At 40.2% G+C, this 72,089-nt stretch overlaps 1 protein-coding gene across 1 annotated transcript; it reads right to left on the reverse strand.

Annotated features, from left to right (window-relative positions):
• Positions 1-15,260: 15,260 nt before the first annotated feature.
• On the reverse strand, positions 15,261-53,397 carry SMC3 (structural maintenance of chromosomes 3). Its single transcript, XM_027528497.1, has 29 exons — positions 53,249-53,397; positions 52,210-52,285; positions 46,087-46,125; positions 44,455-44,522; positions 40,372-40,443; positions 39,427-39,506; positions 39,084-39,162; positions 37,831-37,948; positions 36,656-36,831; positions 36,062-36,142; positions 35,678-35,842; positions 35,254-35,375; positions 33,905-34,118; positions 28,449-28,552; positions 28,186-28,285; positions 27,405-27,565; positions 26,851-26,992; positions 24,831-24,981; positions 22,945-23,097; positions 21,549-21,700; positions 20,611-20,769; positions 19,697-19,804; positions 19,082-19,190; positions 18,233-18,480; positions 17,937-18,149; positions 17,472-17,663; positions 17,141-17,318; positions 16,435-16,541; positions 15,261-15,668 (listed from the first exon to the last, which is right to left on the reverse strand). The coding sequence occupies exons 1-29, from the start codon at positions 53,261-53,263 to the stop codon at positions 15,597-15,599; spliced, it is 3,654 nt and encodes a 1,217-aa protein (XP_027384298.1). The 5' UTR covers positions 53,264-53,397; the 3' UTR covers positions 15,261-15,596.
• Positions 53,398-72,089: the final 18,692 nt, after the last annotated feature.

Raw genomic sequence — 72,089 nt, forward strand, 5'->3', positions numbered from 1 at the left:
ATAGCATCCCACTCCAGGATTCTTGCCTGGAGAATCCCAAGGACGGAGGAGCCTGGCAGGCTACAGTCCATGGGGTCACAAAGAGTCGGACATGACTGAGGCGATTTAGGACACACACAGGGTAGAGACAGAATGTTTGATTTCTACAATTTTCTCTGTAAGTTCATACTTTAAGTTACCACTCCTGCTCCAAGCACACAGGAATAATGGATAAAATATGAAAAACATTAATCCTGCTCGAAAGCACAATGAACATCTCTGTGGACTACTCAAAATGAACCTGAAAACCAAAAATTTTAAGAACATCAAGAAATCGAACACTCGGGAAGAAAGCTAACAAATCAAATAATAGACATGAAATTTTCATACAGATTAAATGAAAATAATAGGATTTTCTGGCATAAACTTTGAAATGACACGTTGAGGTTGCATTTTTCTCATTGCATCTGAACAAGTGGTGCATGGTTTCATTTTGCCTTATTAACAGTGATGTTCACTTTGGCCACTTGACTTTCCAGACTTCTCTACTGTACAGTGGATGTGAAGAAGAGGGAACTATTGTGCAGGGTTGGTGGGAGTGTAAATTGGTGCAGCCACTAAAGAAGAGAATATGAGGATTCCTCAAAGAATTGAAACAAGCTACCATACGATCCAGCACTCCCACTCTTGGGTACTTATCCAAAGAAAACAAAAACACTAATTAGAAAAGACATATACACCCCTGTGTTCACTGCGGCATTATCTACAATAGCCAAGATATGGAAGATATTGAAGTTCCTGTCAATAGATGAACGAATAAAGCAGCCTTGAACTGAGCCTGGGAAGAGCTTGAGCTGGTGGGGAGCAGACAGGGACTCAAATCCTTTCTCTACTGCTTAGCTGTGGATTCTCAGGCAAGCTACCTTCCCTGGCCTTGGCTCAGCCAGTTCACTTCTCTGCAAAATGGGAATGCATGCTGCTGCTGCTGCTGCTGCTAAGTCGCTTCAGTCGTGTCCGACTCTGTGCGACCCCATAGACGGCAGCCCACTAGGCTCCCCCATCCCTGGGATTCTCCAGGCAAGAACACTGGAGTAGGTTGCCATTTCCTTCTCCAATGCATGAAAGTGAAAAGTGAAAGTGAAGTCGTGTCCAACTCCTAGCGACACCATGGACTGCAGCCTACCAGGCTCCTCCTTCCATGGGATTTTCCAGGCAAGAGTACTGGAGTGGGGTGCCATTGCCTTCTCCCGGGAATGCATGAGGTCCAGCTTAAAGAGTTGTCAGAATTAAGTAAGAGCGCATATGCAAAGCGCCTGGCACCTGCCTAGCACAGAGGACAACCCCTCCATTCAAGATACCTCTGCTCTCTCTCCAAATGATGTGTGTGCAGGTGTGTGTGTAACAGGTGTTAAATACATGTGTGTGAGTGGGAGGAGGCAGGGCCGGCTAGGGGATACAGCACACAGTTGGCTCAATTACTCATGGCCTCAAAATAAAAAAGCTGCTCCAAGCATTTACAGGCCCCAGGATGATTGTAAATCCCACAGCCCTGGCCCCAGGCCAAAAGAGTGCTAGCCCACCCTCCCCCACCTCCTCCGCTGGTGGCCAGAGCCCTGCTGTCTTCCTCTTTCCCCAGATGGCCTGGTCCGTGCGTGCCCAAGGCCCCAGGAAGCCACGGAGCATCAGAGGCATCATCAGGATGGTCCTGAAGGGTCCTGGGTGCAGGTCTGCTGGGCTTTTTGGAGACCCTGGCCTCTCCGGGGACCTCTCCAGGTGAGGAGATCTATCTAGAAGCAGGGAGGGGAGCGATACACAGCCTGGACCTCTCCCCCTTACAATATGGCCCGGCCAGGGGTGCAAGTCCTCAGACCCTCCCACCTGGGAGCTGGCCAAGCAGGTGGGGCACTCTCGCCTCCATGTCTCTGAGGAGGAACCAGGAATCTCTTTCCTGTTCTGGAGCTTTGGGAGAGCTGGCCATCGAAGGACTCCCACTGGGACTCTTTCTAACCCGAAAGCTGCTTCCTCCCTATTGAGCTCCATAAAGCTGTTTTTCTGTGACTTTGCAGAAGGTTGAGAGGCACACAGATGGCTCTGGAAGGTCAGTGTGAAGCCAGCAGGCCTGTCCCCCCCTAGTCATTCCAGTTAGCTCTGGGAGTGTTGCTGGGAGTGGGGGTCCTGGGGAAGGGTTCAGTGGGCAGCAAGACCAGCCTCCTTCACATTCCCCTGGACAAGAAGGTCAGGGACAGGACTGGCCTGAGGTCACCCACAGTACAAGCAGGTGCTGGCTGAGCGCTAGAACCCAAGAGTACTCTCCCATCCACCTCTGTGCTCCCAGAGCCAGATCAGAGGCCCCAGGGGTAACAGGGGTTCAAAGTGATGGTGGGCTGGACTCCAGCCCAGGGTTCTTGGTGGCAAGACTCTGCCTGCTCTAGAGGCTACTGCTAGAGTTCCAAATAAAGAGACATTCTGTAAGCCCCTACTTACAAAAGGGTAACTGCAGCAGATTAGAGATGGTCACAAAATCTTGGCGATCCCCCCATGGAGAGGTGGGGCCCTATTCCCCTCACCTTGGAACTGGGCCGGGCTTCATGGATTCATGACTTGCTTGACAAATGAATGATGTGAGAATGACACTCTGGGACATCCATGGCTAGTTTCCCTTAACTTCCTACCAGACACAGGAATGAAGCCGCCTTGAAGTCACCCAGGTGAGCCCATCTTCCAGCTGAATCCCACTCAGGTGCCCACCACTGATGCCACGTGGAGCATCACCTCACCGAGTCCTGCCGGGATTCTTAACCCACAAAACCATGAGAGAAAATAAAATGGTGGTTGTTTTAATCTACTGAGTTTTGGTGTCATCTCTTAACACAGCAATAGATAACTATAGGGTAACTTTCCATCTTGAACATACCAGAGAACAGAGCAGCTGGATGCAGACTCCTTTCTAAAGCAAGTACACACACTCCTGAATTGTATACACCGTTTAAGCTCAGATGCTTTTCGAGATTTCATAAAGCTGATTTGGGCTCCAAATATTATAAATGTAACCTGGATACCAACTGGCATAAAAAAAATTAAACCTAATTCTCCTGGTGCAATGACTGTATAGCACAGGCCTCTGTTCTTATTTAATTCAAGAACCACCTTTTAGGGTAGTTTGATGCGGTATCGCCATTTTACCAGAGAGGACATGGAAACAGAGGTTAAGGAGCTTGCCTGAGACCATACAACTCGCAAACGCCAGGGCTGGGGTTCAAAGAGCCTCTCTCCACGGAGGGTGCTTCCCCGGGGCCCTCCCCACGTCTGAGAGGACACCCCCGCACACCGTGTTGGTGACACGAGGGGCCGCGGGTGGACGCTGGAGCGGGGGTCCCGGGGCCCCAGGAAAGCTCCTCCAGGCTGACGAAGGAGCACAAACCCCAGGCCCAGCCTTGCGCCACCTGCCCACGTCCCCTCCTCAGGCCCCTGGCGCAGCTGTCACCATCACGGGCCTCCGATCCGGTTACAGACCCCAGAGCCCCATCCTCCTCCTGCCCGTGCGCAGGATGGAAGGCAGAGCCCCGTCCGGCCTGGGAACAGCACTGAAGGCGGAGGACCAAACCGCCCAAGGCACTGCCAGCTGCCGTCACCGCCGCGCCCCCGCCCGCTGAGCTCATTCTCTGGGGTCTTCGGCGGCTGGTGGTGAAGACGGACAGGAGTGCGCGCCCTGCGGTGGGCTGTGAGGAATCCTGCAGTTGGCTTTGTTGAGACGAGTTGATGCCGCACCAGGCCCGGGCTCTGCACCTGCTGCCGGAGGAAGTCCCCTCCTACCTTGCCCCAGAGTGCGTGCAAGCGCACACGCCCGCACACAGAGGAAGCCACCTCCCACCCAGTAGCTCCCACAGAAGGCCCAGGCCTGGATTAACTCTGGGCTTCACCAGTTGCTAATCTAAGGTTCAGTTTCCTCACCTGTAAAATGGGTTCATATAACACCTAACTCATAGGTTTTATATCTCAGGTCCTCACCAAAAGCTTGTTGAGTAAAACCAACAAGCAATAACAAAACCAACAACCCCACATCCATCCATCCATCCATCCATTCCCTGTGGTGCAGGTCCCAGACTCTACTCTCCTCCTCACTGCTGCCTTCCTTCCTGTCAGCCCCACCCTTGCTCCACTGGGCTTGACCCAAGGCTCTTAACTAGGCCTCCCCCTGCCAACCCTGCAAGATGGTGAGCTCCTCTCCTCTGGGTCACACCTCTGAGGGCTGGAGTATGTGTCTGAGAAGCTTCAGGTGTTTAGCAAATGTATCCAGTTCTTGGGGATTAGGCAACAAGCCTACTGAATGCCCTTTCAAAGTCACACTAGAGCAGTGACCAGCAGACCCCCCTTGGGCCATCCAACTTTCTAAGGGAAGTCATTTGTTTGACACACTGTCTTCCACGGATCAGGGCATAGATCCCGCTGAGTTAGATGTTAACTTACAAAGAAATGAAACTTTCCCCAATTGGAACGTTGGAAGTGACTCTTGTAAGCTAGAAAAATAACCCCGAAAGATTATGGTTTTATTGACCTATCCAGATCTGTTATCCTGCAGGTTCCGTCATTAATGAGATAATGGTGCTCATGGTAAAGAACTCACCTGCCAGTGCAGGAGATGCAGGAGACCTGAGTTCGATCCCAGGTCGGGAAGATCCCCTGGAGGAGGGCATAGCAACCCACTCCAGTGTTGTTGCCTGGAGAATCCCATGGACAGCGGAGCCTGGCAGGCTACAGTCCATGGGGTCATAAAGAGTCAGACATGACTGAAGCAACTTAGCATGCATACTGTGTATGAGAATCATATTTTCAAAATTCCAAAACCATGCTTCAACACAGATCTCACATGTTTAGGAAGAGGCCAGGGTTGGGGTGGGAGGACACCTGTAAGTGGAAATTGGAAAGAATGAAGCCCCAGTGGATGCTGAGGGGCTGTGGATGGAGAGGAAGATGGAGCTTAAGGCCAAGTACACTAGTGTCCTGAGAGCTGGTGATGCTTCCGATGCTGGTGGTGATGTTGAGGGTGGGAGCCAGGGTAGATGGAGCTACAGAAGAGTGATTGCTGAACAGAGTGGTGACGCAAAGTGGCATCCCAGAGCCAGGAGCTCACTGTCCCTCTTCCGAAGCCTGAGAGAAGAGGTAGATGAGAAAATCCCTCTCCATGAAAAGGACTTGAACAATGAGAGATGTCAAAGGGAATCATCAGGAGGTAACGGAAGCTTTCAGGTGTTGAGACTGAGGCTGAAGTTTTCAGAAGCCTTAGTGATATAAGAGGGTGGTCAGAAGGTAACGGAAGGTTTCCGGTGTTGAGTCTGAGGCTGAAGGTTTCAGAAGCCTTAGTGATATAAGAGGGTGGTCAGGAGGTAACAGAAGGTTTCAGGTGTTGAGTCTGAGGCTGAAGGTTTCAGAAGCCTTAGTGATATAAGAGGGTGGGGAGAAGGTGGGGCAGGTATGGAAGGAAGCTGGCTCCTGGCCCAGGAATGAGAGTAGCATGAGGGTGGGAAGCCATCTGGAAGGAAGCAGAGTCACAGTGATGCCCGTGACGGACTGGGCAGGCCAGGGGCTTCTACCAGAGCAGGGCCTGGTACAGCTCTGGGGTCAGAAATGCTCCAAGTGGGGACTGTGGGCAAGAGGCTTTGGGGGTTTTCCCGGTGGCCAGACTCACTGGCTGGGCACGAGGAAACCCTGAGCTGGGCACACTGAGCTCTTAGCTTCCAACAGAAGCTTCCCAGAAACTTCAGGTGTGCAAGGGAGGTATTGGGGTGACAGGGAACCGCTGTCAGGCTCTTCAGCTGCCCACACCGTCACTGTGATTATGCTCCGAATCTCCCCTCAGAACTGCTGGCGGCCGGCAGAGACCCTCAGCTGGGAGCGGCCAGGTCCTGTCTACTGAGGAGGCCCAGGAGTCAAGCTGGTGAGTTTGAACTACTCTCCCCTCAAGACAGGAATTAGCTTAAAGCCCCCAAGTCAAACAGGGGAGTGGCACAGTCCTCTGGCTGGTGGGACGGCGGCAGCTCTGGTTGGCTCACCTCTGCCATCCCAGCCTTCCATCTGGAGGCCTTTTGAAGTCTGCCAGTCGCAGGGACCCCCCTCCCTCCCACCCCACTGCATCCAGCTGCCGCCCACTGTTTACCTCGGTTCAGATGAAAGTTTTAACTTTCCCCTTACATAAAGCAAACCCCAAAAGCCTGCTTCTTTTCTTTGCGTAAAGAATCAGAAAGGATTCCTCCCAAGTTCATGGGCCACTCTTTGTTCCAAAGGCGAAGGGTTTCAACAGCCTGAGCCTTCTCTTTAAGGCCCATAGATTTTCCCAGTTAACAGGCAGGGCCTGTGACCTTCCTGGGCCCTGCCCCAGACCTGCTGATTTAGAACCTCCAGGGGAAATGCTGGCAAAACAGCAGCTTCAATCAAAAACAACTTCAAGGGCTTCTTGGGTGGTCTAGTAGTTAAGAATCCGCCTTGCAGCGCAGAGGACATGGGTTCAGTCCCTGGTCTGGGAAGATCCCACATACCACGGAGCAACTAAGCCCGTGTGCCACCACTATCGAACCCTTGCTCTGGATCCCTTGAGCCACAACTACTGAAGCCCACACGCCCTAAAGCCTGTGCTCTGCAACAAGAGAGGCTGCCGCAGGGCGAAGCCCGCACACTGCTGCGAGAGAATAGCCCCCACTTGCCTTAACTAGAGAAAGCCTGTGGGCAGCAACAAAGACCCAGCAAGGCCAAAAATAAAGAAAGAAAGAAATATAAAAACCACTCCAGGGCACCTCCCTGGTTAAGAATCTGCCCTGCGATGCAAGGGACATGGGTTCGATCCCTGGTCAGGGAACTAAGATCCCACATGCCTCAGGGCAACTAAGCCCATGTGCCACAACCACTGAGCCTGTGCAACTAAGCCCGGACATGGCTAAATAAGTAAGTAAACACTTAAAAACCACTCCAAGTGGGGAGTTCCCTGGTGGTCTAGCGGTTAGGATGGCGAGCGTTCACTGCCGTGGCCCAGGGTCAATTCTTGACCAGGGAACTGAGATCCTGCAAGCTGAGCAGCATGGCCCCCGAAAAAGGATGAAAAACAAAATAAACAACACTCCAAGCGAATATAATGGTGAGGCAAGGCTGGGTGACACAGGTTCAGATTAGAACTCCTCTGGGATATAGGGTATTTGTACATTTCTCATCAAACTTCTAGCTGAATTATTCCCGACTCTTCCCTAGCTACCAAGTTCGGCCCTAGAGTGGGCCAGGGTGGCCGTTCAGAACGTAGCTATCCCAAGCATCCACGCCCCCTTCTGTATGGGGAACCCAGTCAAAGGGAATCATGGCAACGATAGAAATAGACCATGGGAGAATTCAGAGGGGATCAGCAGCCTGGGGTGTCCCAGGTCACGGCCTGCGGGCAGGTGGAAGGTTCACGGACAGGGAGGCACCACATGGGATGTGGACCTCAGAGGAGGACCGACCTGGGCTGGGTCTGCCGCCCCCGCTTAGAGCTGTGTGGCCAGGGGTTGGGGTGGGGAAATAGCCCCTTCGAGGCTCAGTCCCATTTTTTGAACAACAGCTCCTCTCTCAGGGTGGTGGTGAGGCTTGTCTGCCCTTGCCATAGAGAATATAAGTCGCTGAGCACAGAGCCTGGCACACAGTAAATGCTCAGTAAGTGCCAGCTGCTATTATTGATCATTCATGCATTCCACAAACAACTTGTGGATAAAAATGGCAAAAATAAACAGCAAAACAGAAAATTAGACAGATGCGGTGTCAATGCTCATAGTGCACACGGGATGGAGGGTTTTAATGGGATTTTACTCTAAATTCATACAAACAAAAGGTTTCTGTTTTTAAAGTGACAGAAGAAAAGAACTTGGGGAAAAGCACAGGTTCAACTCAGATGAGAGTTCTGCCCTGGTTCCTTCTTCAGATTCAATCTGTTGGTGCAAGAATAGATTGTGGAGATCTCAGAAAAGGGGCCCGACTTCCTGAGACTGGAGAATCTTTTCAGTCTTGAAGAGCAAATAAAACTGTTACCCCCATACCCTGCCTTTGCAGTAGTAAAATCTTGGTGATCTAGAACTATTCTTAGTTCCCTCAACTTCCAAGTCCTCCTCTACCTCAAATGTCTCATGTTACTGCTTTAAAAACCCTCTTATACCTACAAACTACAAAGTAAAGAATAATTAGGTGCATTCGAGAACCAAGAGAGAAAAGGGACAGTGTGGGGAGGGGCATGAAATCACAGTCCTACCCTTCGGGATGCACGAGGTTGAACCCAGGCTCTCCTCCAGGAAAGCGGAGCTCTCAGATGCATGGGCAGGGAAGAGGGCTAGTGGTGGTGGCCAGAGCTCAATGTGCAATCTTTGCCTTTTTAATACTGGGAGCTGAGAATAGGATTGGGGGACTTGAGAGAAACTGACAGTTATGTGCTAGAGAATTCCAGAATCAAAAGCACTTAGCCAGTATGCTCCTCTGCAAAAGATGTGTGTGTGATACAGACTGGGGTCGGGGGGAGTTTTGGATCTGCAATTGCTTCCCAGAGACCATCTGAAGCTAGGGACTGCAGAACCCAGGACTGCGTTTCAACAAAGCTTTTTGCTTTTGTGGCCTGGCATCCCTGGGGGATGGGGTGGGGGTGGGGAACGTAGCTGCAGGAAAAAAAAAAAGCTCCGGGAATACACCTCAGATTTGTAGGCAGCTCGGAAACCAACTGGTCCAGAGGTGCGTTCACCCTGCTTTGTGGCAGGTCATTCCGCCAGTGTCGGTACCAACTTTGAGTTTTTAAAAGGGAGTCAGAGAGAAGAGATCTAGTGAAATAAGGGAGAGCAGGGCTCTCTACTCTCAGCCCCACCACTTTCTCTTTTTTAAAATATTTAATTGGCTGCGTCAGGTCTTGGTTGCAGCATGCAAACTCTTAATTGCAGCATGCAGAATCTAGTTCCCTGACCAGACTGAGCCCAGGCCCCCTGCTTTGGAAGCAGAGTCTTGGCCACTGGACCACCAGGGAACTCCCCCCACCTCTTTCTTGCAGGAATTTTTCAGCAAGTTCCTTCACCCTCATGGAAGCTTCCTTTTGTGCAGACTAGTTACCACCACCCACCTCAAATTTATTGCCCTCAAGTGAGATGATAAAGGGGCTGTCTGGTATTTGTTGTTGTCGTGTCTGCCTGTTTTTTGTGACCTCATGAACTGTAGCCCACTAGGCTCCTCTGTCCATGCGACTTCCCAGGCAAGAATACTGGGGTGTTCTTGTATTTCTTCCTCCCAGGGATCTTCCAGACCCAGGAATCGAACCCATGTCTCCTGCATTGGCAGGTGAATTCTTTACCACTGAGCCACCAGGGAAACCCCTGTCTAGTATTTAGTAGGTAATTAGTTACTATTAACTCACCCAAAGTTAAACTGTATAAATTCAATACATGGCAAAGATGCTTCTGTCCCAAGGGATCAAGATGACCACCTGAAATCAAACTTTTTTTTTCCCGTACTGCATTGCTTGCAGGATCTTAGTTCCCTGACCAGAGATCGAACCCAGGGCTCCGGCAGTGAAAATACCAAGTCCTAACTACTGGATCTTCTGGTAAGTCCCCAAACATTTCTTTTTAATATCCAGCCAAGGACAGAGGTTAGACAACAGACACTCCAGGATTGTGTCCACAAAAAAAAAAAGGAAGCAAAAGGTCACTGGAAAGACCTCGTTGGCATGCAGCTTCGGTAGTTTCTCTTTCTTGAAGGTTCCGGAGCTTTTATCTCACACTTGAGATGAAAGACCAGACATTCTTACCTCAGAATTGAAAGACCATGCTGCTTATTTCTCTACTTGTACCTTAAAAACTCCAGGCCACTGTAAGGCCAGGCTCAGTGCCAGTTATTTGCATCAGGGTCACAGATGTAGCTTTAGGGGGGCGAAGATTAAGGTCAAGGCAGGGCCCTGCGTGTGCACAAGGAGGCACACACGCTGCTTCACACCTGCTTCCCAGGAGGATGAACACTTTATTCTTCAGCAGTATGGAAACCGGGCTTCTGGGAGAATCCTTAAGAGGGATAACAGTACTTTCTCCAAGGCTACGGGGGTGCTAAGAAGGTTTCTTAGAAAACCAACCAGCAAGTACTGTCATCATTCTGTGACAGAATGTAAGAGACCCTGATTCTGCCTCAGAGTTGTGTAGGAGAGATGATGATGAAATGGTGAACTGAAATGCAATGTCATATGTGAAGCTGTTTACATTAAGGGATGCAAGGTGAAAGTCAGCAACAGAAAACAGGGGAAACGAAGACAGTCTCTTCTGGGTCTACAGGATTCAGAAGTCACAAGCAGAAAAAAAAAGCTGCTCTGAGTAGGGCTTTGCAAGAAGGGGTTGTGGCTTTGTTAACAAGATTCTATTAAACATCTGCAGCATAGCTTTGTAAATAGCAACAATACAACCTGTTGCAAGCACTAGCCACCTTGGCTGAAGGCATCCAATTTATGGCTGAACTGCAAGCAGTTAACACTTAGCTCGAACTTCTGCAACAGGGAAATCTCAAAAATATCACATCTCAACCTGCTCATTGCTCTTGAAACTCTAAGGAACTAAAGAGGAAACTAGTTTGAAAACTATAGACTGAAAAAAAGGAGGGGTTGGCATGTGGGAAGGGCCCCCTCTAGTGGTTCTGGAAATAAATGAACTAATTTGGGATTTAGAGTATCAGGAGCAAAGCACAGCTGCAGCAAACCTCAATCTTACCAAAAATCTTAATCATTGTTTCTAATTCTGAGGTGGCATGACAGATTCCTATTTAAAAAAAAACCTCTCCTAGCAGGCTTCTGCCTTAGAAGCAACATGATCCTTTCCCTATGTTACACAATAACCACTTCTGTGGCCTTCAGTTCAGTTGCAGTTCAGTTCAGTCGCTCAGTCATGTCTGACTCTGCGCCCTCCATGAACCGCAGCACGCCAGGCCTCTTTGTCCATCACCAATTCCTAGAGCCTACCCAAACTCATGTCCATTGAGTCGGTGATGCCATCCAACCATCCCTTCCTCTGTCGTCCCTTCTCCTCCTGCCCTGTCTTTCCCAGCATCAGGGTGTTTTCAAATGAGTCAGCTCTTCGCATCAGGTGGCCTTAGTTCCAAATGATTTGGTCTCACATCCATGTTCTTCACTTTCAACTTTCTAGTGTTTTTTTTTTTCTCTCTCTCACCTATATGTACTTCTGTCTTACCAGTTTATAGAACCATCATTTTTAATGAACAAAAGTTTCATACTTAGGAGACTAAGGCTGGATTTGGTATCACCACACACTTGACTGTGTATTACATAAGCAACATGCCAGGCACTGGTCTGAACCATACAGAATCCATTAAACATTCAAATGCTAACAGACTTATGCCAGCCAATGTGATGACTTGAGGGAGTAAATATATACATGTTCTCCTTGAAATCCTGATCTCTATGCAGCCTCATATCCCTGTGCAGTTACTGGCTGCTACAAGGGCTCTTACACCCAGGAGACTCTCTGTCTGTAGGAAGGGGAGACCAAGTGCCACAAGGTGGCAGATTTATGGAGCAACACTGGCATCTTTCATGCAGACAAGACTGGCAGCCAGGAGTAACCCAGCCCCCTAGGACATTCAGGCAGATAGAGATCAGAGTGTACCTAAATAGGTGAGAGCTAAAGAAAAGGGGAGAAGGGTAGGGAGGGAAAAGGTTTTGATTAAACAAAAGATGGTGGTGACTCACCCTTTGAAATCCGTTACTGGGTGTAACGTGGAGGACTGATCAACACTGTACAAAACAGCTCCCCTATTTGCAGTTAACCGGGGAGGACAAAGAGCTATCATCCCATATTTCATGTGTTTAAAAAAAGGTGCAGAAATTAAACAAAAAGCTTTCTATCTTGAGAAAATTAATTTCCAGGGTTCTGGGTAAAAATGCTCATTTTGGCACTGTTGCTGAAACAACCTAAGCATCCAATAGGAGATATTTAAGTAAATTAGGCTACTTCTGACAGAATTTTGTGGCTATTAAAATTTTGTTTCTGAAGAGATTAAAGAGGGATATTTCATATTGTATTACTAACTGAAAAGTTCAGGATATAAAATTATATACCCAGTATAAACCCGACCATAAAATTTTGTATGGAAATTTGAAGGAAATGCCCAAAAATGTTAATTGTGGAAGTCTGGCTGGTAAGGTGACCTAAAAATGCCATATTCTTCAAAACTACATGTAATATATACACTCTTCAAATCTATTAGTACTTTGTAAATAATATTAGTAAAATCTCAGAGTGGAAAAATCAGAACAGAGAGAAACCCTTTTTAGATTTATGAATCACTGGCTAATTCCTTTGGTGAATTTCTGTCCTTCCTCTGAGTTTCTGGGTTAGCCAAATATTCCAGGATTTTCACATTTTTCTGTTCAGTAAGAATAATTTATGAGGAACTCCCTAGCGGTCCACTAGGTTAGGACTCCATCCTTCTACTGCCAGGGGCCCAGGTTCAATCCTTGGTCAGGGAACTAAGAACCTATAAGGGTAGAGAGCCCAAAAAATTACATAATATAAAAATTTATGACGAGATATAGAAAGGAAAATGGGTTTTACATTTATATTGTTTCACTATTGAGGTGCTTACTGTTATAAACTCACTTAAGTCTCATTTACACTCTTGGGGAGATGCTTAAGAAGATTATTAGCAAGTTCTAGAATAATGCCATGCATGTAACATCCCTGCCAAATTCTTTACTATGGAGGCTTGATTGTATTAGGGGAAAGTTATAGATCATAAACTATATACCAACCACTTCAGTCTGCATTTGTTGTCGTTCAGTCTCTCAGTCATGTCCGACTCTTTGCAACCCCATGAACTACAGCCCGCCAGGCTTCCCTGTCCTTCACTATCTCCCAACTTTGCTCAAACTCATATCCATTGAATCGGTGATGCCATCCAACCATTTCAACTTTTGCTGCCCTCTCCTCCTCCTGCCCTCAACCTTTCCCTGATGCTGGGGACTTTTCCAATCAGTCGGCTCTTCAATATCCATGGGTGACTCATAATGAATATTCCTGGGGACATGCTTAAGAAACATTTTAGGAATGTTAGAAGGGTACTGTGCTTATATAACCCTTTGAATGGGGTCTTAGAATTCTATTTCTTGAACCAAATTCTCTCTTAGGAAGATAAACAATCTACTGTATGTGTGTGTGCTCAATCTCTCAGTTGTGTCCAATTCTTTGTGGGCTCATTGACTGTAGCCTACCAGGCGCCTCTGTCCATGGAAATTTTCCAGGCAAGAATACTGGAGGGGTTGCCATTTTCTACTCCAGGGGATTTTCCTGACCCAGGGATCAAACCTGTGTCTCTTGCGCACACTGTATTGTATCCTCCCAACCCACATGAGCAAATGCACACATTTAAGTTCCAACCCCACTACCTCCAAATATCACTACTGTTTTGGAGACAGGGCTTTTAAAGAGGTGATCAAGTTACAATAAGGCTGGAAAGAGTGGGCCCTAGTCCAATCTGACTGGAGGCCTTAGGAGGAAATTTCCTTAAGTGGAAATCTGGACAAATGAGTTAAATGTTATGCTTCAAAAGATATTATTAAGAAAGTAAAAAGACAAGGGCTGGGAGAAAATATCTACAAGTCACACACCTGACAACGGACTTTTGTATCCAGAATATATAAAAAACTCCCACTTCTGTTATTAGTATCCTATAATAATATAAACTATGATTCTATAATAAGAATACAAGTTAACAGAATTTAAACATGGGCAAAAGATGTGAACAGACATTTCACCAAAGATGACACATAAATGACCAGTAAGTACATAAAAAGGTACTTAACATCATTAGTCATCAGGAAAATGCAAATTAAAACCACAATGAGATACCACTTCACGTAAGAACGGCTATAACAAAAAGGGAGATTAAGTGTTGGTAAGGATATGGAAAAATCAGAACCCTCACAAACTACTGGTAGAAATATAAAATGATACAGTTCCTTTGGAAAAGTCTGGCAATTCCTCAAAATGTTAAACATACCACATCACCCAACAATTCCAATCCTAGGTAAACACCCAAGAATACACAAAAACTTGTTCATAGATATTCACAGAAGCATTATTTATACTAGCCAAAAGGTAGAAACAACCCAAATGTCCAACTAATGATAAAAACAACACAGTATACAGGTGACCTTTGAACAACATAAAGGTTAAGGGTGCTGACTTCCCCTTAGAGCTGAAAATTCAAGTAATGCTATGTCTGCCTCAAAAACAAAGGAAATGATCCATAAAATGAAAATACAGGTAACTATATTGAAAAATATCCAAGTTTAAGCAGACCTGACCAGTTCAAACAAACGTTGTTCGTGAGTCAAACTGTATAATCATACAATGGGATATTATTCAGCAATAAAATGGAATCAAATACTGGTATGTGCTACACCATAAATGAACCTTGAAAACATGCTAAATAAATGAAGCTAGTCATAAAAGGTCCTATACTGTATAATTCTGTTTACATGAAATGTCCAGAATAGGCAAATCCATAGTATGAAACATACATTTGTGGTTGCCAGGGGAATAAGAGGAACGGGAGACGTAGAGTGACTGCTGATTGGTACAGTGTTACTTGTGGGGTAACTGAAATGCTCTAAAATTTGATTGTACAGATGGTTGCACAATTCTGTGAATAAACTAAAAAGCACTGAATTGTGCTATACTATTTTGAAGGGTGAATGTTATGGTGTGTGAATTACCTCAATAAGCAATTTAAAAACACAATAAACAACAAAGCTCTCCTTTGGGAAAAGCCCAATGTTCCAACAACAAGGTTTTCCAAACTATTTACTTATCTGGAGGAACAACAATTTCTTGGATACACTTCCTAACTTCTATTAAACACACTGCCATTTTAAATTAAAAATACTTTTTAAAGGACAGTTACATTGAGTTATAGCAGGGTTTCTAATCCTCACTGAGGGTCAGGATCACCTTATGGAACTTTAGAATTAACACTGACTAAGACTCTATTCCTTAGAGATTTGGATTCAAGTGGTCTAGGGAAAGACTCAAGCAGTGTTACATTTTTAAAAGCTCCCTCCCATGGATTTAAACAAGCAGCCAGGATTGGAAATCATATTGCAATTCAACAGAATATTAAACCATATTTTAAAAATCTTCTTTTAGGTGAAGGCAGACCTTTTCTCAAGCAAAACAAAAAGCAAATATTTAAGAAAAATTTGTTTCCAATCATACAACTATAAATAAAAAGCCACATAAAACAGTCATAAAACCAATTATTTAATTGAAGCTATAAAAAGAGGCAATACACTTGATAAAATAATTAGGAAACAATATTTAGCAAATTTTAAAAGATTTAAAACAGAACACTTTACAAAAAGTTGTGTGGGAAATAAAATCCTTAAACTATGAATAGAAATGTAACATTACAGAGTACGTTATAAAATACAATGACAGAAATATAAAAGGACTATGTATACTCTAAGCTGAAAACTATTAATAATGACCAGATATTTAAGTTTAAATTTACAGTTCCTGGGTAAAAGGATCATATTACTTTACACATCTTCCAGACCAATGGGCAGTATTTTCCAATTAACCATGAGTGGTATCATCTTCTACAAAGTCTTTGGCCATCTCTGCTGTGATCACATCAATATGACTAACCTGAAGAATAAACATTAAAAACAGAATCTGTTAAATTGTAAAGAAACTTACCAGTGTTCCCACTGGATACTGTAATATTTTAAAAATACAGCCAATTACCTATAAATTTCATATTTCAAGTCAACTGACTCTAAAACACTGACTGATAAAACCCTTATTTTAATGCTGTTTGTTAACTGCTAAGTTGCTTCAGTCATGTCCGACTCTGTGCGACCCCACAGACGGCAGCCCACCAGGCTCCCCCGTCCCTGGGATTCTCCAGGCAAGAACACTGGAGTGGGTTGCCATTTCCTTCTCCAGTTTGTTCAACACATGAGTTTAAAAAATATTTTGCATTTTAATGCTCTGAAGATACAGATAAGTACTAATGTCTAAATATCTGAACCACATTTTTGTTCAGTTTTTTATTACTTTGCTATTTCAAAGAATTTTAAGGCTGAAAACACCTGAAGAGCCATGTGGTCTAACCAAATATAAATCAATGTATGTAAATGTTAAAGACTGCATTAAATAAGCACTAAATAGACTAGGGAGGAGGATAATGTCTCTTAATGCCAATGAAAATAAAACTATGCAATGAATGCCAAAAAAAACCCCCTGATAAGCTTCATAAACATTTTAAGGTTTTTTTCACAAAGACTTCATCCAATAAGCAACAAGTTTCTGAATTTTTTCTCATGACTTAAGTAACAACAACAAAAAGAACTGAATGGATACAATGGATTAAATACTATATGAACTTAAACTTCATGTAAAAAAATTTTACCTTATTTCTGAACTTCACACCATAGAATTTGTCAGCTGACTCAAGCAGTTCAGGCCTAAAAGTAGTTGTAATGAATTGAGCATGTACAGCAAGCTCCATAATCATATCTGTAAAAAGAAAGAGTAATAAAACCGTTTTCTCAGTAGAACTAAAAATTTAAAAAGCAATGATCTTTAATCTTACCTAAAATTTAAAACTGCCTGTTTGCATACATCTATAGAAAGCATCCATTTATTTCTTAAGCTAGGGATAAACCTTTAACACCGATATCTTAGTTACAGAATATAAAAGCAGCATTTTCTAACTGGATTAGAAAATGTAGGATTAGAAATAATATCAAAGTAAATTTTTCTCATCCAGAAAAACCAAAAACAACCTTTTCCTGCTACCCACTCCCCCAAGATCTTTTGAACTTACTAAAGATCAGGTATAGATTATTTAAACACTGAATAAAATCTGTTTATGAAAAACAAGTTTTAAAAAGAGAGACATTTGTATAAAAAGCTGAACTGGAGTTGGATTTCCAATTGTTTCATGTTTCTCATAGAACTAAACTTTGTAGTCTAATAAAGAGAAATTATTTTGTTTATTGAATAATACCCTGTCTAGTCTCCCCAGATACCTCAGGCAGCAAGAAATATATGATAGAAGAGGCAAGCTATCATTTCTAGTAAGTTACTATGAAACTATGAAATCAAAACTGTACCCGACACAGCCTTTCTGTGCTGAGCATCCAGAGCCTGGTCAATCTCATCAAACAAGTAAAAAGGAGCTGGGTCACATTTCTGAATGGCAAAAATCAGAGCAAGAGCTACCAAGGATTTCTGTCCACCCGAAAGCTGTTGCATTTCTCTCATTTCACCTTGTTTTCCTGTAAATGACACCTAAGAAAATATTTAATTAGAGTTACTATTTCAAAGGGGTAAAATCACCATCATCACTTAAAATTAAATTGCATACAGTGTACCAATTTAAGATTTGCAAAATATTCCACTATGATAATGCTCTCAGGAAAATTGAATATAAAGTTATTTTACCCTAATTCCAACTCCAGTGAACTGGTCAACTGATGGAACACTGCTTTGTGATCCAGAGCCCCTCTCACTTTCACCACTCCCTTCTCCTTCATCCTGAGACTGACTGCCTTCCACATCTCCTTTCTTCATCACCAAAGTAGCTTTGCCACCAGGCACCAACTTCTGGAATACTTCACTAAAGTTTTTGGATACCTTAAAATGAATAATATATAAATAGGTGTCAAATGGATATGTACTTTTTAAAACAAAGACAAAAATTATTTAAAAGGAATAAAAAATATTTTCATTTTTTAATCTTAAGAACAAGAATAACTTGAAAATAGAACAAGAAGAACAAGAATAGCTGTATATATACTGGATGTCTGTAAATATTAGAACAATTATCAGTGGAAAAAAAGCTTTTAAATCTTTACAAACTGAATGATAAACTTTTAGCTTGTGTATTAACTACAAACAGAAACATACCTGTTTGAAAGTTAACTGAATAGCTTCATATTTTCGAAGTTCAAGTACATTCATCAGTTCCATGATTGATTTGTACCCCCTGTCCAACTCTTCTTGTCGCTTTATTAACTTTTCTTTCTGCTCCGAGAAATTTACAAACTGATCTAAAGCTTTTTTGTTAACATGGCTATACTTCTTCAATTCTGTGTTGCACTGTTCAAGTTTTCGAAACAACTATAAAGAGAAAAAAACATAAATAAACTCACATGTAGGAAAATTTGTAATGAGATTTCATATTTAAAACAAATTAGATTTACCTGTTTGAGGCTCAGTGTTTGGTATTTTTCAAATGCTTCCTGTGGAAGTGATCCAAGTTCTCGAATTTTCTTCATACACTCTTCTTTCTTCTTCAGCAGCATGCCTTGTCGATTTGTCATCTTTTCTAGTTCTTTAGTATCATGATTTATAGCATCCATGTGTTCTTTTTCCATATTTTTCCAGCGCTCCATACTCTTCTGCAGCTCCTTAATTCCAGCTTCTGTTTTATCGATGGAATTGTCCAAATCTAAAATGGGGGGAAAACCAAATTAGGCCATAACACTTTTGTATTTTGGCTGAGCCATGCGGCTTGCAGGATCTTAGTTCCCTGACCAGAGAGTGAACCTAGATCCTTGGCATGAAAGCAAGGAGTCCTAATCACTGGATCGCCAGGGAATTCCCCATAACACCTAGGTTTAAGGTGTTATCTGACCAAAGATTTTAATGGTCAAATCTATCAAAATAAATAGGTTTAAATTTTCCTGTGAAAATTTATGAAAGAATTCAGAATAAAATTGGGAGTATATACAAGCCATTCAGTTTATAAAAACCTAAAATAATTTTCTTCTCAGCAATTAAGTGTCAACAAACTTGATTCAGCTATTCCATGCTTTTGTCAATGAAACTAATAATGTATGGTCTCTTAAAAACTGCCACAAACATTTCAATAAAATGAAGGTGACTATAATCAACACCCTAAACTCTGTTCACTAGAAACTGTTTACGACAAAAACTTCTGGTACATGCTTTTGCCTATTTGGGTATTTCATTTTGTAATACAGTCTTATAAAATGAATAAGCTAAATTTAACTAGATATCAAAAACATTTTTACAAAATAAACATTCACCTTCTGATCTTGCCATGGTATCTTTCACCCTTTTATTGATGGCTTCAAGTTCTGAGGTTGTAGCAGTGAGAACAGTACCCCCTTCTGTCTCTCTCAGTTCATTGAGTTCCTATAACACAAAAGGAACACAGGAGCATTAAGCCATAAAAATATAAACTTAGTTTCAAAATGCTATGACTGCCAATGTTTATATAGCTGTTGATATGTTTGAATAAACACTTAAGGAAACCAAAAAACATACTTCAAATAGTTGTAAATACTTAAGGTATCCATTAAGCAAGAAAAAAATGATTAATGACTAAAAAATTTCTTAGCATCTGACCACTACTGAGAAAATATTTGTAACTAATATTTACTGAGTACCTAGAATATGCCAGATAATCACACAAAACATACTGCTGTGCTTATTTTACACAAGAGGAAACTGGAGCTTAGAAATATCAAATGACTTGACCAACACAGCACACTAGGTGGCAGTGTGAGATCTCCAAGCCAGGGCAGGTCGTCAGACTGCTAGTCTTTCTGTCCCCAGAGTCCATACTCTAAATCAGAGCCTCTCACGTAAGCATATTCAAAAGGTTGTGCTCATCAAGAAACCATCAAAAGAGAACGTACCTGTTCTACTTGGTCCAAGCGTTTTCTCAAATTCTCATTGAGGTAAGTCTCTACTCGAGTAATAATACCTTCTAATTTAATTCTTTCATTCAGTAGTTGTCTGTTTTCCTAGAAGAAAAAAGAAAAACAAAATTGTTTGTCTACATAGGCATGCACATTTCACATACAGGAATGCTGTTAATCTGTTGTTGTCTCCATTCAGATCAGATCAGTCGCTCAGTCGTGTCTGACTCTTTGCGACCCCATGAATCGCAGCACCCCAGGCCTCCCTGTCCATCACCAACTCCTGGAGTTCACTCAGACTCATGTCCATCGAGTCGGTGATGCCATCCAGCCATCTCATCCTCTGTCGTCCCCTTCTCCTCTTGCCCCCAATCCCTCCCAACATCAGAGTCTTTTCCAATGAGTCAACTCTTCGCATGAGGTGGCCAAAGTACTGGAGTTAAAAGACCTTTATTTTCTTCATCTACTCTCATCTATCCAGAAAGGCTATTTTTGTGCCTGGTTCTTTTTATAAGGCATACTACCAAAAATATCTTTCTTTTCCTGCTTTTCACTTTTTGAATTTAGTGTTAATTATTTACATCTATATTTAAGAATCAAATGTTATTAAAATGTTTAATCAAAAGTATTTTTAAATATGTAAAAGTGGTCACATCAATAAATAGCAAAGCTAATAAGCTCGATTTTACTAATGACAAACAGGCATTAAATAAGATGAAAGAAAATAAAGATTTCCTATACAACCTTATCATAAGGTTTAGAAAAACTTACTAAAATCTCATTTACTTTAATGGATACTGGAAGTCTTAATCTTATATTTTCTCAGTATCTCACACTCTTTTACTAGCAAGAAAGACACTTTTCACAACAGTTGATTACCAACAAAATTTTTTTCTGTCAACTGTACTTGCCTGCTGAAGTTGACGAATTTCATCATTCAGTGCATCTACCCTCTTCTGATCTTCAAGACTAAGTTGAGAAAGCAAATCAGTTCCCAGTTCTGCTTTCAGTGATTCTCTGGTGGACTCCATAGCATGCAAACTTGCCTCCAAACTTTGTAAGCTACGTTGCTATATGACAGATTTTCCATTTATTAGTAACGGTATTAGTCAGTGTACACTTACAGTAGTGAAAAACTGGAGACCATCAATATTTGATATTAAAGTGAGCTTAAATAATATTATCTCAAATATTAGATGCCCATTACATTTGATAATTAGAACTATGCAACAACAAGAAAAATGTTTACAATGCAATGTTATGCAGGATCTGTGGAATAAATATATCATATTCCATGGTCAACCTATATAAAAATCATTATGCATATTCATAAGAACAGAAAGAAGTTGCTAGAATGTTAGGGTGGTCTAATTGTGGGTATATACACTACACTTTTAACTTTGTTGTTTTAGTGTAATTAATGTACAAAATTAGTAGTTTGTGTCAAAACTGCTCATGTTTATGAGACCAATGGATATTATCATTTGTAATAGCAATAACAATTCACTTTCTAACTCATTTTAATATAATTTGGGCAAAATGCAGTCAAATAAATCCATAAATAGCATTTACAGACACAAATGGTACCTGGCTGACTATCAAACAATACTTTTATGTCATGGCTCAAAATGCCTACTGGCTTAATGAAGTTGGAAAATATGAATTTGGCATACAAAAGTAGACTCTTGAGTACTGATGAGTAAAAGTGTGATAAAGATACATGCAGATACCCAAAGTATGGGCCTAAATGAAAATGGAACATAATGTATATGCTATATAACCTACACAATATATAGTCTACCCCAGATCTATATAATTAAATATATTTTTAAAAAGCATATTTACGAACCTTGGGCATAAAGGTTTTCTCTGACTGCTGCCTCTTCTCTTTTAACATCTTCATTTCTGATAATATGCTATCTCGAGATGCTTTAAATTTCCTTTGCTGAGTCTCTATTTGCTGCATTTGGTTCATAAGCTGATCAATTTCATTATTAATCCCTATACAAGGCTAAGGAAAATTCTCTTCAGTGTCTACTAACTTGTATCCCCTTCCTTTTCTTTATCCCTAGATTAAGCTATTTCCCCAAATTTAAGTACCATAACAACACAGAATTAAATCCTATGTCAAGTCTGTTCAGTCATAAAAGCAGCTTTAAACATTTTAACCCACTTCTCTCTCAAAATAACATACAATTTTACCAACTGCTATATAAAATAAATAAAACCATGGGAAAGTCCTAAAGGAAGCTAAATGATACACATTTTAAAATATATATCTTTTTCATTCAGCAAGTATTTACTATATAAACTTATGCTTAAAGCACTATATAAGACAGTCAGATGTAAAGAGGAGGCTTCACGTATTTTCCCAGGCAAGATCTGTGCTCAAATCTTGCCAAATTTGGGCAGATTTCAAAGTATGCAAAGTCAAAGCTAAAACGTTTATTTACCTTCTTCTCTGTGCTCTTGCTTCCAACTGATGACAAAGAAGCTATACACTCACAATTTTTAAAATGCCAGTTTCAATAAAAATATCCTAATGAAGCAGTAAAAATAATTATTTTCATTGCTTGACTACCTGTATTTAATATTGTGTGACATAATGCAAGGTATAGACACAAAGCACTTTTGCCTTATACCATGGTTATTTTAAGAAAATGGACATGCACAACTGTTTTAGTTTTGAGCCGAACTAGTCACTTTTCACAGAAAACCATTTTTATCTGAAAAAACGGAAAGAACCATGGTTACTAAGACTTGCATTTTGATGGACATTTCCTCCACTAATACTAAATCTTAAACTCAAGATAATAACCCCTAATAGACATTTTTCAATCCTTATATATTTAACTTCTATGTAATATGTGGCATTCCTGATACTGCCCACTCTTCTTCCAGTGAAACCCTATCCTGGTTTTCTTCCTATAATTGTCTGACAAATCCTCCTCAGCTCCCTTTACAATCTTAAATTTCTGTGTTCCTCAGGTTCTTTTCTCTCAGAAATACACTCATTGCCATTAACTATGTAACAGTTAAGCAAAGGATATTACAATGGTTTTTAGTTTTCTCCCTGTTTTCGGAAGTTAAACGGACATACTACACAAGCCTTAAGTAAAAGTCAAAATAAAACACATGGGATACTTCCCCCCACTGTGTATGTGAAAATACATCTAACACTCAAGATTGTATATTCCAACCAAAACACAGGTCTTTCTCTATAGCAACATAAGACAAAAAGATATTTTCAATATTTCTGCGCAGATTTTCATTGAGCTTTGCTTCAAGCTCACCAAGTTCTTCTTCCGCTTTTCTAACGTCTTTTTGTAATTCAAGTCTAGACTTCCTTGTATCATAATAGCCTCCAGTCAAAGCACCTCGATGACTAACTTGGTCACCTATTAATAAAACACAATAAAATTAGTAATTCTGTATAACAACATCTTTATTCAACAATAAATTGATTCATAATCAAACGCCTAGATTAATCTAAAGGTTTTACCTATTTAATAAGAACTTAAAAGTTAAGAGTTTAAGCCACCCCGGAAAAAATGTTGTTTTACAATATGAACACTTGCACTTAAAAAATATACCTTCCAGGTAAACCTGAACATTTGCCAGAAAGGAAAGAAGTGTTAAAGACTAACAGGAACATGTCAACAAGACACAGAACCTAGCTTGCAATTCCCAATGGCCATAACTGGAAATATGAAAATCAAAAATAATAATGGCAATCTGGAACACATTGAATAATAAAAAAAAATCCATGAATCACAGCAATACATAAAAAGGAAAAAAGGAGGGGGCTTTTCTTTACAGAAAAGTGACAGCTAATAAATATAGAAGCAATCACGGAATTTTAGAATGATCATTTTGAAATCCTCAATGTATTAATCAAGTCAGGCAAGGGTCACCAAAGGATGCTCAGCCCTTGGCAAAAAACTTTTGGGAGAACCTGATATTCATGTGTCCATATCATTTATTACTTACAAAGGGGAAAAGGTACCTTTACAACCAAGATCTGCTAGAGGTCAAAGCTGACCACTAACAGTGGGACACGCAGTAAGAAGTACACATCACCCATGCCAAGAATGCTTAACCTAACCTAATAAAGAGGAAGCAGTAAGACAAATCCACAACACAAAAGATTTTTGAGAGGGCAGACAGAAGAAGCAAGAACCACAGTCCCACAGTGGCTAAAACGAAAACTACATCAGAGAAAGTTAACCAGGATGAAAAAACCAGAGGGTTTTGTCCCAGATGAAGGGGCAAGACAAATCCCAGAAAAACCACCAAATGAAGTGGAGAGAGGCAATCTTCCAGAAGAACTCAGAATGATAGTCAAGATGATCCAGAATCTCAGAAACAGAACAAAGATTGAAAAGATGCAGACATGTTTATCAGAGACCTAGAAGAACTAAAGAACAAACGAGATGAACAATACACTAGAAGGAATCAATAGCAGAACAACTGATGCAGAAGAATGGATAAGTGACCTGGAGGACAGGATGCTGGAAATCACTGCTGCAAACAGAATAGAAAAAAGAATGAAAAAAAATGAAGACAGAACACAAGAATTTCTTTGAAAAAGTAAATTTCTGGGGGTGGGAGGAAAACTGGAGAACTGTGCTATACTGAAACTGTTTATGCTCCCCTGTAAACATATAGGGGAAAAAAAAAAAGAAAATGAGGACAAGTGAACCTATATACCAGAGGTTCTTAACCTTCACTCAAAATAAAATTCAGGAGGTCCACTGCTAAATCTCGTTTTTAATATCTTAAAGAATAAATTACTATGTCATATTTCTAGAAATACTGTGATAACCATGCCAACTGGTTTCTTTGGTGATCCAAAGTATTTTGTTTAATACATTTAAAAAATTTTTGAGAAAGGTGCCAGAGGCTTCACCAAACCAAGTCCATGGTGCCAAAAGGTTAAGTAAGAAATTAATTCTACTATGCATTAAATGATTATACTTATGAGACATCAATTAAACATAAAGTGTTGACCTTGTTTAAATTCTGACTTGAATAAACCAACAGGATTTAAAAATGAGAAGTAACTGGACATGAATTTTCAAATACTTTTAAAGGAATTTATTTGTTCAAAGCTAATAATACTATTACGAACCTTCCAAGGTTATGCAGTCCATAGTGAAAGCACGGGCCAACTGGGTTGAAACTTCCATACTACGACAAATAAGTGTTTTTCCAAATACATGTTTGAAAGCTTTGTCAAATCTGGGATTGTACCTCAATTTACTTATCATAGGAATAGCATCCTAAAAACGAGTATGTTGTTAGCAAGCAAAGAAATCACAACACAATTAAAATGTGTTAGCAGAATTGTAAATTACATTTTTCTGAAATACAAATAAACAAAATGCCTTTACATTTCAAAACTGTTGATTTTTATACTGAACAAGTGAGAAAAATCATTCTACTGAAATATCCTGGAAATTGTACTCATGTAAGTCATCCAGGTTTTCAATAGTATAGAGGTTTTCAGAGTACGGTGATAAAGAGCTCAGTGGCTTTGGAGCCAGACTGCTCAAGTTCAAATCTCAGTTCTGCTTCTCAGATGTGTGCTCTGGACAAGTTGCTTAACTTCTATACTCATCTATAGAGCTACAGTAACAACAGTACCTTCCTCACAAAGTTGTTAAGATTAGGCGAGTTATAAATGTGAAACATTTAGGGTAGCATCTGTCACACAGAAGGGACAAATATAAACTAGTAGTATATTCTCAAAATATTTTCATTTTATTTTCATCTAATAATACACATATAACCTTAGTTAGATACTCAGAAAAATATTTTTTCAGATAAAATTTATTTTCCCTTTTTTCTCTCTCAACTGGCAGAATCAAATTTTTACATTAGGAAATACATCCTACATACAGAAAAAAGCAATAAATATGTTGTTGCTGCTGCTAAGTTACTTCAGTCGTGTCTGACTTTGTGTGACCCCAGAGACGGCAGCCCACCAGGCTCCCCCGTCCCTGGGATTCTCCAGGCAAGAACACTGGAGTGGGTTGCCATTTCCTTCTCCAATGTGTGAAAGTGAAAAGTGAAAGTGAAGTTGCTCAGTCGTGTCCAACTCTTAGCGACCCCATGGACTGCAGCCTATCAGGCTCCTCCGTCCATGGGATTTTCCAGGCAAGAGTACTGGAGTGGGGTGCCATTGCTTTCTCTGAATAAATATGTTAAGCTTGAATTAATAATTACAAAGCAAACACCAATATAACCACCATGTAGGACAAGAAACAAAACACTGCTATAAAACCCAGAAGTCATGCGTGTAGCCCTCTTCTAATCATAGCGGTTATCTCCAATGGTTACCTGCTGGTGATGACCACTCTTATAATTTTGTGGCAATCACTTCCTTGCACTTGTAGTTCTGTCATCTAAGATTACTTTTGTTCAGGTATTGTAAAGGGAACAACACTATATGCGTTCTCTCGTGACTTGCTTCACTCACGTATCACATTTAGGATTCAATTTCTCCTCCTCAAACTTCAGAGAGTTTGTAGATTTAAAAGAAAAGGCTAGACTACTTAAATAGCTCATAAGATTCTCACTGTTCCTCTTCAACTGTAGCTCATTCTCCTGGGTTTTAGCTTTAACCTTAAAAAACAGTGAAATAACTGCTACTACCATCAACATTCTGAAGCCAAATGCCTCAAAGCAATTACATTTTTATCAAGGATGATGTCTAGGTAATATTTTTAATCTGTTAAAAAGCATACCAGCTAATAACAAGAGCAACATTATGCTTTCAGAGCCTATCATCTTGCTAGATATTTTTAATCTAATTTATAAGCTGTTTTAAAAAAAGAATATTCAGAAATCTTATTTACTTTAAATGATACTTCCGCAGGGAATTCTTCTCCAATTATTAAATCTTAATTTTGTCTCCTTGAGTTACACTCTCAGAATACCCTGTACTGATGTATTTTAACACTTTGCACATTTTGCAATGGTTTATGTCATGGCTGTGACCTCTGTCTTCCTTCCTTTCCTCATCCAGCATTAACTATCCTCTACGGTAAGAAAGGAATGTTTTCCTCACAGACCATGTGAACCAGTGTATAGTGCTAAACCAAGAAAAAAACTTACTGAAAGACAGACTTTAACACACATCAACTCACATTGGTTTCAGGATAGGCAGTATCCCTTACATCTAACTTGTTAAGAGGCAGGAAAGTAACCTCTCCAGGAAGATTCATTTTATTAAACTCCATCAAAATCTTCGTGCTGACTTCATCTGAATCAACAATGTGATAAAATAACCTACATGTAAAGAGAATGAGATAGGTCCAAAGTGCTTTAAACATTTAAGCAAACAAGTTACTTTTTTCTGTGCAATCCAATTTGTATGGGGAGGGCTATAATATATACTCTAGAATTTTAGAAGAAAAAAATTTATTAATAAAATTCTCAAAACACTGCAGTGTATACTTTTCACATGGACCCCTCTACACACAATGGAGGGAGAGAAAAGTACAAAAAGGAGAAGTTCTAGTTTCTACAACTAGGAACAAACACTTAGCATCAATGTCTTTAAGTGGAATATTAAATAAAAGAGGATTGGAATATTAAATAAAAGAGGATATATTTAAACTACAAAAGGTTGTTTCTTAGGTTATTCTTATTCCCTCTTTTCTTTAAAAACTCAAAACACAAGCAAAAAAACAAATCTCACCTGTTTCCAGCAGTGACTTCCACACATGTGTAGAAAGCAGGCTCACATTCAAAGTTATTCATCACAATACCATGATAGCCATTTTGAACATGCTGGTTTATTCCTTTTCGACGGAAGTGGTCTAGCACTTTATTTATGCTATCTATTCCATTTAAAATGGCCTGTTCAGAAACAAAAAATTGTAAAATATTGCTAATGGCACTCATGCTGATATAAAATGCCCCTATTACTCTATACATTAAAAAAATATACCAAATTGGGAGACTGGAATTGACATATACACAACTACATATAAAACAGACAACAGTAAGAATCTACTGTACAGCACAAAGAACTCTACTCAATACTCAGTAATGCCCTATGTGAAAAAAGAATCTAAAAAAAGAGTGGATATACTTATATGTATAACTGATTCACTTTGCTGAATACCTGAAACTAATACAACTCTGTAAACCAACTATTTTCCAATAAAAATTAAAAAAAATAAAAAATATACCACAGATTAAACACCTTCTCCAACAACAGGTCAACTCCTTTTAAATATGCCAACTACGTGCAACACCTTGTATTATGGATTCTGTCCCATGACATTAGCATTAAAAATGGACCCTTCATCTAGAACTCAAAAGTGCTATTTTTAATAGCATGGGTGCTTAAATGATATCCAGTATTTCATATTTATAAGACAAGTTAATTTGCATTCTTCTCTTGAAAGCTAATAAATTCTTATGCAGTGATAACTGACTCAATGCAAACTGAGGTAATGAAAGAACCTACCCACCTTTCCTGTTGCAGCTCTAAGGAGTTGCTGTTTCTTTTCAAGATCTTCTCTTTTAGCAGCAAGTGCCTGCTGTTCTGCATTCTCTTCTCTCCACAAGTAACTAATCAATAAAAAAGAGACTGTCTTCAATTTTAAAATTAAGACAATATGCTAACAGTATACAATTTTGAGGGAAGATAGTTAATTTATAATTTAAAGACCATTTAACAGCCAGTAACTACCATTACTCAAAAATATTAAGGCATACTTTAGTCTATACTAACTTTCTTTCACTTTGTAATTCATCTTTCTTATTTTTTACTTCATAGTATTTTCTGTCCAGTTCTTCAACCCGAGCTTTGACTTCATTAAGATCCTGATCCAGTTTCTATGGAAATAAAAATACATCAAATTTAAAATCTAATTTCATACAAACTAATCCCTAGTAACAGAAAGCAGGTCAGTTGTTACCAGAGGATGGAAGAGGCCAGGAAAGGAGAGAGGGAGGAATTACCAAGGGATATGGGAAACATTTTGGGGTGATCAATAGGCTTATCTTAATTGTGGTGATGGTTTAACAAGCACATACACGTATCAAAACAATTAATCTGTTCATTAATGACCTTACTACTTCTATAATATATACTCTAGAATTTTAGAAGAAAAAAATTTATTAATAAAATTCTCAAAACACTGCAGTGCATACTTTTCACATGGACCCCTCTATACACACACACACACACACACACACACACACACACACACACACACACACACACACACACGAATACAAGAGATTTAGGAACATACTAAGAAGCAAAAGGCTCTTTTGCACAATGTACTTAACACTGTAAAATCATCTCTATCCAATATAAAGAACAGAGTTCACCCTCACAAGTGGTCATTTTGATACACTTAAATGCAACTGAAATATTGAAAAATAATTTCAAACTTGAAAAAGAATGAATAAAACCTCTCACTGCAAACTCCTGTTTTAGCACCAAGCTTTTTCAAAAAGGGCATCTGTTGAGGTTGGTATTTCCATGAACTCAAGATAAAAATGCTTTTTATTTCAAGACAGGATGTAGCTATCTCAACTAAAACTATACTAACAAATTCCCAAAGAACTGACTACCTCAATCAATCTGTTTTCCATTCCTGACCAAAGTCCAAAGCACACTGGCCAGTAGTCTATTACTCCTGGTCACTTGTCCTACCAGCTGAGCTGTTTATGGTTACAGAATCGGTTCTGTTTGCTCCCTATTATGTTTTTGTTTTTAGGTGACTGATTACATTAAACATTAGATAAACTGATGATATGAGTACAAGGAAAAGTTGTTCCTTTAAAAAACTGATTTAGTTTTGAACACACTCAAAGACTAGTCACTGAAAATTGGATTAAAAGAACAAGTGAAAGTGAAGTCGCTCAGTCGTGTCCGACTCTTTGCGACCTCATGGACTGTAGCCCACCAGGCTCCTCCGTCCATGGGATTCTCCAGGCAAGAATACTGGAGTGGGTTGCCATTTCCTTCTCCAGGGGATCTTCCCGACCCAGGGATCAAACCCAGGTCTTCCGCATTGCAGGCAGAAGTTTTAAACTCTGAGCCACCAGGGAAGCCCTAAATGGGCAAAAACCTCTAATATATAAAATGTAAGTGCATATGGTAACAGATAATATGTACTTTATAATGGGCTTCTCAGGTAGCTCAGTAGAAATGGAGTAGCCATCATAGTCAACAAAAAAGTCTGAAAAGCAGTACTTGGATGCAATCTCAAAAACAACAGAATGATCTCTTTTCGTTTCCAAGGCAAACCATTCAGTATCATGATAATCCAAGTCTATGCCCCGACCACTAATGCTGAAAAAGCTGAAAGTTTCTATGAAGACCTTCAAGACATTCTAGAACTAACACCCAAAAAAGATGTCCTTTTCATTACAGGGGACTAGAATGCAAAAGTAGGAAGTCAAGAAATACCTGGAGTAACAGGCAAATTTGGCCTTGGAGTACAGAATGAAGCAGGGCAGAGGCTAATAAGAGTTTTGTCAAGAGAACACACTGGTCATAGCAAACATCCTCTTCCAACAATACAAGAGAAGACTCTACACATGGACATCACCAGATGGTCAATACAGAAATGAGATTACATTCTTTGCAGCCAAAGATGGAGAAGCTCTATACAGTCAGCAAAAACAAGACTGGGAACTGTGGCCAGATCATGAACTCCTTATTGCCAAATTCAGACTAAATTGAAGAAAGTAGGGAAAACCACTAGACCATTCAGGTCTGACCCAAATCAAATCCCTTACAATTATACAGTAGAAGTGAGAAATAGATTTAAGGGACTAGATCTGATAGACAGAGTGCCTGATGAACTATGGACGGAGGTTCATGACAATGTACAGGAGGCAGGGATCAAGACCATCCCCAAGAAAAAGAAATGCAAAAAGGCAAAATGGCTGTCTGAGGAGGCCTTACAAATAGCTGTGAAAAGAAAAGAAGTGAAAGCAAAGAAGAAAAGGAAAAGACATAAGCATCTGAATGCAGAGTTCCAAAGAATAGCAAGGAGAGAGAAGAAAGCCTTCCTCAGTGATCAATGCAAAGAAACAGAGGAAAATAATAGAATGGGAAAGACTAGAGATCTCGTCAAGAAAATTAGAGATACCAAGGGAACACTTCATGCAAAGTGGGCACAATAAAGGACAGAAACAGTATGGACCTAACAGAAGCAAAAGATATTAAGACGAGGTGGCAAGAATACACAGAACAATACAATAAAGATCTTTACAACCCAGATAATCACGATGGTGTGATCACTCACCTAGAGCTAGACATCCTGGAGTGCAAACCAAGTGGGCCTTAGGAAACATCACTATGAATAAAGCTAGTGGAGGTGATGGAATTCCAGTTGAGCTATTTCAAATCCTAAAAGATGATGCTGTGAAAGTGCTGCACTGGATATGCCAGCAAATTTGGAAAACTCAGCAGTGGCCACAGGACTGGAAAACATCAGTTTTCATTCCAATCCCAAAGAAAGGCAATGCCAAAGAAAGCTCAAACTACCACACAATTGTACTCATCTCACACGCTGGCAAAGTAATGCTCAAAATTCTCCAAGCGAGGCTTCAACAGTATGTGAACCATGAACTTCCAGATGTTCAAGCTGGATTTAGAAAAGGCAGAGGAACCAGAGATCAAATTGCCAACATCCGCTGGATCACTGAAAAAGCAAGAGAATTCCAGAAAAACATCTATTTCTGCTTTATTGACTATGCCAAAGCCTTTGACTGTATGGATCACAACAAACTGGAAAATTCTTAGAGAGATGGGAATACGAGACCACCTGACCTGCCTCCTAAGAAATCTCTATGCAGGTCAAGAAACAACAGTTAGAACTGGACATGGAACAACAGACTGGTTCCAAATTGGGAAATGAGTACGTCAAGGCTGTATATTGTTATCCTGCTTATTTAACTTACGTGCAGAGTACATCATGAGAAATGCTGGATTGGATGAAGCATAAGCTGGAATCAAGATTGCTGGGAGAAATATCAATAACCTCAGATATGCAGATGACACCACCCTTATGACAGAAAGCGAAGAGGAACTAAAGAGCCTCTTGATGAAAGTGATAAAGAGGAGAGTGAAAAAGTTGGCTTAAAACTCAGCATTCAGAAGACTAAGATCATGGCGTCTGGTCTCATCACTTCATGGCAAACAGATGGGGAAACAGTGGCTGACTTTATTTTTGGGGGCTCCAAAATCACTGCAGATGGTGACTGCAGCCATGAAATTAAGATACTTGCTCCTTGGAAGAAAAGTTATGACCAATCTAGATAGCATATTAAAAAGCAGAGACATTACCTTGCTAACAAAGGTCCATCTAGTCAAAGCTATGGTTTTTCCAGTGGTCATGTATGGATGTGAGAGTTGGACTATAAAGAAAGCTAAGGGCTAAAGAATTGAGCCTTTTGAACTGTGGTGTTGGAGAAGACTCTTGAGAGTCCCTTGAACAGCTAGGAGATCCAACCAGTCCATCCTAAAGGAAATCAGTCCTGAATATTCATTGGAAGCACTGATGCTGAAGCTGAAACTCCAACACTTTGGCCACCTGATGCATAGAACTGACTCATTTGAAAAGACCCTAATGCTGGGAACGACTGAAGGTGGGAGGAGAAGGGGACAACAGAAGATGAGATGGTTGGATGGCATCACCGACTCAATGGACATGAGTTTGAGGAGTTGGTAATGGACAGGGAGGGCTGGCGTGCTGCACTCCATAGGGTCACAAAGAGTCAGACAAGACTGAGCGACTGAACTGAACTGAAATGGTGGCTCAGTGATAAATAATCTGCCTATCAAGGCAGGAGACACCGGTTCGATCCCTGGGTGGGGAAGATCCTCTGGAGGGGGAAATGGCAACTGACTCCAGCATTCTTGCCTGAAAAATTCCATGAACAGAGGAGTCTGGTGGGCCACAGAGTTGGACACGACTGAGCACACATGCACATATTTTCTAACAGTAATTCAAAATGTCAAGTCACAAAGTCAAGGAAAGACTGAGGAGCTGATGCAGATTAAAGCAGATAACAGAAACATGACAACTAAATGCAATATATGATCTTATATTGAATCCTGAATTGTTTTCATCCAACTTTAAGGAGAACTGTATTTACATGTGCAGCTCATAACAGGGAAGTCCCCTTGGAATGCTAATCACTACTCATATTCATAAGAAATACCTTGCGTGCTACATCAAGATTGGTATACACTCTGGTGAAGAATGCTGATAAAGAAGGCTATTCAGGTGTCGGGGGTAGGCAGTATATGGGAAATCTCAATACCCTCCTCTCAATTTTGCTGTGAACCCAAAGATGCACTTTAAAAAATGTCTAAAAATAAAGACTGGTACATAAGCATACACTTATCTTTAAATATTTATATATAAATACATGTAAATATTATACATTAAATGCATATAAGTATACATATTTAAGATTTTATGTTTTCAGTGACTTTTCTGATAAACTGACCATACCAATGGTGAAGACCTTGTAAGGTAAAAAGGTTCCTTCTAGGTGTGTGTATATATAAATAAATAAATATATATATTCTTACCCTACACCTGTCCTACACACTCCCTTCTCACCACTTCGATCATCTTCCAATCACCTATATATATCCACAAGTATCACTTAAGAAAGCATTTTTCTCTTTCTAATTTTAAATAATTTACAATCTTTCTTATTCAAAGTAATAGTTTTATCTTCTACTTCAATTTTTAAGAAAATGCTAACTAAACATGCAGAGTGAATGTTTAATTCATTTAGAAAGTGTTATAAAATCACCAATGTGTTAACAAAATATATTCTGCAGTAAGTTATTACATTGATAGAATATTACATTATTACATAAAAATGGAAAACTTTTAAATTACTATAGTCATTTTAGATTTGTATGTTACTTAAAGTTAAGTGTACAGTCCAAGTGCATGTTACTGACTCATAAAAAATATATTTTAAAATATATTTAATCTATATGGACACTCACTGACATGGCAAAAAAATCTTTAAATACAGAATTACCATATGTATAATATTAAACTGTCCTGGTCTTATCTAATTAAGTATCTGTCTTGTGTATTTTATGATAATTATTTACAAATAAAACTTAAAAGAAACAGATAAACCTGCACATGTTCACACTCAAAGATTTCACAAAGCAGCTATAAAAGTTCTTACATTATACTGCTCCAGATTTTTCTCTTTATTTGCCTCAGTGTCCTCCAAATCCTTATGTATAGCAGCAATCTGTCTTTTCTTGTCATTAATAGCTTGATCTAAAGACTTGAGTTCCTTTTTAATCCACTTATCCCTTTCTTCTTTTGATGTAAACTGGCTTCCTCGACCCTGCTTTGCATAAAGGTCCGTTCTCTCTTGGGTAGCTTGGGCCAATCTACACAAGACAGAAAAGAATGGATTGAAAAGGAGAACAGGAAATAACCAAGTTTAATTGCAATCAATACCTCAAGAGTACAGAGAGACAATAACCATTTTTGTAATTCCATACAAGAAGGAAAGGAGAATTCCCTGGTGGTCCAGTGATTAGGACTCTGTGCTCTCACTGCCGAGGGCCTAGGTTTGACAGTCAGGGAACTAAGACCCCACAAGCCACATGCAGAAAAAGGGGAAAAAAAAAAAAAAAGGAATTAAGTATAAAAGCAACTGTTATCTAATAGTGCTTCTAGGACTAGCTCTATATAACATTAATTTAACTTCAAAATCACAGTGAAATTCAGGTAAAACAGCCCATCCTCTAAGGATTTAAGGTCCTTCCTGGTCTGGGTAGGTCAGTAAACCTAGACAAACCTAGCACCCTACCTCAGGGATTTTCAAAAATGCTCCAACTATATTTAACTATTTAAACATTTTCAACACCTTACAATGAAAGACATTATGAAAGTTAAAAGGCAAGAGAAAACACATAGAACATAAGGACAAATATTAACCCCCAAATAATACTATCAAACAGTAAGAAAAAAAAAAAAAAAAACCAGGAAAAAAATGGACAAAGGATATAAACAGGAAATTCATTAAAATGAACATATGAGGCATAAAAACATGATAATGTACTAGATTGTGAAGTCAGCAAACAATGGCAAGTCCAATCTTCAGACAGAAATTAAAATGTCTAGATGCTAAAAGATGTCAAGTATGAACAGAAGGTGGCAGAATGAACACACAGCAGGATACAATTTGGATAAACAAAAGAACAATCATCATTCATGTTTTTAAAAGTCCAAAATTTAGCTATATTACTTATGAGCAAGTTACTGAACTTCCCAGAGTCTTAAATGTGTCAAACTTATAGTGAGGATACTGTGGCTCACCGAGGGCTTATGCCTCGGTGATACGCGTACACTAATACTGGCCCACAGTATTGGCTGTTACTTTGGAATGGGCATTTAACTTTTTGCCCTTAATTACTTTTTGCCTTTAATTACTAACTTCCTAACCTATAATTCTTTATACAATAAGGTTCTATAGAGGAACCATGTAGAAAATTAGAATTGGTGAAAAAAGTCCCAGACCTAGCAATTCCTCGCTCTTCTTTTTCTTTTACACTGTTGAATTTAGGTTCTGTTTCTGCCAGTTCTTTCTGCTTTTCTTCTATTTTTTCAAGCAGCTTCTGCCTTTCTTTTAATAAGCGTTTCTGTAAATAAAGCAAGATAAGTAAAAATGCAATCTGTTTAAAAACTTTTCTTATTTTTAAGTCTAGTGTAAGATATTTTCTCATGAAAAGAATTCATGAGAAAACTGATCCTGCAACATAAAACTAATTTTTAAATGTAAGTAACTGATAGTACTCAGTTGCAACTTGAATGCAAATTATTTTAAAGTGCCAAATTTTTTTACAAAAATTCAAGCATGCACCCCTGTCACAGAAAGGACTGTCCTCTGCAGTTCCCACTCACCTGAACATTTATGTCTTTCATTTTCAGCATTTTAACTTACCCTCTGTTCACTATTGCCTGCCAATTCATCTTGTAAATCCTTGGCTTTAAGCTCCAATTTAGTTCTCTGCTTAATTTGTTCCTGTCTTTCAGCACTGAGCTGTTCCTTTTCTTCCTTCATAGCTGAAATTTTTGTTTTCAGTTCTCTAACTTGGCGCTCAATATCCTATTCAAAAAGTATCAGAAACAAGTTAGACAACTAGAAATACAAAAGCAAAATCAGAACACCATTATTGGTTTGTCTTTTTCTCTTATTTGAACTTTCAGTACTACTCTCTTTCCAATACTCAATCCCAGTGACACCACTACTTGAAGTTACCATTCCGTAATTCTGGTACAGAAAGTTTAACTTACAAGTTACCCTAAGTCTAGTTTAAAACCTTACCTCCATTTTATCTCTTGCATCCTGCTGAGCATCTCTTAATTGTCTGGATTTTTCTCCACTTGTCTCTCGCTTAGCAGAAAGCTGGAAAAAAAACCAAGCTATGATTTCTAACCCATTTTGGATTTGTTCAATATTTTATAACATCTAGTAAAAATCTTTAAATATCTGCTAAAACAAGCATTCACTTAAAAAAATTTTCCCCCCAAAATAACTGTATTGGTTTTAAATATAAAATGCCTAGTTTTCAGCATTACCTAAAACAAATTTTTGTACAAAATGTCAGCAATACTAATTACAAAATACACCTTAAAAAGTCAAGAAAGAAATTCGTGAAACCCTAAACGTTGCTTTCTTCTCACCCTGGTCTGCCTGACACCACCACCTACTTATATTTCAGATGCAACTACAGCAAGGACCACGTGGGTCATTTTCCTTGGAGTAAACTCAGAGTAAATTTGCTGAGTAATGAATTCACTAAGAAGTTTTAAAATTTTGAGGTCTGTATTTAAAAATCATTGAAAAGTATAAATATAGTATGAGTTTAATATATTCATAAAAATAAAATTAAACAAGTGGCAAAGGTAAGTATTTTACCTCATCAAGTTTAGCACGAGTCTCGTTAAGTTCCTGATTGTAAATGGTATATTCCAGGGCTCGTCTCATCTTATCCCACTTTTGATACTGAGCTAGTTCTTCCTTTTCTTCCTCTAAGGTATGTAATCTCTCTTCAATGTATTTTAACAACTCATTGATTTTTTCCCGTTTTCCCTCTTAAAAAAAATGGGAGAAGGGTGAAGGAGTTGAATAAAATTTTTACGCAGTATCAATTCTCAAATATAGTGTGTAAAACTTAATCTTAAGCACTTTAGCATTATTTCTTTGATATTAGGTGGTAACCAAATCTAAGATACTAAAATGGCAATTAAAATGCTTTATTATGGAAAGTATGAAAGAATAAACTTATACATGGTGACACTGATTCTTATATTACACATTTACAGGCCTTTGTTTAAGCTTCCTTTAAAAGTTAATGTGCCTCCCCATGACATTAGGGGAAAAAAAACACAAAACCCTACTTAATATCACTGGTGTCACTGATTCTCAATTCTTGTAACAGCATTATCTATATAGCTGCATATACTGAATACTTACTATATTCCAATCATGGTGCAACTTTGCTCCTCTATTCACCACTACAAACTATAAAAAAGGACTGCACAGATGGGAAAGCTTTGGACCACAAAGGTCAAGTCTAAAGTCTCAATATCAGGTAACTATTATTTAGACTTTGAACGTAAGGCTCTCTGACTCTAAGCCATGAAAGGGCACAGCACTTGAAAGGCAAAGTTGAGTTTCCATAATGAATGTACTAAGGAAGAATCCAAGTTCAAAGTTTAAGTTTTACATTTACTTGCTTGTGAATAAATTAAAACCTAATGCCAACTGATATTTCCGCATTTTTTTTTCCTGAGGAATACATCCAAATGTGTTATCCTCACTAATAATGAGAAAGACTTTAAAGGCACAAAGCAGCTGACCTAGAATGGTACTATTATCTCACAGTAACAATTCTTTATTCAAAGGGACAAACTTAGAATTCTCAAACCTTAAACTGCCTAACACTAATTTTCTTTCCAATCAGTCTACAAGCAAATTATTATACAATAATAAATATTCCTGAGAATAGACAACTTCTCTCAAGTATCATAACACAATGAAAAAGCAATACACAGAATAGAAGAAATAAGGCAGAATAACATTTATTTTACCTGTTTCCTTCATTAAAGATATGCTTTCTTCTTTTCGTTCATCATACACTCTAGTACCAGCTACTTCTCTTAGTAGTTTTAGTCTCTGAGAATCTGGTGCTGTGGCCATCTGGTTAATCTAAAAATTTTAGAAAAATAATTATTTACAGAGCTAGATTGCTCTTTAAGAACTCTACCTTGAAAGGTATTCACATGCCAAGTTTTAAGTATGAATTCACAATAGGAGAATAGCAATGAACAGAAAAGATCTTGCCCTCAAGAAACGTACACTCTAGTGGGAAAAAACCCAGGAAGCATACATACCATTACAGTATAAGTGCCATGAAGAAAAACAAAACAAACTAAGAAATTATAGCATAAAGAGTTAGGGTGACGGCAGCGCTCTTATAAAAGAGGCAGACAACATAGATGGCTTCTATGAAATGACCTATGAGCGGAAATTGAAATAATATAAAGGGACCTATGCTGCATGCACACAGGAAGTCTCAGGTAATTGCTTTCAAATCAGCCTCCTTTTAAAGACATTTTTCATAGTCTTTTCAAAAATCTCGCTCTTGAAAGTGAAACACATATTCTTCCTAATCCCGTTTTCTGCATGCTAACTTTCTAACACATAGCTAAAAACGCCTCCAACATGAAATAAGAAGTGGACATTTTAAAAGGATTCTCCCCTAGTCCAAAACAGTACAACAAAAAACTATCAGGACACTGCAGGGTATGTTCTAAGAAAAATAAATTATTTTAGATATATACAGTTAAAACATATGAGGAAATAGTAGAACAATCAGCTCAAGTATATAACTCCTAAAAACTGTAAAAAATACAATTCGATTGAGAGAAAATAACATGTAGCATTATGGCAGATTTCTGGTAATGTAAACTTTCTAGTATATTATACTAACAGAGTATTAATTTCAGAAAGTAACTTTTTTCAAATGTGATTTTTATAAAGTTTCTACAATACTCTTAACTTCTACAAACCAAAAATATCTGCAGATCACTAAGAAAACATGATCCACTTAAATAATTCTGCTGAAATACTTTTATCCCACTATGCAATGGATCTATTTTGCACTTTATGGCCACAAAAAAGGTATTATTAATACAAACTTCAGTGCAAAATAAATCAATGAAAACAGAAGATAGTAAGGTCCATTATCACCCGAATTTAACCACTAGAATGAAATCAAATTCATCATTCAATGAATATAATCAGAAAACAAATTCCCTTTAAAAAGATACACATTTTTTACCTTTCCTTGTTTAACAATATAATAAGGATTGCTTCGAGAAAAACCAGCACTTTCAAGGAGATTCATCACATCATTTTTCCTGTTGATAAACAATTAAAAAAGTTTTCAAATATATAACAATCCAACAATAAGCAAAGAATACACTAACCCTTGAGTTAAGGGGCATGAAGAACTACAGAACAGTCATTAAATACAGTTTATATCAGCCTCAGGGAATCTTCTGATTCTTATGCTTGAGCTCTAAATAATAATTTCCTGAACACGAGGCAAAAGTACCTCATATATGAGCCAAGTAAAATACTTTTACTCTCATGTATAAAAATTATAAGCATAAAATGCTTACGTGACCATTTTCTTGTCTAAGAAATACTGATCCTTTTTGGCACCGATAACTCTTCGAAGGGAAACTTCCTCTTTGTCGATCTAAGAAAAAAACATAAATGCTCAAACATAAATCTAACAGTAAATGTTTTGGAAACATTTCAGTTAATAGGGTCATTTTAGAGTCCGTCACCATAGCAATTATTTTGAAACTTCAATTACCTCACTAAAGATATGCTGCTGCTGCTAAGGCACTTCAGTTGTGTCAGACTCTGTGAGACCCCAGAGAAGGCAGCCCACCAGGTTCCCCCGTCCCTGGGATCCTCCAGGCAAGAAAACTGGAGTGGGTTGCCATTTCCTTCTCCAATGCATGAATGTGAAAATGAAGTCGCTCAGTCGTGTCCCACTCTTCGAGACCCCATGGACTGCAGCCTACCAGGCTCCTTCGCCTATGGGATTTTCCAGGCAAGAGTACTAGAGTGGGTTGCCATTGCCTTCTCCAAGAAAGATACGCTATGAATACTCAATTCTATGACAAAGACCTTTTTCTACAACAGCTTGCACGTTCCCACTTGTTTACCAGAATATTCAAAACTTTAAGATAAAATTAGAATGTAAGCTATAGCTATTTTAGTATAAACTAAATCATAAAAGCCTTCCTGGGTAGCTAAAACAGTAAGGAATCTGCCTGTAATGCAGGGTTCAATCCCTGTGTTGGGAAGATCCCCTGGAGAAGGGCATGGCAACCCACTTCGATATTCTTGCCTGGAGAATTACATGGACAGAGGAGCCTGGAGGGCTACAGTCCACGGACTCACAAAGAGTTGGACACAACTGAGTGACTAACACACACAAATCATAAAAGTCTAAGTACAGCTATAAATAAAAGTTTCAAAGCACGAGAAAAGTCAGCTGCATCAATAAAATTCTCAACATTATTACTGAAAAGAAAAAAACAGTTACTCACCGGTAACCGGTTGTCTGAATTGTCAAAAATAATCTCCACAAAAGCAGAAATAACACGAGGACCAGTACCCTCCTAAAACACAAGAGAAAATTCATGTCATTTAAGTGGTATTTTCATATTCTTTAAATACTTTATCACAGCAATCCAGTCTATGCCCCAACCACTAATGCCAAAGAAGCTGAAATTATATGATTCTATGAAGACCTACAAGACCTTCTAGAACTAATACCCAAAAAATGAGGTCCTTTTCATTATGGGAGTCTGGAATACAAAAGAAAGAAGTCAGGAGATACCTAAAGTAACAGACAAGTTTGGCCTTGGGAGTACAAAATGAAGCTGGGCAAAGGCTAACAGAGTTTTGCTAAGAGAACACACTGGTCATAGCAAACACTCTTTTCGCATAACACAAGAGAAGACTCTACACATGGACATCATCAGATGGTCAATATAGAAATCAGATGGATTATATTTTTTTAACAGAAGATGGAGAAGCTCTATACAGTCAGCAAAAACAAGACCGGGAGCTGACCATGGCTCAGATCATAACTCCTTATTAAAAATTCAGACTTAAATTGACTAAAGTAGGGAAAACCACCAGACCATCCAGGTCTGACCTACATCAAATCCCTTACGATTATACAGTGGAAGTGACAAATAGATTCAAGGGATCAGATTTGATAGACAGAGTGCCTTAAGAACTATGGATGGAGGTTCACGACATTGTATAGGAGGCAATGATCAAGACCATCCCCAAGAAGAAGAAATACAAAAAGGCAAAATGGTTGTCTGAGGAGGCCTTACAAATAGCTGTGAAAAGACGAGAAGCGAAAGGCAAAGGAGAAAAGGAAAGATATACCCACCTGAATGGAGGGTTCTAAAGAATAGCAAGGAGGTAAGAAAGTCTTCCTAAGTGATCAATGCAAAGAAATAGAGGAAAACAATAGAATGGGAAAGACTAGAGAACTCTTCAAGAAAATTAGAGATACCAAGGGAACTTTTCATGCAAAGATGGGCACAATAAAGGACAGAAATGGTATGGATCTAACAGAAGCAGAAGATATTAAGAGGTGGCAAGAATACACAAAAGAACTATACAAAAAAGATTTTCACGATCCAGATAGCCACGATGGTGTGATCACCTACCGAGAGCCAGACATCCTGGAGTGTGAACTCAAGTGGGCCTTAGGAAGCATCACTATGAACAAAGCTAGTGGAGGTGACAGAATTCCAGCTGAGCTATTTCGAATCCTAAAAGATGATGCTGTGAAAGTGCTGCACTGGATATGCCAGCAAATTTGGAAAACTCAGCAGTGGCCACAGGACTAGAAAAGGTCAGTTTTCATTTAATCCCAAAGAAAGGCAATGGCAAAGAATATTCAAACTACTGCACAACTGCACTCATCTCACACGCTAGCAAAGTAATGCTCATAATTCTCTAAGTGAGACTTCAACAGTATGTGAACCATGAACTTCCAGATATTCAAGCTGGATTTAGAAAAGGCAGAGGAATCAGAGATCATACTGCCAAAGTCCACTGGATCACAGAAAAAGCAAGAGAGCTCCAGAAAAACACCTACTTCTGCTTTATTCATTACGCCAAAGCCTTTGACTGCATGGATCACAACAAACTGTGGAAAATTCTTAAAGAGATGGGAAATAACAGACCACCTGACCTGCCTCCTGAGGAATCTGTATGCATGTCAGAAGCAACAGTTAGAACGGGACATGGAACAACAGACTGGTTCCAAATCGGCAAAGTCAAGGCTGTATATTGTCACTCTGCTTATTTAACTTACGTGCAGAGTACATCATGCAAAATGCCAGACTGGATGAAGCACAAGCTGGAATCAAGATTGCTGGGAGAAATATCAATAACCTCAGATACGTGAAGACACCACCCTTATGGCAGAAAGCGAAGAACTAAAGCCTCTTGATGAAAGTGAAAGAGGAGAGTGAAAAAGTTGGCTTAAAGGTCAACAGTCAAAAAATGAAGATCATGGCATCCGGTCCCATCGTATCATAGCAAATAGATGGGGAAACAATGGAAACAGTGATAGATTTTATTTTCTTGGGCTCCAAAATCACTGCAGATGGTGACCGCAGCCATGAAATTAAAAGACGCTGCTCCTTGGAAGAAACGCTGTGACTAACCTAAACAGCATATTAAAAAGCAGAGACATTACTTTGCTAACAAAGGTCCATCTAGTCAAAGCTATGGTTTTTCCAGTAGTCATGTATGGATGTGAGAGTTGGACTATAAAGAAAGCTGAGCACTGAAGAATTGATGCTTTTGAACTGCGGGGTTGGAGGAAGACTCTCAAGAGTCCCTTGGACTGCAAGGATATCAAACCAGTCAATCCTAAAAGAAATGAGTCCTGAATATTCATTGGAAGGACTGATACTGAAGCTGAAGCTCCAATACTCTGGCCACCTGATGTGAACAACTGACTCTTAAGAAAAGACCCTGATGCTGGGCAAGATTGAAAGCAGGAGAAGGGGACGACAGAGGATCAGATGGTTGGGCGGCATCACGATCTCGATGGACTTGAGTTTGAGCAAGTTCCGGGAGTTGATGATGGACAGGGAAGCCTGGCGTGCTGCATTCCATGCGGTTGCAAAGAGTTGGACACGACTGAGCGACTGAACTGTACTGAGAAAATCCTCTTGCCAAAGCAGCAGACACCGGATTAGGATAACAATACTCAACCACAGAGCTTTTTTTTTCTCCTCCAAATAGACTTTGACTGTGAATTTAAAAAATGAGAACTATGCAAAAGATGTCAAAGTTAGATGTACATAGGCTTTATTCTACATACCACTTCATTTGAGCAAAAGACCCCATAACCACCCAATTTTACCTATTTGCTAATACATAAAACTTTGAGGCTTTTCCCTTATAGATTCATCTTAATGTTAGAAAGGAACCCTAACAAAGCATATAATTACTGGAACTGTCTTTTTAAACATTTGAGATATTCTGTATAATTTTAAATCTGCTATGAAAACACATACATTTAACACGTCACATTTTGATCATTTTGTGACCCAGCTACTTACCATGCCCAGATAATTTCTAGACTGTGAACACTGTTATGAAGTAGTTCAATACAATAAAGAATAACACCTCAAGAAACTATTCTTTTAATGCTAATCTGAGAAACCTAAACAGAGACTTGCTTATAGGGAATCAATCCTGATTACCAGACTGAAAATTCAAATAAAAAAAAATTAAAATTAAAATTTAAGAGTGGGAGGAAGGAATTCCTTGCCAGTCCAGTGGTTAAGACTGGGTGCTTTCACTACCGTGGCCTTGGTTCAATCCCTGGTTGAGGAATTAAAATCCCACAAGCCACATGGCACAACCGGAAAAAAAAAAGAGTGGGCAGGGGTAGTGGGGGGTTGGGGATGATGGTTAGAAAAGAACTTTAAGTCTAGAGATACTGTGTAGATACACTGAAGAATCTTGCTTTCTGGTCTTAAAAGTAATTATAAGCTATATTTAAATAAGACAGATAAGGTACACCATTTTATCATAGACTTTTATACTTTCTTACCCTAAAAGTATTTACTACTTATAATTTAATGAAAACATTCTAACAGTTTTCATTACTATAAACATACTTTCTTATTGGAAAATAATGTTCCCATTTAAGTACAAATATGGCTAAAAATAATTTTATGTGCTTAAGTTTGTAATGGTTGCTTTTCTGTGGCTCCATATTAACTTGATTCTGAGTCTCAAAGTTTCTAATCCCCAACCTAACTCGTTTTTCTCCTCAGCAAACCAGATTCCAGACCCTTACCAGGCCATACTCTTTAAATAAAGAATTTATATTTATATGGAAGATATATCCATCCATAGGGAACTCCTACAATTTTTTTAACCATTATATAAAAATTAAGCCTTTATCCTGCATTAATATAGTACATTAAATTTCACAGCAGAACAATATACATAAGAAACATATTGTGTCATGTTCACAAAAGATCTGAAACTTGAAAAAATAATTTTGTTTGGCAGAACTGACAATGTATTTTTAGAAGTACTTAAAACTGGTAATGTTTTAAAGCAGTCTCACTCACATGTAACAAAGCCAATCGCTGTTCCGGACGAAGATGACTAAACTCATCACTGAGAACAAACTGAATTGCTAGAAACATAAAAATAACTATTAGTACAATCTAAAAAAGATTTATGCTTTAGTTATAATCTTCCATACCTTCAGAGAACAGTGTATCTTTCAGGTAATGAACAATTCAGATTAACTGTTTCATATAGACAAAAGGAATGCAGAAAATTTGCCTGTACAGATTAATCACCTACTAAATGATGATATTAGAAAAATATTAACAAGCTTTCACTAAAACATTTAAGGTAAGAAAATAAAAAGAAAACACTGAAATACAAAAAAAGGCAAGTAGAACTAAGGTGTAACTTGATCAAAGTATACACGTTCAGGTTTCATGCTATATTTGCTTTTATCCACTACATATAAATGATATAAATTAAAATATTTAACAAAATAGGATATATTCCTATAATATCGCTGATTGGATACTTTGTCAAAAGAAACAAAACTAAGTAGGAAATACTGGGAAACACTTCAGATTTCTACTCTCTGCTGCAGTACTTACATGCCCTTTATCTTCTATAAATAAGGTGTCATTCATGCCACTTCCTCAGAACGCCTAACTGGACAACCCTCTCCTAGAAATGTAACTCTTTAATCAACTTTTGTATTCCCAGTCCACCCAAGAGACTTTTGACACTCTAAAAGAGTGAGTCTGTGTATATGAATGTGTATGCTGGGGGTGATGGTGGGGATTGGTTTTCTTTTATAATCACCTTGGAGGGGACAAATTCAAACTCCTGTGCTGCGATTCATGGGGTCGCAGGGAGTCGGACACGACTGAGCGACTGAACTGAACTGAACTGAGAGATTATGAGATTATTACTTCCACTCCAATCCTACTCTTCTCATCATCCCCAAATTACAACTACTGATGGGATACAGAGTTCCCTTTAGAACTGTGAGCAGAAAAGGGACAGAACTCTGCTATTACTAATGCTCCCTTTTCCTCAAGCACCACTCAACTAAGACGTTCAAAAATTCCTCAACCTACTCCTTATATAGTCCAAATCTGTTAAAATATTTTTCCTCAGCAAAGAATTTAACACAGGCATTACTATTCTTAAATGCATTTTATCTTTAGAGCTAGTTTTCAAAGCTCTATTTACTACCTTCTGACAACTGTCTTTGTTGAGTCTATACAGTTTTTTATACTCCTCCATCTTTTATTAAAATAATTGATTTAGATGAAACAGATAAGCTATTTCCCATAACAATGTTAACTATTCTACTGCACTTATATTCTCTCTCTCTCTGCATTTACAACATTTATATATGGCACTGAAGTTTAGAAAGCACTCCTATACATATAATCTCATTTGATTCTCACAACTCATCTAAGGTAAGCAGGGTAAATACCTGTTTTTAAAGTAAAAGACTACTTTGAGAAGCTGTTTTGCATAATCTCACATGGCTAATTAGCCACTAGTGTAGAGCTCAGATTCTTACACTCTAAACCCTCTACATTAAATTTCAATCGTGTTTGAAGAAGTACTTCTTCTATTTCATGCAGACATAACCTCAGATAAACTACCTTAAGATACCTAGGTCTTATTGTATTTAGAATTCAAAATACAATACCTACCATAAAAAAAGTTACTTTTTCCAGATCCATTTCTGCCCACTGTAAAATTTTAAAAAGTATGTTATTTTGTATAAAAAACAGTAAAATTTTAAACTGAAAGTATTCAAAGATATAAAATCCTATTTTCTAACAAAACATCTTAAAACTTAAATGCAACAGAACAGTGAACAGCAAATAATAAAACAGCTTTAATTACCAAATGGGTACAGTTTTTGTATCGTCTTCAGTTTTTTTCGTAAAGAAATGTATTTCATTGTTTACTTTTTTGCTCTTTCTCAATAGTTTAAAATTAACAGGAATAACTAAACATACTACCGGGTCTTCATTACAATGGACATGTAATTCTATTTTAATTGTATACAATACTTCTAACAATTTAAAGATTCACATGCTAAAATTTTAAAATACTTAAACAGTCATTAAAAATTCTCAAACCATTTCCATGTTAAAACAGTTTTCTGATCAGCCCTATCTATACATCAAGTATAGCCTCTCAGAATCACAAAAATACAGACAACTATAAGGCACTTGTTTTACTACCTGAATTCAGAAATAAGCAATTCTATACATAAAAGAAAATCAAATGCATCAGATATAATGAATTTACTTGAACTTTTCTTTTCAGCAGAATTTTCATTGTTAATAGTCATGAATAACTATGTCACTCTCTCTCAATCTTGACCAATATCCTGAACATTTAGCCCCAAAGTCATTCTCTTTAATCCAAAGTAAATTCTAAAGAGATAGGAAAATAATGAAGTGCTTAAAAAAAAAAAAAGGCATATAACAGACACAGGCCAACTTAAAGGGGGTCTTCTACTAGGGAAATCTAGGACAATTTGAGCACCAAAATAATTAGATGAATTATAAATTAGGGCTTGGGTGGAAGTGGAGGAGAGTAATTCATGAGTCCATACTGAAAATAAAAAGATAAATAAACAGCTAAGGAGAAAGGATGCTTGATTCCAGTAAAATAACAAAGGGTAAATGTGAGAGGAGTGCTGGAAATAGAGTATCACCGTCCTGTAACTACCAGAATAAAGGCAAGAATTATTGATGAATACTAAATCTAAGGGGGAATTTTGATAAGGAACACAGTATTTGCAAGGTCCCCAAATCTCTCCACATTATTTATCAGTTGCAAAGGAAAAAACACTAACTAGAGTGGAAAAATGACACAACCTTTACTGATCAAAAGCATAATCATCAATAAGAAGCAGATGGAGATCACATGCCTCCACATCGAATACCTTGAAAAGGACACATCATTTACATAATGTTTCTCAAAACCAACACTGTAAAAGACAAAGGCTGTGGAAATGACCCAGATTAAATGAGAATAAAGAGACATGACAACTAAATTCAATGCCTGATCCTAAATTAAATCCTGTACTGGGGCGGGGTCTAGTTATGTTGACTGGGTCAGTCAACATAACTAGAAAATAAAAATAAAAGATTACTGTACTGATGCTAAATTTACTGACATTGATAACTATACGGTGATTATATAAGATGGCTTCACAAAATCTGTCTGGACGTGATCCAATGCAACCACAAACCAGATATATCTTCTTTGTAAAGGTATGACCACTTCTCCCCTCACTCTTGCCCTCAGACTGCACTCTCCCATTAAGGCCCTAGCAGCTAAGCAGGCTTGGGGCTCTGTTTTCCAGGAAAGCAGGACTAACACAAGCATAGATCATTAACAGGAAGAATAGCTATCTCTGGGTAGAGGGATAGTTTAATTTTTTTTCCTTTTAGCTTCTATGCTCTTTATGTTTTACAAAGTCACATATATTTCTTTTGTTAGAAGGATAGGGAAAAAGATAACCTTAAAAAGGTTTATGGTTATTACATTTAAACATCAAACAAGTATCATCACACGAGGTTTCTCCCTGCCTTCAAATCATTATTTTTCTAAGGGTCGAAAATCATTAAACAAAGTGATATGCTTTCAAAAGATATGTTTAGGATCAATCTCAGTGTACATTACTTTTGGTCTTTCTTACATGATTAACAGACTTGTTTTTATTTTTTAAGATTTTTTTTTTTGATGCGGACTGTTTTTAAAGTCTTTTTTAAATTTGTTACAATATGATTTCTGCTTTAGGCTTTTGTGGCTATGAGGCATGTGGGATCTTTGCTCCTGGACCAGGGATTGAACCTGCACCTTGTGTACTGGAAGGTGAAGTCTTAACCACTGGACTGCCAGAAGTCCAGACTCGTTTTTAAAATACATTAAACAATATCATTTTTTTTCAGTTAAACAAAAGAACATTTAGATAATTTCCTTTGTAACTGTGACTATTAACAATCCTAATGTTGCAACCAAAGTAGTAAAACAGCTACCTGGTAAGAGGCCCTACAGATACAATTTAATCATTTTAGGTAATGATGGCCATCATCTTACAAAACCAAAATGATTGAAATGTCAAGAACAAACCACCAACCAAACAACTGTCATCGCTCAGTCGTATCCGACTCTCTGTGACCCCATGGACTGTAGCCGACCAGACTCCCCTGTCCATGTGATTTTCCAGGCAAGAGTACTGGAGTGGGTTGCCATTTCCTTCTCCAGGGGATCTTCCCCACCCAGGGATCGAACCCAGGTCGCCCGCATTGCAGGCAGACGCTTTACCCTCTAAACCACCGGGGATAAAATTAGTCAGTCCTCCAAATCTCAAATCGCTGGGTTCCAAACCCAAGGATTTAATCAACCACAGACTGGGGGTTTTCAGAAAGTTCCAAAAACAAACCAGAATTTGCCACAACCTGGCAACTATTTACACATGATATACATTGTACTTACAGCTATTTACATAGCATTTACACTGTATTACAAGTAATCTAGGGATATGCTTAGGTTACATGCAAAAACACTAAGATTTGATAACAAGTTTTAGTCGCATCCAAGATACCAAAGAGAAACTATAACTGTATAAAACTGATATTAAGATATTTAACCACTTTTAATTTATGAGTTAAGGAAATAATCTAAATCTAGTAATTATTCACTTTTCTCCATTTCTAAAGATTTTCTGATTGATGAAAATCAAAAGACACTTATAATCAAAATGTAAGTAGAACTCTAGTACAATCAATCTATTCTTATAGCACACTAATGATTTTTCAGTAGGTTAAGGCAGAAGGAAAAGTATGTTTTTATTACCAACTACAAAGCTGCAACTGCTGTTTCAAGGACAGGCTTTTTCGTGCCCTCAATTTTTAAATTTTATTATTTCAAAATAAAATATGATTCTCAAAAGTTTCTCTGGGAACATTAGTATTCACTGTTCACCCTTAACTTATTTCTGTATTGTCAACTAAACTGGCACTTGCCAAGAGCATTTGCCAGCAACAGAACAACAAGGGCATTTGCCATTTGCCTCTGCAGAGATTGAACCCTGTGCTGCTGCAGCTGCTGGCCTTCAACACCCCCTGAGCTGAATTCAGGGCGGAGAGTCAGACCACTGTGCTCTCTCACTTTCCCACCAGGGAAACTGGTGCAACAGGTCTTCAGATAGATATTTTCAGGAACTGATTTCACGATCCCAATCCCTGCATCTCTTCAGATCTAGAAAATAACTAAATCCCTTCATGATGACATTCTCTCCTCTTGACTAGCAGAAAACTTTGTGTCAAGTAAGCGCTTGCGAAGTAATGTTCAAAATTCTACAAGCGAGGCTTCAGTTCTCCTTAAGAGAACTCCCAGATATTCAAGCTGGATTTAGAAAAGGCAGAGGAACCAGAGATCAAATTGCCAACATCCACTGGATCAAAGAAAAGCAAGCGAGTTCCAGAAAAGTATCCACCTCTGCTTCACTGACTACGCTAAAGCCTTTGACTGTGTGGATCACAACAAACTGGAAAATTCTTCAAGAGATGAGAATACCAGACCACCTTACCTGCCTCCAGAGAAACCTGTTAGAACAGTCAGAACTCAACATGGAACAATGGACTGGTTCAAAATAGGGAAAGAAGTGTGTCAAGGCTGTATATTTTTACCCTGCTTATTTAATTTATATGCAGAGTACATCATGAGAAATGCTGGGCTGGATGAAGCACAGGCTGGAATCAAGATTGCTGGGAGAAATACCAATAACCTCAGATATTCAAATGATACCACCCTTATGGCAGAAAGTAAAGAGGAACTGAAGAGCCTCTTGCTGAAGATAAAGAGGAGAGTGAAAAAGCTGGCTTAATATTCAACATTCAAAAAATGATGACCATGGCATCCAGTCCCATCTTTTCATGGCAAATAGATGGGGAAACAATGGAAACAGTGACAGACTTTATTTTGGGGGGCTCCAAAATCACTGCAGATGGTGACTGCAGCCATGAAATTAAAAGACGCTTGCTTCTTGGAAGAAAAGCTATGACCAACCTAGACAGAATATTAAAAAGCAGACATTACTTTGACTACAAAGGTCTGCCTAGTTAAAGCTATGGTTTTTCCAGTATGTGTATGGATGTGAGAGTTGGACCATAAAGAAGGCTGAGCACCAAAGAATAACTGTGGTGTTGGAGAAGACTCTTGAGAGTCCCTTATACTGCAAGGAGATCAAACCAGTGAATCCTAAAGAAAATCAATCCTGAATATTCACTGTAAGGACTGATGCTGAAGCTGAAGCTCCAATACTTTGGCCACCTGATGAGAACAGCCAACTTATAAGAAAAGACCCTGATGCCGGGAAAGACTGAAGGGAGGAGAAGGGGGTGACAGAGATGAGATGGTTGGATCGCCTCACCAACTCGATGGACATGAGTTGGAGCAAACTCCCAGAGATGGTGAAGGTGAAGGGAAGGCTGGCATGCTGCACTCCATGGGGTTACAAAGAGTTAGACACAACTTAGCGACTGAATAACCACCAAAGGGCTTGAATGTACTGAACTTCCCCTTCACCAAAATCTTAAGAGACTGACCTTCCCCCACTGCCTCTTTGGAGCAGTCTCTCAGAGTTATCTGAGGTGCTTGTCTCCTGGGCTGCAGTCCTCATTTTGCCCCAAATAAAACTTAATTACCAATTCGTGCATTTTTTTTAGTTGACAGTATGAATCTTACCTCACCTCAAGCTATGGACTCCATGGTGCATACTCTCCCTGACCCCCAATTCATATGTTAAAGCCCTAACTCCACTATGTGAAGCTTTTTGGAGACAAGGGGGTCTTTGGGAGGTAATTTACATGAGGTTAGGAGTGAAGCCTTTATGGTAGGACTATTGCTCTTTCAAGAGGAAGAGGTTCAAACAAAGGTTCTCCAGAGCAGTGAAAAAATGAATCCCTGTTGTTTAAGCCATCTAGTCTATGATATTTTGTTGTGGCAGACCAAGCCAACTAGGACACTGTATAGCTGAAATCTATGTTGATAGCGATTCTATACTTTTCTGGTGTCTAGAAGCACTCATTTCATCTATTCTTTAAAAACTCAGCAGATGGTCAGAAAACACTTGCTGTCTGTTATCACTATCATCTGTAGAACCTATATATTAACTATTATATTGAAGGACAATCACCATTCGCCCCCTCATCCTCACATAATTGCTTTCTCATTTAATCTTTCCAACAGCCCTAAGAAACATGTATCATTATTTCCACTTTACAAGGGAGAAAACTGAAGCATCAGGAAGTCTGAAGAATACACAGCATAATTGGGATTTGAATCCCATTCTGCCATGATCCAAAGTTTATGCTTTTCCCACCAAGTTGCATGGTCTGTCCTTGGACATTATAATAGGAAAAAAAAAAAATCTTAGAATAACCTAATTGTGAATAAAGAATGGTCATCTTTGAAATAAGGCAATAGTGACCATTTTTAAAGTAGGAAATGACATACCAAGAATAGCTGAAATGCTAAATTTAGTGCCATTCACTATAAACTTAAATCTATTAAAACACATACACACAAGGCTACCAAATAAAAATGAATACTTTGTCTTATTCAAGTATTTTTAAACGTAAAAAGGAAACAATTTCATTAGTGCAGATAAAAGTATTCATACAGAAAAAAAAAGCATATAAATTTACGTAATATTCAAGACAATTCCTGTGTCCTTAAGCCTAATATAGGCAAATTTAAACAACTATGTAGACAGAAAACTGACAGCATAAACCATGAACACTTACCAATAACATTATGTTTTGAACTGAACGGGTCTACAATTGTTTGATCTCTATAACTTCGAAAACCCTGGATAATAACCTAACAAACAGAAGAGAGATATTTTTCAGAAAGAAATAACACACCCCAAAAGAACTAACTTCTAAGCTAATATTTTCCTTTTGCCCTCCTTCCCTTTACGGTTTCCCGTTTAATGCCAAACAAATATTTCCACGTCAGAGAAGAAAAATTTATCTTGGAAAATGATTTAAAAATATTCTTAAAACTGCCCGTATATCAGTAACCACTGCCAGTGTTGCTTATGAGAAGTTATAATTAGTAACCTGTTGGGGAGCGCTCAAAATCAAATACACTGTCTAAGGTTGGCTGGAACACTAACCATCACAGGGCCGGATAAAAGTCTATCACGTATGCAGCGGGGCTCAGCGGGCCTGGGCGCCCCTTTCAGTCACACTCTGGCCAAAAAAGAGCCGCCCATCCAGGACAGGACTGCTCAGAGTCCAACACATCCAGCCGAGACACTTCTCTTAAGGAGTGTGAATGGGCTCATTTTCGGGGTGGCCTCCAGCGCGGGAAGACCATTTTGACAGAAAGTAAACAACGGAATGAGGAGGCGCTACACATTCTGCAGGAAGGAGGGACCCTTTCACGTCTCCGGTAACTCGGGGAGGAGCGAGGCCCCCGGCTAAGCTGACGCCCCAGCTTGGACCCCACAGGCGTTCCGAGGCCGGGGACACCCTCTCTTCACATACGCCACGCAAAAGGCTCGCGAGGGGGCTGGCCAGCCCCGCAGGGCCAAGCTGCTTCTCGGCCACCCGGGAAGGCCCGTTCCCTCCAAAAGGCCCACTTCGCCAGCCCCTCCAGCTCTCTCAGCTAGAGCCCGCTTCCCTCAGGCAAGCGGCCTGCGGAGAGGCTCGGGCTGCAAAGGGGCGCCCCTCCCCCACAGTCCGTGTCCAGCCCCGCGCCACCCTGCAAGAAGCAACACCTCCGACAGGAGCTGTCCTCACGAGCCCCTAACGGGCGGGAGGGACGCACAGGCCTCACCTGCTTTATGTACATGGTTCCGCGCCCCTAGCCAGGGAGAAGGGCTCCCCGCGAGAAGCAACAACTCGGCAGCGGGGTTAGGTGAGGCGCCTAAGAGACCCCTCCCCCCCAAAGCGCCGCTTGCACCCCTCTCGCCAAACAAAATGGCGGTGCCCATGGAGGCGGAGTCCCCGCCTCGGACGGAACCACCCTCGCAACTTCCCTCGGAGCGTGGGGGGAATCAGAGTCAGATCTGCTCTGTCTTTTTGGCAAAAGGGCCTTCTACAATGTCGTCAGCTGAATTTCATGTGACTCCTCAATTTTTAAATGAGTTTTCCCTGAGAATTAGTCGGAAACTTCATTCGGAAAAGCCTTGGTCGTGAGATTGACCTGTATTCCCTCCGAGCGCGCAGCCAATGGTTGCGGCCACAAGGTGGCGAAAGGTTCGGCGCCAAAGCTGAGAGAGGGTGTCCAAGCGCCAGTAGCTGTGAGAGTTGACGGCCCCGTGGTCTCGCGCTGTTTGGAAATACCGAGCTGGGGACCTGTAGAGTACACGACCGGGGGAGAAATTCGGTGGGCAGAATCCCTGGTCCTCTATTATTCTCTCACTTGTATAAGTTTAGAATGGCCCCCGCTGGCTCTGGACTCCCCACTCTCAGGACTGCCCCAAATGGACTTGACGCTAGAAAATTATTTTTAATAATGTCATAGTTATTAATATCCTGGAGCTGTTACTGTTCTGCCAATTGCTATAAATTTAGGCAGATTGGACGACTGCAACGCAAAGATTTAGTTAAGATTAAAACCACTCCCCCTCTCCCCCCACCCCCCCCACCCCACCCCCGCTTTTTCCTAACAGCCTAAAAGCTTGCAGGTGCTAGTGGCAACCCTGGTGTATCTGATCTGCATCAATCGCAGGAGAAAAACTCGGATCTCTGGGCCTCTGTAAAATTACCTGCCACTCAGCAGTCACTCTAGTTGGTCGGTCCTCGCCACCTGTCCCGCTACGGCGGGCAGTTCTAGCCCTGATTATTTCTGCATTGAACTATTTCAAATGTCTAACTTCATCCCTGTCAACGCCTCTTGGTGCTGAAGAAGACTTTATGTACCTTTTTAATAGATGAAGAGGACAGGGACACTTCAGGGAAAACAAAGGACTTACTAGAAGGGGGCAAGGGAGAGAGAAAGAGCACTTCAGGGAAAACATACGACTTTTAGGAAAGTCAAACCGGCCCTTAGGAGAAGAGATGGAAGTCGATAGTTTTTGTGACTGAGTATTACTTCAGTGATGAGTCAGACTTCCCCGTGTGTTCCCAGGGAGAGGATTTATGGCAAGTGTGTTATTTTGAGCTCTTTTGAGAGGCAGATAAGAGATTTCAGAAACTCAATTACTTTCTGCCCAAAATAATGTTTATGCCACAATTGTGGATTCTGGATCCCTTCCAGAGGGTCTCCAGAGTATACCTGTCAGGTCCTCCTTCCCAGGTATGAGAAGCTTGATATCAATATAGTGGACCAGCATCATAATCTGCTCAGTGAAAGAGAATTAACGACTCCAGACTATATTATGAGGGCTCTCTGTTGGCTCAGCAGTAAAGAATCCACTTGTGATGCAGAAGACCACCTGTAATGCAGAAGTCCCCAGTTCCCTGGGTGGGGAAGATTCCCTGGAGAAGGAAATGGCTACCTACTCTGTTGCCAAAATCTTGGCTCTTGGTGCACCAATGCCAAACAGAAATATGGAGACAATTATGGAGGAGAAAGAAAGAGTGGCTTTATTACTTGCCAGGCAAGGAGGGAACACAATAGGCTAGTGCCTCAAGGACTGTGACACTCTCCCTACCCCTCAACCCACCCACCCCAAGTATGGAAAGGTTACATAGTCAGACAGGTTCAGAATTGGGAAAGGAGTACTCAAGGCTGTATATTGTCACCCTGCTTACTTAACTTATATGCAGAGTACATCATGAGAAATGCTGGGCTGGATGAAAGACAAGTTGAAGTCAATATTGCCAGGAGAAATATCAATAACCTCAGATATGACACCACCTTTTGGCAGAGAGGGAAGAGGAAACAAAGAGCTTCTTGATGAAGAAGAGAGTGAAAAGGCTGGCTTAAAACTCAACGTGCAAAAAATGAAGATCATAGAATCTGGTCTCATCACTTCATGACAAATAGATGGGAAAATCATGGAAACAATGATGGACTTTATTTTCTTGGGCTCCAAAACACTGCTTAATTAAAATGAAATTAAAAGACCCTTGCTCCTTGGAAGAAAAGCTATGACAAATTTAGACAGTACATTAAAAAGCAGAGACATTACTTTGCCTACAAAAGTCCATCTAGTCAAAGCTATGGTTTTTCCAGTAGTCATATGTGGATGTGAGAGTTGGACCATAAAGAAGACTGAGTGATGACAAATTGAACTGTGGTGTTGGAGAAGACTCTTGAGAGTCCCTTGGACTGCAAGATCAAACCAGTCCATCCTAAAGGAAATCAGTCCTGAATATTCATTGTAAGGACTGACGCTGAAACTGAAACTCCAATACTCTGGCCACCTGATGTGAAGAACTAACTCACTGGAAAAGCCCCTGATGCTGGGAAAGATTGAAGGCAGGATGAGAAGGGGACGACAGAGGACGAGATGGTAGGATGGTATCACTGACTGGATGGACATGAGTTTGAGCAAGCTCTGGGAGTTGGTGATGGGCAGGGAAGCCTGGCGTGCTGCAGTCCATGGGGTCACAAAGAGTGTCGGACACAACTGAGCTACTGAACTGAAGCTGAGGGTATATATATGTATGTTCATGAAGGGGTTTGGGTGGTGGATGCATATTCATTAAGAGGCTGGAGCAGGGGAGAATTCAGCATAGAATTAGGGTAAAGTAGACAGAGTCAAAGCTTTGGTTGGTTGAAGTCGTGAGGGTCAGGACAAGTCAACATCATCATCCCTTAGGTTCCAGTTGATCTGGTGGTTGAGTGCTTTGCATGCATGCATGCTAAGTTGCTTCAGTCATATGCAACTCGTTGCAACTCTGTGGACTGTAGCCTTCCAGGCTCCTCTGTCCATGGAGATTCTTCAGGCAGGAATACTGGAGTGGATTGCCATGCCCTCCTCCAGGGGGTCTTCCCAACCCAGGGATTGAACCCATGTCTCTTATGTCTCCTGCATTGGCAAATGGATTCTTTACGAATAGCACCATCTGGGAAGCCCTGGGCGCTGCAAGGAGGATTGACATTTTGCAAAACAGTTCAAGAGATTTCCTCAGGCTAATCTTCACTGTGGAAACAGAACTGAGGGTTTACAACTGATATATTGTCTTTGCTATTGTTACTTCACTTGTGTGTTAACAGTTTGTTCTTTCGTTCCCTTAAGATCATTATTACTAAGACCTGTTCAAGGGCAAGCATTGTGGCCAGGCTTAGGTCACAAAGTAGTTTAGGACTAAAATGGCTTGTCTGCTGTCCAAAAGCTATATCCGGTTCTTTTCCTCCAGGGGACCCCCTACCCTAGTTGCTTACAGGATTTGTCAATTGTTAAGAGTATCTGTCGTGATTGTGCATGCATGGACCAGGGAAATGACCACAGCGGTGAGTTTTTTGGATCCACTGCAGCCCATATGAAACAAACAAGGACCAGGACTTCATTTTTCAGCTGGCCCTTGCACACCTCCAGTCTGTCAGGACCCAGAAACATGTTTGAGGTCCCCTGGCATCAGTGTCAGTACAGATCTTGTCTTGTTGAATACTGTTGTTGAATATAGTGCTGTTGAACCCAAGTTCGTGTGCCTGATGCACAGTGAGGCCAAACAAACTGAAATGTTTTAGTTTGGAGCAGAGAAAGGTTTATTGCGAGGAGAATGGGGTAACTTATGTTCAAAAAGCACAAACTACCCAATGATTTTCTAGGAAGAGTTTTTATAGGCAAATTTTGGAGGAAGGGCTTGGCAGAGGTGTGTGACCTTCTTCTGGTATAGTAACGGTGGTATTCCAGAATCTCAACTATCAGCCCTCTTGTTCCAGCCAGTCAGGGGTCCACATGCTTGTTCTCAGCCTTCAGTTACCGTTCTTGATCTGCTTGGGGGACTTAGTGCCTGTAGAAGAACTTAAGAGATGTGCATCAGATTGTAGTGTGTGTACCTTGAGAAAGACCCAGGACCCCTCCCCATCACTGCTCTATTGTTTCTTGCCTCCTTTTAATTTCTTTCAACATTCCCTCACTTCCCTAGTTAGTAACTTTGAATATGCCCTTTGGAATTCAGGGAAAATCTAGAAGGCTGAAGCCTTTTTCCTACAAACAAGAAATGGGGGACACAGAAAGGCTTTTGGTATGTGGCAGGGCCCCTAGGGTCCTGCCTGGGTTCAGTGACACTCAAAAATCTGACTGCTCTCTTTCTCCAATGGGTCAGTTACTCTGAGAACTCTCAGGGTCAGATTGGAGGAATAAATATACTGAATATACTTGCAGGAGGAATACACCTTGCTCAGGACCCAGCCTTCTATTCAGTTTATGGGCTGTGGTGTGGGATCTGGCTAAAGTCTAGAAATTGGGTGAAGGGTTGTGATTTTTCTGCTGTGGTGACTGACATCAGCCTCCACTCACCTAAGCCTAATCTAACATGGTATGTAAATGAACCTCTACCACAACTGGCTGCCTGTTTCACTCGTAGGAACAACGTGGTCTTAGCTGTAGCCATAAGGGCTAAAAATAGAAAATCGTAGATGATAATATAGGAGTAAATCTTTGTGACTGTAAATTCGGCAATGGTTTCTTAAACATGACACTAAAAGCACAAGTGATGAAAGAAACATAATTTATACTCTAACAAAACTTTTGTGCAGGGACTTCCCTGGTGGTCCAGTGGTTAAGAATCTGTCTGCCAGTGCAGGGGACACCAGTTCGATCTCTGGTCTGGGAAGATCCCACGTGCCGTGGAGCAATTAAGCCCGTATGCCACAACTACTGAGCCTGTACCTTAGAGCCTACAAGCCATAGCTACTGAAACCTGCGCACTCTAGGGCCTGTGCTTCTCAACAAAAGAAGCCACCACAATGAGAAGCCCCTCATACTGCAAGGAAGAGTAGCAACTTCCCCCAACCTCTCCACCACCACCGCCCTCTGCAACTGGAGAGAAAAACATACAAGCTGCGCACAGCAACAAAGACTCAGCATAGCCAAAAATTAAAAAAAAAAAAAAAAAAACTTCTGAGCATCTAAAGAAATAAAACAAGAAGAAAATATTTGTGAATTGTATTGATATATTTGAAAAGGGACTTGTTTCTGAAATGTATAAGAACTCTTACAAAAACAGTAAAAAGACAACTTGGTTTAAAAATGGGTAAAAGCTTTGAATACAAGTTTTCCCAAGTGATCAGTAAACATATGAAAAGATGCTCACCATCATTAGCCACAGTCAGCTACCACTTCATATGCACTAGGATAGCTAGAATAAAAAAGACAGACAATGACAGGTGTCAGCTTGGATATGGAGAAATTGGAACTGTCTTACTGCTGCTGGAAATGTCAAATGGTGCAGCCGCTTTGTTCCTCGAAAAGTTAGATATAGAATTACCACATGACTCACGATTTCATTTCTAGGTATATATGCAAGAGAAATGAAAACTTCCACACAAAAATGTGTATATGAATGTCCATAGCAGCATTATTCTTAACAGCTAAAAGGTAGAAATAACTTAAATGTCCATCAACTGATAGATGAGTAAAATGTGCTCAATCCATACAATAAAGTATGATTCAGCAATAAAAAGTAATACTGATACACACTGAAGATTGTACTGACACACTTAAGAATACCAAAGGAGTTCCCTGGTTAGTGGTTAGGATTCTGGGCTTACACTGCTGTGGCCTGGGCTCAAGCCCTGGTCGGGGAACTTATGTAATGCAGCCAAGGGGAAAAAAAAATGGGATGAACCTTTCAAACGTAAGCTAAGTGAAAGAATCTAGTCACAAAAGAGCACATATTGTATGATTCCATTTATATGAAATGTCCAAAACAGACAATCATAGACATATAAAATAGATTAGTAGTTGCCTCAGGTTACAGATTGGGTGGGAAGACTGGGAAGTAGATTTGAGCAAAGTTTTTTTCTTTTTTTGATCTGTCTCATAAAGTAAAGGAAATAAAAGCAAAAATAAATAGGACCTAAATAAACTTAAAAGTTTTTGCATAGCAAAGGAAACCATCAACAAAACAAAAAGCATACTGAATGGGAGAAAATATTTGCAAATGGTATGACTAATAAGGAATTATTATCCAACATATGTAAACACCCCTTGCAATGCAATATCAAGATACAAACAACTTGATAAAAACTGGGCTGCTGCTGCTGCTAAGTCACTTCAGTCATGTCCAACTCTGCGTGACCCCATAGACGGCAGCCCACCAGGCTCCCTCATCCCTGGGATTCTCCAGGCAAAAACACTGGAGTGGGTTACCACTGGGCAGAAGAACTGAATAGACATTTTTCCAAAGAAGAAATGCAGGTGGCCAACAGGGACATGAAAAGATGCTTAACATCATTAAACATCAGGGAAATGCAAATCAAAAACCACATCACACCTGTCAGAATAGCTATCATCAAAGAGCATGAAGAACAACTGTTGGCAAGGATGCAGAGAAAAGAGAACCCTCCAACACTGTTTGGTGGGAATGTAAATTGGTGCAGCCACTGTGGAAAAAAGTATGAAGGTTTCTCAAAATACTAAAATTGGAACTACTGTATGACCCAGAAACTCCACTCCTGGCTATATAGATGTATATAAAAAAATCCCACCCAAAACACCAAATCAAAAATACATGTGCACTACAATGTTCATAGCATCATTATAAGCAACCCAAGTGTCCAACAACAAATGAACAGCTAAAGATGTGGTATGTATATATATATGTATGTGTGTGTACACACTCATACACAATGGAATACTACTCAGCCACAGAAAAGAATGAAACTTTGCCACATGCAGCAATGTGCATGGATTTAGAGGACGTTATTGCCTGCCCGTACAGAAGATGTAGGTTTGGTTGGGAAGATCCCCGGGAGGAGGAAACTGCAAACCACTCCAGTGTGCTTCCCTGGGAAATCCCATGAATAGAGGAGCCTGGCAGGTTACGGTCCATAGGATCTCAGAAGAGTCAGGACTTACCAACTAAACACACACACGACACACACAACATGCTAAGTGAAACGTCAGACAGACAAAGAGAATGCACGATATAACTTATGTGTGAGATCTAAAAAATACAACAAACTAGTGAATGTAACAAAAAAAGAGACTCACAGATAAAGAGAACAAACTAGTGTTTACTGTTGAGGAAATGAGGAAAGGGCAATATTAAGGTGGGGTAGTAGAAGGTACAGGGTGTAAAATAGGCTACAAGATATACTGTACAACATGGGGAATGTAGCCAGTGTTTCGTAATAATATAAGTGAAGTGCAGCCTGTAAAAATTGTATAAATAAATAAACATCAAATTTAGGTAGCATTTACAAAGAAGAATAAGTTCAAAACTTAAAGAGTACGCTGAAAGATTATTGAATTTTTAAAAATTGATAGACATGGAGGTTCAAAATTTCCCATATAAGCATTGTCCCTTGTGCCTAATAAAGTAGCACTTTGGGATGCTAAGATTTAAAAAATAGTGCAAAACTCTCAAGAATCTTGGAAATTATGGGTGAATCGTGTCTAAGTAGGTAGATCAAATAACATTATTCATAGCTGGACAAATTCAGCAACTAGCTCAAGACAGTGACAGATTAACTCACACACAAAAAATACAGGTAGCAAGGTATTTTTGTTTTTTCTTCTTTTCAAATTGTTGAATGCACACATGCTGCTAACATGACAATTAATTTGAAATATGTATATGCAATTTGGGGCTTCCCAGGTGGCGCTAGTGGCAAAGAATATGCCTGCCAATGCAGAAGACTAGGGTTTAATCCCTAGGTGAAGATCTCCTGGAGGAAGGCATGGCAATCCACTCCAGTAATCTTGCCTGGAGAATCCCATAGATAGAGGAGCCTGGTGGGCTACAGTCCGTAGGTCACAAAGAGTCAGACACAACTGAAGCAACTTAGCATGCATGCATATGCAATTTGAACATAGTAGAGATACGAGGAAGAATTTTTTTCAGCTTCATTGATGACAAACACAACTAAATCTGAACCACATAAAACTGTGAAGGATTACACTCTTAAGGAATGTGGTTTAAATTTAGTATAGGAATATGTTCTGATAGTGCAGCTGCATTGACAGAAAAACATTCTGAAGTCATTACCCAAATTAAAGAGCTTACATGAGTGTATAAATCAACATACAGCTTCCTTCATCAAGATAGCTTTGCATTGAAAAAATTTTAGCTGAACTAAACGGTGTTAAGTTATACAATAAAAAATTGTGAATTATGCAAAAACCACTGTATTAGGTTTGAGATTTTTTTATTTATTATGTGATAACATGGAAACACCTACTGTTGCATATGGTAGGAGGCATGAGATTCCACGCTGACTGAAGCGGTGACTGAAGTGGAATGCTCTATTAGCAATGTCTAAATGTGAAACAAATTTGCAGTGTTCCTAGAAAGTGAAAAACACTTTCATAAGGTCTCTGCCTTTTAAAAATGTGGTTTGGATGACAGATTTGTTTATTTGTGTGATATTTTGAGCATTTCTGGTGATCTTGCTACTTCTAAGCAAGGAAAGACCACGATATGATTAAAATGGCAGATAGGATCGGAGAGCAAAAATGAAAGCAAGAATCTTGAAAAAAGAGGGTTTCCATAGACTGTATAACATGCTCCTTAATTTAACAACAATTATCAGTAAAGTAGGTGATGATCTTGATGTTGCACATCTGGGAAGTGTTATGGCCAAATGCCTTACAGATTTGACAGAACTGTTTACATTTTATATCCATCAAAAGAAGATCGATGCATGGGAAATTTACAGATCTAGAAACCATTGCTTTCCTTGAAAGGTGACTTTTCAACTTTATAAACTTAAAGAATAAATTGGTGGAAATGCCAATGGATTGTGGATTTTGAACATCAGAATCACTTGCTTTCTTCTGGATAAAAGTGATAGATGAAAATCTTGAGCTTCCTGGAATGGCTTTAAATTTTCTTCTTCTATTCCTGTTAACAAACCTCTGTAATACTGGTTTCTCCACTAGAGCTTTTATTAAAACAAAACATAAAAACAGTCTCAACAGTCATTATACCTTGTGAGTAGCATTATATTCCATTCTGCCTGCTTTAGCTAGACTTAACAAGCCCTTATAAGCATATTTGTCCACTAAAAACAATATTGATATGAATAGTATTCATATGTAAAATAACATTATATTTTACTTACAATTTTTGTTTAATTATGACTGAAGAATGACAAAAAAATTATTAGTATAAAAGCAGTTCTCTCTATTCATCACTTATAACATGTACATTCAATGAACAACACATACAGATTTTGCAACTATTTTACTTTTTCCCTATGTTATGTTTGTTCTGATTATGTTTATTGAAATGCAATATTGTCTATTGAAACCAATAATAACAATTAGGTTGTTATTTTGTATGTCTTTGGCTTTTAATGTAATTTATTCAGTAATTCTTTTTTTTTTTTTTAACTTTACAATATTGTATTGGTTTTGCCATATATCAACATGAATCCTCCACAGATATACATGTGTTCCCCATCCTGAACCCTCCTCCCTCCTCCCTCCTGCCTCCCTGTACCATCCCTCTGGGTCGTCCCAGTGCACCAGCCCCAAGCATCCAGTATCGTGCATCGAACCTGGACTGGTGACTCATTTCATATATGATATTATACATGTTTCAATGCCATTCTCCCAAATCATTCCACCCTCTCCCTCTCCCACAGAGTCCAAAAGACTGTTCTATACATCAGTGTCTCTTTTGCTGTCTCGTATACAGGGTTATTGTTACCATCTTTCTAAATTCCATATATATGCGTTAGTATACTGTATTGGTGTTTTTCTTTCTGGCTTACTTCACTCTGTATAATAGGCTCCAGTTTCATCCACCTCATTAGTAATTCACTTTTACTGAATTTTACAAATGGAATGATTCTCGACATATCAAGAAAACATAAAAACTGGCCCTTCACCACATTTGGTTTGAGAAGCACCATTCTATGCATCAAATTCATATATAACATGAGGATAAACTACTAACTTTGGATAGATCACAGTTTAGTTTTTCTTTTTTGGCTTAAGCATGGAGAAGTATTTATTGGCTCTTGTAAATCAAGCAATTCAAAGACATCAGCTTCAGATATGACTTGACTCAGGGCCCAAACCATGTTTCCAAAATTTAGATTTTACATTTCTCAGCTGTGTTGCCTTGACGTTGTCTCCATTCTTGGCAGCTCCCTTCTTAGGCTTGAAAGATGATGTCATCAGCTCCTGGAGTAGCATCTTTCTATGCTGAAATTCAGTGCAAAATAGTGAGCATCTTTATCCTAGCATTTCCAGAAAACATTCTGGGGTCCACTCTGATTGGATTGTGTCAACCCATGAACTCATCTTTGCTTTGATTACTACTGATGTCATCAAGATGCAGGACTTTGGCCGAGTCAGAATCATTCATCCCATTATTATTTTTTTACTGAAGTATTGGTGATTTACAGTATTGAGTTAGTTTCAGACATACAGCAAAGTGATTCAGTTACGTGCTTGGTTGCTCAGTCAGAACTATAGCCTGTCAGACTCCTCTGTCCATGAAATTTTCCAGACAAGAACATGGAGCAGGTTGCCATCTCCTACTCCAGAGGATCTTCCTGACCCAGGGATCGGTCAGTTATAAATATATACATATATTTTTTTCAGATTCTTTTCCATTATAGGTTATACAAGATATTGAATATAGTTCCCTGTGCTTATCTAAATCCTTGTTGTTTATCTCTTTTACACATTTGATGGTGTGTAGGATTGATTACAATTTGAGTAATGTGAAGTCCAGTGAGTTAGGGAAAAGAAGGACCACTTTTTTCTAGCAGGAAAGATGTACATTGTTCTGAGTTTCACTTCTTCACCATTCCCACTAGAGGGCAGACAAGAAGTACTTATAATTGTTCAGTTCAGTTCTGTAACTCAGTTGTGTCCAACTCTTTGAGACCCCATGGACTGCAGCACAGCCAGGCTTCCCTGTCCATCACCAACTCCCGGAGGTTACTCAAACTCATGTTCATCAAGTTGGTGATGCCATCCAACCATCTTATCCTCTGTTGTCCCCTTCTGCCTTCAATCTTGCCCAGCATCAGGGTCTTTTCTAAGGAGTCAGTTCTTCGCATCAGGTGGCCAAAGTATTGGCGCTTCAGCTTTCAGTATCAGTCCTTCCAATGAATATTCAGGACTGATTTCCTTTAGGATGGACTAGTTGGATCTCCTTGCAGTCCAAGGAACTCGCAAGAGTCTTCTCCAGCACCACAGTTCCAAAGCATCAATTCTTCAGTGCTCAGCTTTCTTTATGGTCCAACTCTCACATCCATACATGACTACTGGAAAAACCATAGCTTTGACTAGGTGGACCTTTGTTGGAAAAGTAATGTCTCTGCTTTTTAATATGCTGTCCAGGTTAGTCATAGCTTTTCTTCCAAGGAGCAAGCATCTTTTAATTTCATGGCTGCAGTCACTGTCTGCAGTGATTTTGGAGCCCAAGAAAATAAAGTCTGTCACTGTTTCCATTGTTCCCCACCTATTTGCCATGAAGTGATGCAACCAGATGCCATGATCTTAGTTTTTTGAATGTTGAGTTTTAAGTCAACTTTTTCACTCTCCTCTTTCACTTTCATTAAGAGGCTCTTTAGTTCTTTTTAGCTTTCTGCCATAAAGTGGTGTCATCTGCATATCTGAGGTTATTGAGATAACCTCCCAACAATCTTGATTCCAGCTTGCGCTTCATCCAGACCGGCATTTCACATATAATTGTTGAGTGTGTCAAAAATCCAAAATTGCTCTTAAACTACAAGATTGAAGTATAGCAAAGCAAAGATAAAACAAAAAATAAAGCAGAGCAAGATCAATTACCTGGTGAACACTTATTGGTACCAATACTGTACTGTACCACAGTAAGACTCAATGAAGGGTTTGGAGCCCAGTGTCTTTGTATTTATAGCTAAAACCCAAGATATGTGTGTGTGTGTGCTTAGTTGCTCAGTCATGTCCGACTCTTTGTGACCCCTTCGGCTGTAACCCTCCAGGCTTCTCAGTCCATGGGGATTTTCCAGGCAAGAATACTGGAGTGGGTTTCCATGCCCTCCTCTAAGGATCTTCCCAACCCAGGGATTGAACCCAGCTCTCCCACATTGCAGGCACATTCTTTACCATCTGGGCCACCAGGGAAGCCCAAGAGTGCTGGAATGGGTAGCCTATTCCTTCTCCAGGGGAACTGTCCGATCCAGGAATTGAACTGGGGTCTCCTGCATCGCAGGTGGATTCTTTACCAGCTGAGCTATCAGGGAAGCCCAAAACCCAAGATAGTAGGTAAAAATGGGACAACTCAAGGCTAAAGGGACAGATTGGAAGGTGTTGTATGTTGTTTTATACTATGGGTATTTTACTGAGAGAGAGAGAGAGGTTGATTCATTCCTCAGGTCAGAAGCGTGGGTGGGCTGGAAGCATCTACACTGACAGCTTTAGTTCACAAGATGTGGAGGAGAAGTGGACAGACACGGCGGTGTCTCCCCTCATCACAGGGGTTGCTGAACCGTTGCTCTGGGGTACATGCACATACACTCCTGTACTTTTATTCCAATCGTCACTACAAATCTTAGCCCATCTCTCTATCCCAGTTTTCTAGCTGACTTCTTTAGGGGATTCTTTTCATAATTGGGCTTCCTTTGTGGCTCAGCTGGTAAAGAATCTGCCTGCAATGTGGGAGACCTGGGTTTGATCAGTGGGTTTGGAAGATCCCATGGAGAAGGGAAAGGCTACCACTCCAGTATTCTGACCTGGAGAATTCCATGGACTGTATAGTCCATGGGGTTGCAAGGAGTTGAACACGAATGTATGGATGTGAGAGTTGGACTGTGAAGAAGGCTGAGCGCTGAAGAATTGATGCTTTTGAACTGTGGTGTTGGAGAAGACTCTTGAGAGTCCCTTGGACTGCAAGGAGATCTACCCAGTCCATTCTGAAGGAGATCAGCCCTGGGATTTCTTTGGAGGGAATGATGCTAAAGCTGAAACTCCAGTACTTTGGCCACCTCATGCGAAGAGTTGACTCATTGGAAAAGACTCTGATGCTGGGAGGGATTGGGGGCAGGAGGAGAAGGGGACGACAGAGGATGAGATGGCTGGATGGCATCACTGACTCTATGGACGTGAGTCTGAGTGAACTCCGGGAGTTAGTGATGGACAGGGAGGCCTGGCGTGCAGCGTATCATGGGGTCGTGAAGAGTCGGACACGACTGAGCAACTGAACTGAACTAGCAACTTTCACTTTCACTTTTCATTATTAGTTCCTTCAACATTTGCTGAGTACCACCTTGTTCCTGGCACCTTGTAAGGCTGTGGGTACAGCTGTGAATCAGCTTCTGCAATCAAAGTATTTAGAGAATATAGCTCTTTCTATTTGGAGCCTTGAAGGTCCTGTGAACTGTTTTTATTTCAAGTCAGCATCTCCTTCAATCAGTAACAAGTGGGCCACTTAGAGCTGCCATCTCTCAAGTATTCTCTAGAAAAGGTGGAAAAACAAGAACGAAAAAGAGGGGATAACTACAGAACCACAGAGTGATCCAGAGTTGCCTTAACAACAAGCCCTTGAGGTGCCAGAGCTGGACTCAGACTTGGCCAACTGTCCGTGGAAGGATGCCACCTTTTGACTTAAAAAGAACTGCACTGAAGTGAGCCTTTGAAATCCAAAGGAAGAGGGGCCCACACTGCAAAGAACTCACCCCATGCCTACCTTAGGCTTGTTTCGATTCTGTAGGGACATAGGATATTCTCATTCCAAAGGCTGTCTGGAACTGCTGGAGGCAGTATAGCATGTGGGTAAGAGCCTGAATTAAGAATCAGACAAGCCTCAGTTGGAACTCAGGCTGGACCCTGTAGTAGCTGCACAACTTTGGACATTATCTTTGTGTCTGAGCTCTCACTTCCCCACTTAATAATAATAGTCACTCGTCGGAAGATGTTGTGAGGTTGAAACCATGTAAAGTAAGTGAAGTTCTTAACTGGGCAACTCCCCAGCGTGTGTTAACCCAGGGCATTGAGATAAATGCTCAGTTTCCATCATGTAAGTAGCTCAAGGAAAGGGATGTGCCTAAATTGATTCTATTTTGAATTCTATTCTATTCTGCCACATGCTTGGCAGGAAGAAGTCACTTTGTTGATAGAGAATGTATCCATGGCCACAGGGAACCACCCAGGTCACTGTCTGTGCCAGCAGCTGCCTCTCCTCTCTTCTCAGAGGAGAAGTGGTTGAGAAACGATCAAGGCATTAGTATTTTCTGGAGACCTGCACTGTGTCCTGTTATCTGAAGTAACTAAAGGGAAGGTGACAGGAACAAACAACGATTGAGTGCCTGCCTGCCATCAGTATTCTGCCCTTTCCACTATTCATTCATTCGACAAATAACAACTAGACCTTGCCAGAAATAAACAGGTAAAAAGAATGCCATATAAGGAGTGTCTAACTTAAAACATAGGATTAAGTTTTCTTGTTTGTTTTAAAATTATTGTACAGTAGATTCTGCTAGTACACAGTTCTATGCATTTTAAAAACATATAGACCCATGCTGATAGCATCACACTCAGAACACAGAATGTAGTGTAGGAATTTTAATTTCTAATTGGATGTTGTACAACTACGTCCCAGAGAGTTTGAGCAATTCTCCAAGGTCAGGTGTCCAGTGCTTATTTACACAGATGATAGAAGGAAATGCAGATTTTCACCTTGGAGTAAGCTGGAGGTCAAGGAAGGGCTCTGCAGCCAGCATTGGTCCTTGAGGTGGAAATCCCCTCTTTTTCATGGACGGTGTCAGTGAAAACTTCTTGGTGCAGTGAAATAAACTCTGTAGACTTTAAGAAAGCCTTCTGAGAATTTAGAATTTAGCTGGGTTCACCAGTTTACTCTCAAGGCACAGCTTGTCTGGAATAACTGATTTTAACAAGGAAGTATTATGACTCACTTTAAACAGAGACTACAGGGACTTACCTGGCGGTTCAGTGGTTAAGACTCAGTGCTTCCACTGTAGCGGGTAGGTTCCATTACTGGTTGGGGAACTACGGTCCCACATGCCATGGGATGTGGCCCCCAATTTTTTTTTACTACAATGTACTCTTTTTTCAGTAACTCCTGGTCATTTTTGTGGCTGTTGATTGAGGTACCCTTGTTCTGTGGGCTGCCCCACCACAAACCCACTTTTAACCCAGTGTGTTTAATGAGCTCTATCCTGGACAAGAAACATTTCGGTGTTGTGAAAATTATAAATTGAAAGTCAATGAAGATGAGTAAAAGGTCAAGAGCCCCTTCCAGGGAGGGTCGCACATCTACAACATCTAGTACGTCTTTCCACCTCTTAAACCGCCTGCTGTGGTTGCTGAAAGCACTTTGGAAAATTTTTAAGCCAGGGTTTTTTGTTAGTTTAAGTTACTAATAATTGCACATGATATAAATAATATTAAGTGACCAAGAGTCTCCCTCCTGCCCCCAGACCTCATCCCTTGGACTCCCCTTCCAGGGGCAAATGCCATGACACGTTTTCTGTGTATCCTTTGCAAAGTCACTAAACAACCAGAAGGCATTTTATTTATTGTCTGTAGAATGTGCATTTATGTACAGCCTAAAAGAAATATGCCATCCCATTTCTGCTGACTCTAGTCATTCAATTAATTTAACTGGAAGCTGGTACCAGGCATGTGGTGAAAGTGAAAGTTGTTCAGTTGTGTCCAACTCTTTGCCACCCTATGGACTGCAGCCTGCCAGACTCCTCTGTCCATGGGATTCTCCAGGCAAGAATACTGGAGTGGGTTGCCCTTCTCCAGGGGACTTTCCTGACCCAGAGCTCGAAGCTGGGTCTCCCCCATTGCAGGCAGATTCTTTACCATCTGAGCCACCAGTGAAGCCTTGGTGCCAGGCATACAAGGACCCAATAAAGCAGCTGTGACTTTCAAGGAGCTCTTATGAATCAGAAGGACTCGGGGCAGCATTTGCCTAAAAAGCATTAAACACGGAGAGCTTGGACTGGTGGCCCAGATGCCCCATAGTCCCGCCCATTTGGTCCTGGCACACCCGCCACTAGCGCCATTTGTGGCAGGGGTTGGTTTTCCAGACGCTCCTGCAGGGTTGGTCCCAAAGCTTCCAAGGCAAGTCTAAGCTTGCCTTCCTTGTGGGAAGAGAAATTCTTCTCCTCAAAGTCCCCAATAGGACCCCAGAGGCCAACCCACAGCAGGGTTGACCACTAGCCTTGAGCAAGCCTCATGAATGCTTTCTTTCCAAGGTGCTTCGAATTCCCACCCTAGCATCACTGGACTGGGAGGGACCTTAGAGTACCCTTTCCAGACTCCCTCTCCCACACAACACGTCCTCGTCATGAGGACTTCTGACCTCGTGTGGGTGGGAAGACACCAAGGACCAGGCACTCCTTTTCTGGGCAGCCCACTCAGTGGTCACACGACACACACGGTGAGAAAGCTCTCCCCTCTACTTGACAACACACGTGGCCCAGTGACGCCCATCCACCATTCCCAGGGCAGGGTGATCCAACAGGCCGACCATCAGGGCTGCTGCAACAGCAAAGTGGAGGCATCTGAAAGCATAAAAACAATTTCAAGGGACACTGATATGTGATAATTTTTAAATTATCACATATTTTAAATTTAAAAATTTAAAAATTTTAAATTATCACATATATAAAAATATGTGATATTTTTAAAAAGAGAAGGGAAAAAAAAGCACTAAAGTGGTTCATGAGAAAACTCAGAACTTTATTGGACTTCTTTATACTTGTTTTTAGGAATTAGATGCTTAATTAGATGCGGGGAGGGTGGGCAAGAAATACCCTTAGAGGCTTAAGACTTCAAAAGATCTTAAACAATGTTCCTGGATTCCTTTACCCAGAGGAAGTGTCCCCCACCAGACAGCCTCTCAAATATCTCAAATATCTGATGACTTCTTCCGCTCTCACACTCAACCTTCCTTGCAGTTTGTTAACCTCCAGGAAGCCCGTTCTGAGCAACTGGGAGAGGACTGGGGTTTCCCCCAAGACACACAACCCCATCTGTGTTTGTCTTTCCACACAGAGTCCTGAACCCTGTGCTTAGAGACAGCAGTATGCCTTGAGTGGGTGCCCACGAGGTGCCCACGGGGTCAGTGACTACTTCTTACTTCATGGCTGAGGCTTGAACATCCACCCACCTGTCCCCGTCAGTCTTACATCACCCGTCTGGAGGGATGGGGTCCTGGTTTGCCTCCTTACCCAGCCCCAGGACAACCAGGGTCCCACTGGGCTCTCCGTAGCAGGGGTGTGGAAAAGGGCTGAAGCTGAGAGCTTGCGCCCCTCGGCCTGGTAGGCTAAGGGCACAGGAAGGGTGACTAAGTCTCCCTAGTAGCGGGGAGTGGGGGCATCATACATACCACGGCTCTTATTACTAAACAGGGCATGGCAGAGTGAGGGCTCTGGAGCACAGGGGACCCTGAATGAAACAGGAAGTGGTCACTGTGATTCAGCCACGGAGCTTTTTCCTGAGTGTCATCTGTTGGGAGTGACACAGCTTTGGGGGAAAGTCACCGTGCTGAGGTGGGGGTGTGGATGGGCAGGGGGATGTTCAAGGTATGGGCCGGGGCTGCCACAGAAACTGGGCGGTGAAACCCGGTAGGACAGCAGATGCCTTCCTGTAGCATTGTTGTCTCCAGTGAGCCAGCCAACACCAACCTCAGCCATGTGGGGAAAAGTTTCTCTGTAGACGGGATGGCTCCCAGGAGGCAGCATCTCTCTGCCTTCCTGGAGTCAGAGACCCTATTTACTAAAGCTACCATTGGTACAGGTTACTTGACTTCTCTGAGCCTCCATTTCCTTAATAAAATAATGGGAATAATAATGGAGTTATAATAAAGCTTTGTTACTTGTTACCACTAACAGCTTTGTCCTTGGACTGCAAGGAGATCCAACCAGTCCATTCTAAAGGAGATTAGTCCTGAATATTCATTGGAAGGACTGATACTGAAAGCTGAAACTCCAATACTTTGGCCACCTGATGCGCAGAACTGACTCATTTGAAAAGACCCTGATGCTGGGAAAGATTGAAGGCGGGAGGAGAAGGGGACGACTGAGGATGAGATGGTTGGATGGCATCACCAACTCAATAGACGTGAGTTTGAGTAAACTCTGGGAGTTGGTTGTGGACAGGGAGGCCTGGCGTGCTGCAGTCCTTGGGGTCGCAAAGAGTTGGACACGACCAAGCGACTGAACTGAACTGAACAGCTTTGTTGTGAAAATCAAATAAGATGTTATGTTGATCATTTAAAAAAGTGATTGGTATATGGTAGGCAGTAATAAACAATAGCTGTTATAATTTTGTGTTTATTATAATCAGGGACTGCCAGAGGCGGACATCTTAACCTGAATAATCCATTTTGAAGAAAAGAAATCTGAGGTGTTAAGAAGGTAGTGATGTTTCCAAAGTCTCACACTGCTAACCAGAGGCACACCTATGTCTGGAACCGAGGTCTCCTGCTTCTTGGCCCCCTTCCCTCTTTCTCTCTTGCCCCCTGCCCCCTGCATCCCTCCTTCTTCATCATCTACCACTAACTGGGTTCCTGTTACATGCCATTCATTTAATGTATATGATACCAATTAAGTCTCAGAGAAGTTAGGCAAAATGTTT

Source organism: Bos indicus x Bos taurus, chromosome 26 (genome assembly GCF_003369695.1).
Source record: "Bos indicus x Bos taurus breed Angus x Brahman F1 hybrid chromosome 26, Bos_hybrid_MaternalHap_v2.0, whole genome shotgun sequence".
Lineage (NCBI taxonomy): Eukaryota > Metazoa > Chordata > Mammalia > Artiodactyla > Bovidae > Bos > Bos indicus x Bos taurus.

Coding starts and splice junctions, on each gene's coding strand:
- SMC3 (XM_027528497.1), bottom strand. Junction 21,701..22,944: donor TCTGCGCAGAAATATTGAAA/ATATCTTTTTGT, acceptor AGCCTTGTATAG/GGATTAATAATGAAATTGAT. Junction 18,481..19,081: donor TACCATGGCAAGATCAGAAG/GTGAATGTTTAT, acceptor CCCCCATTTTAG/ATTTGGACAATTCCATCGAT.